Raw genomic sequence first — 70,488 nt, 5'->3', positions numbered from 1 at the left:
GGTTTCGTCAGCTACGAATACCTCTTGTTGTTTCGACATCTTCTTAGCTTTTTGGGTGGGTTTTTGTTTTTTTTTTTTTTTTTTTTTGTTGTTTGGGAATGAATGTGACTAGCTTCTAGTATCTCTCCCCACAGACGGCGCCAATTGTTCCGGGTGTAATTCCAGAGCAGTTATTTGTTACCACCCGTGCTTGTAGAATGACGTCTTTGGTTGAATCCTCCTCTCGGTCTCCTGAAACGATGAACAAACTGAGGGCTCGGCTTTGGACCGAGCGAACTCACTCCGACGCTCAAGTCAGTAATCTTAAAGGGATAAGTTGTTACTTGGCGAAGTATGTATTGTAGAGAGATAAAGAAGATATTACCAGATGAATAGTGATTCTTAGGTTAAAATCGTGGATCCCCTCCTCAATGAGGGTTGAGGAGTATTTATAGACCTTCACCTTTTGTCACGTACTGGCCAAGTGGCCAAGTGGCTAGCAGGTGGAAAGACTGAGCTACCCTCGGCCGAGGGACCTATGGCAGGCCGGCGGACCCTGTTGACTCGCCGCCGAGGGGTCTTGGATATGAGTTCGCGGATATGTGCCCCGGCTGGCTAGCTGTCCCAGCCGGGACATAGGTGACAGGCCGACAGGTTGCGTCGGTTAGGCTGTCTAAGTCGTTGACTTGCTGTGGATATCTTTGACCTTGCTCAATATGTTGACTCGGTCAGAGGGTGCAGAATATGCCCCATCACTTTAATTTCATTCTCTTCAATTCAATTCATCTATTCACAAATTAACTCTTAGGTGATATTCTTTTATTTAGATTTAATTTTAACTCATTTTATTTCAGTTTAGTTCGTTTCAGGTTCAGTTCATCTCTTTATTATAAATCAACTCTTACGCTTTGTTCTTTTGGACTTAATTACAGTTTATTTCAATTCAGCTTCATTCATTTAAACTCATTTTCTTCACAAATTAACTTTTACTTCAGTTCAATTCAGCCTCATTAAGTTAAGTTCAGTTAAGTGGAACACTTTTCATCAGTATAAAAGAACAAAGTCTTATTCCAGTTTAGTTCAACTGACGTCATCTCTTCATAATATCACTCTTATTTCAGTTAAGCTTCATTAAGTTCAGTTCATTTCAACCGAAAAGAAGAAGACCCGTTTACCAATTATCACATTTATTTGAATAGATGCTAGTACTAAACTATAACAACACAAATATCACATTTTCTGTCTTTGACTTATTATTACCATGTAATTGGCTAGAAATGGAAGCGTAAAATAATTTAGGATGGATGAAAAAGCAAGCAGGAGCAATATAAATGGAACTGATGAGGCATTATCCCATTAGTCGACTTTGATATAATCTCTAGTACTTATAGTATATTTGAATAAATTATTAGTTGACTTTGATGAATTTGTAATGTTAATCATCCATGGTGCGTGATTAATCATAATAACATAATAATAATAAAGATAATAGGCATAGCGCATATATACTCCGTATTGAATCAGTTGTATATATATATATTAATTATTATGGAGTAAGATTTTAAACAACGTCTAGTTTAGTTAAGGGGCACATCATGCATGATGATGATGATGATGATGATTAGGTAAAAATGATGATTAGGGTGGTTGTGGATATATATAAGATACAAATACAAATGGAGTATGTATGTAAGTATACATATTAATTAGTAGGATGATAGACGATGAAGGAAGGTTAATTAATTAATATGATTAGTGAGAGTAATAAAAATAAATAAATAATGGAGGTAGCAATGCAACGTGGGAAGAGTACAACTCATGCATGCATGTTAATAATAATACTCCGTATGGGTGAATGAAGGAAGAAACAAGAGAAAAACAAGGTAAACTGAGAATGTAGGTGGAGTCAGGGTTTGGTCCCTACAACCTACGTCATGAGCTGGCCTGCTTTGGCTAATAATTCACACTGTCCATTAGACCATGACATTGGACTAATTAACCACAAATAATACAACTGTCATCATATCATTCATATCATCTTTAATTTCCGACTCAGATGAGATCTCTCTCTCTCCCTCTCTCCTCATAAGTACACTCCCCGTACTTAGTTAATGGTTACGCCATGTACCTTTTCGCTTTATTTCCATGTGTGCCCACTACATCTTACCGTACACTTTTATTTTTGGCTTCATTCCATATAATACTTCATCATGCATGTTGCCTTCACTCGTTTTTGACTATCTTACTTTTTTTATTTACTCGTATCCACATTTGACTCATTCCCAGCTGCATGCATTTTTAAGCTATCCTCGCCTCTTACTCATGTACGTTCAACGCCATGCATTTCTACTTTTTTCACTCACTTTATGTGCTTGTCTTACCCGAGTTACCCCCCTTCCATCCTGCTTTGAGTTTGACTCATTCTCAACTTAATTTTCTCATACTTAATTGACTTTCAATCAACCAACAACAACCATTCAAACTCCCGGCCTCTCCATCTCTTTCCGTTTCAATCTACATTCTTCATTCATTATCGATAACCCATCATTAATTCCATCTATTTTTTTAATTATTACAGGGTGTATTATTCTAATAATAAAATTTAAAAATTTCAAAGACTTGTCAAGTAGTAGTGTATTACTAACACCAAAATCATCAACATATAAGTATATTTTGGGATTCATAGACCGCATGATGATTTTTATTTTCACCAAGTTTACAACAATAGTGTAATTAATTCGAAATCAATTAGGATATGAGAATAAAGTAGTTTTATTTTTACAAACTCGAGCTTTAATTAACAATATAAGATAGAGCAGTCACAATGATTTAATTAATTTTGATTCAATAAAAGAAAAGGTAATGGACATAGGATAGAAGTAATACTTTCTCCATTTAACTTTTATTATCCTACTTTAATATAATACTAGTATTTTTGCCCGTGCGTTGCACGGATATTAAAATAATGTGTGATAAATTTCACAATAAAATGAAATATAGACATATAGTACATCGTTCATGTCTCTGATTTTATGTATGCCGCATGACCAACAAATAATTCCCATTAACATAATATTGACATAAGAATAAAAGAGTGCTTGATTAATAAAATACTTTTGTTTAGGAAAATAAAACCAATATGAAGTTTATATATAAGATACTTGGACTGATAGTTTTTAGAATTTGTTCATTAATACCTATTTGTTTTTCAATTGGTCAAGGAAAACAATAATATCTACTCTGCATAATCAACTCAATGATGCAGCAAATTTCCTGCTTTCGAATAACAACCATAATTTAATCATTGCTGGATCAAATTGTAATTATGTAAAAACATTTAGAGGTAGTTAGAATGTTATATCTCTCGGTCAAACTATAGAAATACGTTTGAATGTGCACCAAATTCCGACGCAATACTACATGGCTGGGGCTGCTTATGACACCCCCTATAACAATAGTCTTGTCCCCCATCTTCTCATTTGAAACAAAATCCTTCACGCAGACCCCTATTTTTCTTCCCTATTCACACAAATAATCTAAAACAATCTCATCCCTTGAAAGATCGATCCTTGTCTTTGAAACTTCTCTCAAATTTATCCAACTAAGTGAAAAACTAAACCCCTACTTTTAGAAAAATCCACAATCCAATGGAAACTAACCTTTGCTCTCGACAATGTTGTTAGGATTAAGATTTTACTTTAATTTGGATTGATGGGGTCAAGATTAAGTTTATCAGTATGATCTTTTGAGGTTTCTTGTTATTATTCATGTTACTTATGTGTTTTAATGCAAGCAATATTTTGCTGATAAAATAACCTTATTTATTATCAGTACTATCCTCGTTAAACTCATCACCCTCCACAAATGCACCCTCACTCCACCCCGCTAATTTACCCGCAAAATAATATGATATTTCGATTCGCAAATTAGCAGCAACTTTCTTTATCTTTTAATACTCCTTGAAAAATAGATATCAAACTTTGTACTTATAAATAATTTGTGAATATCTTATTTAAATTTTGATTAATATACTTTTATATAATGACAAATGAATGTAAATAATATAAAAATTAATTATCAATAGTAGTTGAAGTGTATTGTGAGGGAAATAACTTTAAAATTAGTGGAGAAATACATATGACATTTGAAAAATAAACTTCATATTATGTATAATTAAATATGACATTAGCAATAACAAAATACGTAGGGGCATATTTCAGCGTTCATTTTACTCTTTACCTGAGTAAATTTTATGTAGTACGTATTATGCATGCACATTTGTCTCAACCCAGTTCGGTCTAGGGCCTTTTAGCCGCATAATACCTCATGGCTAGGACTGCTTATGACCCCCCCTATAGTAATAGTCTTGGCCCCCATCTTCTCATTTGAAACAAAATCTTTACGCAAACCCCTATTTTTCTTCCCTATTCACACACATGATCTAAAACAATCTCATCCCTTGAAAGATTGATCCTTGTCTCCGAAACTTATCTCAAATTTATCCAACCTAGTGAAAAACTAAACTCCTACTTCTAGAAAATTCCATCATCCGATGGAAACTAACCCCTGTTCTTAACAATGTTGATTTTTTAGGAAAATAAAACCAATATGAAGTTTATATATATGATACTTGGGATTGAGGGTTTTTAGATTATATTCATTAATACCTGTGCGTTTTTCAATTGGTCAAGGAAAACAATAATATCTAATCTGCATAATCAACTCAATGATGCAACAAATCTCCTTCTTTAGAATAACAACCATAATTTAATCATTGTTGGGTCAAATGGTAGTTACGTAAAAATATTTACAGGTAGTTAAATGTTATATCTCCCGGTCAAACTATAGACGTACCTTTGAATGTGAACCAAATTCCAACGCAATACTACATGGCTGAGACTGCTTATGACACCCCCTATAACAATAGTCTTGCCCCCATCTTCTCATTTGAAACAAAATCCTTCACGCAGATCCCTATTTTTCTTCCCTATTCACACACATGATCTAAAACAATCTCATCCCTTGAAAGATCAATCCTTGTCTTCGAAACTTATCTCAAATTTATCCAACCAAGTGAAAAACTAAACCCTTGTTCTAGAAAAATCCACAATCTAATAGAAACTAACCCTTGCTCTCGACAATGTTGTTAGAATTAAGATTTTACTTTAATTTGGATTAATGGGGTCAAGATTAAGTTTATCAGTATGATCTTTAGAGGTTTCTTGTTATTATTCATGTTACCTATATGTTTTAATGCAAGCGATATTTTGCTGATAAATAATCTTATTTATTATCACTATCCTCGTTAAACTCAACACCCTCCACAAATGCACCCTCCCTCCACCCCACTAATTTCCCCGCAAAATAAAACATCAGCCACTGTGATTAGTTCTTACTACTTGAAACAACCTCTAATCCACTATTACTATCACTACTTTTCTGCCACGTTTTACATCTAAGAAGTCATAAATCACATTCACCTGCATGAAACATCATTCTTTACTCCAGATGATATGGATCCTCGTCTACCTTATCGAAGACAATTTATTTCTCCTTCAACAAAAAAATTTTAAGAAGCAATCTTCCCTCTTATCTCTCTCCCTTTTCCTTCCTAGTCTTTTTCTCGCCCCCTCCCCTACCTCCATTCCAGATACTCAAACAAAGTGTTTGGGTACTTTGTTTGTAAACTAAATAAGTTTGAATATTATATATATACACGAACTTTGCTATTTATTTCATTTTGCATAAATAAATCTAACTACCTTCATCTCGTTTTTATTGTCATTTTTTATTCAAATTTTATTATCTCATAATTATTATCCCTTTTCTAGATCTAGTAAGGAAAAATTTTAGTCAACTAACTCGTCGTAATCAACCGCATTCCCACTCGAAACAACCTTTAGCCCACTACTTAATCCCTTCGGTTCACACATAAAACGGTCTAAAGTGTAAAGGTTTCATCTCTCTCTTGAAAAGTCCATCTAACTAACAGAAAACTAACCGCTACTTTCTGAACTTCATCATTTTTACATCCCGTTAAGATTAAGTTGAACATGACAAAAAAAATGCAGAAACTTACGTTTTGTTTGATAACGACAGATTGAACATTTTTTTTTTACCATTTTGAGAGTTTTTACACTATTTAAATAACAAATGTGTTACTTTGAGTGTTGATCATCGACATATTGAAATAGTAGATTGTGGTGTAATTTCATGTTTTACATTATGACCTTTAATTAGTATATTATAAGGAAATAAAATTTGATTTTTTTATCTCTGAGGAAATTAAAGATCAAACTTTATTTTTATCATATTTATAATTAATATTTTTCACTTAAAATATATAAATTTATGCATGTTCAAATAAGTTAGCTAAAAGTTTTAAATCACAAATTGTACGAAGCAGTATAATCATTTTTTATTAATATGAAATAAATGTTATAAACTTCATGAGAATATTAATGCGGTAGAGAACTATATAAGAGTTGGAAGTACGTGACCCCCTTTTAGGGTTAAATTTTTTCATTTATTTTTTTATTTTTGCCTAAAGGCGGTTAAAGCATCGTATTATGTATGGCTCAATTCGTATCTCTCCCTAAATTATAGTGATGATGTGCTCAATTTACACACACAAAAAAATATATAGCATCAACAATAATTAGTTTGGTCCATATAATTGAATAGTACCGTTTTTTATGCATGTAAAATTGTCAGAAGAAAAGCTTGAGAGAGACGGTCTTCACTATGTTAGGGAAAGACTACTCTTACCCTTTTATGTGTTTTTCATGAACTTTTTTTAATGTTGATCGTTGCTTGAATTGAATCTTAACCTTATACAAATTTCTATAATAAGTGTATCTAATTTACCTTCAAGCCTCATTCAAATCTATTTTATTACTCGTGTTACCATTTTTACTTTAAATTGTAAAACAAGTGCACAATAAAGTTTTTCAAAATATTTACTCATTTGTCATAATATGATATTTCGATTCGCAAATTAGCAGCAACTTTCTTTATCTTTTAATACTCCTTGAAAAATAGATATCAAACTTTGTACTTATCAATAATTTGTGAATATCTTATTTAAATTTTGATTAATATACTTTTATATAATGACAAATGAATGTAAATAATATAATAATAAATCAATAGAAGTTGAAGTGTTTTGTGAGGGAAATAACTTTAAAATTAGTAGGAGAATACATATGACATTTGAAAAATAAACTTCGTATTATGTATAATTAAATATGACATTGACAATAACAAAAGACGTATGGACATATTTCAGCGTTCATTTTACTCTTTACATGCGTAAATTCTATATAGTACGTATTATGCATGCACATTTGTCACAACCCGGTTCGCCATAGGGCCTTTTAGCCTCATAATACCTCTTTTTTTAATCGGAAGTTGTTATAAAATTGGATATTATAAATATATCAAAGGTTTTTTTCCTTCTAATTTAATAAAAAGTGAACAAATACTAATGAATAATTTTTTAATATTAATAAGTTGTAGATAATTAATTTATTTCCTGTTTCTAATAATAAAATTGTAAAATAGTTAATTAATTCTCATTTCTAATAGGAAAATCATATTCCTAATTATAATAGAAAAACTTTAAATAATTATTATCTCCTAATTCTAATAGTATAAAGGGAAAAAAGGCCTTAATAAATTGTTAATTTATTTCCTATTTCTAATAGGAAAATGGTAAAATAATTAATTAATTCTCATTTCTAATAGGAAAATTATATTCCTAATTATAATAGAAAAATTGTAAATAATTAATTATCTCCTAATTCTAATGCCAATAGTATAAGTAGAAAAAAAAGCCTCCTTTAGTTATATACTAGATTTAATACCCGTGCGATGCACGGGCCTAATTGTAGTCATCTGTCGTGTATAATGTAGTAACTAAATAATGTAATCACGATTGAAACTATATTCTACTTTGTTTGTGTGGTATTCTACTCATGTATAAGATTAATGTTCTTATCAACTAATTGTAAATCTATCATATATTTTACTATGTTCTAGTTTTAACTTAAAAATCTATAATAGTATTTCTATAATAGTTTGAGATTGTCGTAAATTAACTAAAGTGGCATTTCTCTATGTCGTAATAGCGGGAAATAAACAGCATACAGAACAACGTCGAAAAATGAAATTAGCTATTACACCTTCTTTTATAATTAGTGGAATTAGTAACATGTCTTTAAAGTTAATTCAAGGCTTATATGATAAGCTATTTAAGTTTGAGGCTCTAATATCTTGTATTTATCATAAAGAATTATCACTAAAACACAGGAGAGACGGTCTTTCAATAAGTAATTGAGATACCAGTATTCTGTACCCTTTTATTTGTATTTCGTGACCCTTTTGTTGTTGATCGTGACATAGTAATTTCGTACCTATTTACATAATAGATGTACCATTTTATCTTTAATCTGATTTGTACCTATTTTATTACCTTTAGTACCACTTTTTCTTAAAATTATATAATAGTCTCTCAATAAGCTTATTGAGATACCCTCTCTCAGGAGACCTACTCATATATCTATTATAGGATCCTAATCCTACACAAACGCATGTATGCTTGTGTAGTTGCTTTTAGTCGGTCACCTTAATTATCTACGTATATTAATTATATCCTCCATTAATTTACATCGCTATTCTCCACAATCATTAATAATATTATGATTATGTAACAAAAAAAATATCATGATTATGATAATTAGTCTGTGAACTTCGGCTATTACAAACTCTAGCACCCAATTATTATTATTTTTTTTTTTTAGCACCCAATTATTATAGCACCCAATTATTATATCTCGTTTCTATGCGTTTTACCTAGTTTTCGAGTGTGTCCGATATCACATCAGACATTAACCTACAATAAAGCCAAAATCTTTTCTTATAAAATAACCGTAATTAATCAAGAACCCTTGTTTTAGTACCCCTTGTTTTACTATATTTGAAAATCAATGTATATATTGGTAAGAGTTAAGAGTCATAAGACGACCAAATACTACATTCCTAATACCTCAGCATCCGTAATATATAATACTCCGTACTTACATAGTAGGATCAAACATCAAACGGGTCGTAGTTATAACCTGGAAAATAAGAAATTACTTATAAGAAACTTGTCATTCAAAAATTAAAAATATAAACATGCAGAAAGTTACATAAAATAACATAATGACATAATGTTAGCTAAATCATAAAAGTGAGCAACTAAAACACGCATAGAGACTACGTAACTCTAGAAACGTATGTATGGTATAATATACTCTCTGTCCCGGTCATTTGTTGTCCTTTTCCATTTTGGGGTGTCTCAGTCATTTGTTGTCCTTTCTATTTTAAGAATGGATTTGATGAGTAATTTGATCATTCACACTCAATATAAATAATATTAATATATTTACCATACCTTTAACAATTTAATAATTTGAATATTTTCCTTCCATGAATTCAACCATGATCTTACAGCGCTTCGCTTTACTTGTACCTGAAATTTCAACCCAAACCGTGTCAACATAAATGACAATTCTATAAATTTTAACATGCAACATACTACATTTATCCAGAAATATAATACACAATTTATAAGACAAAAACAAAAAAACAAAAAAGCATCTAAAGCTCGAAATAAACAAAAAAGAAATAAAAAAAATTGGTTAATAGGATACACAAGAAAGGCACGCGAATTGTTTAAAAAAGTAGGGTATATAAGTTGCGCACGAAATATGATTTATACGTGCAATGCGATGTACTCCATATATATATTTTATATAATAGTATTACGAATTTACATATTATGTCTATACTCGTACTGGTTTCCTTCTAGACCACTACAAATATGTTGGTGTCCTTCTAGACCACTACAAATATGTTTGATGTCTACTGAAATACGCTTTCTTTTTATTATTAGGTTTCACAGTAACCATGAAATATTGTTATAAAGGGTTGGTTAATATCTCTTAATTAATATTAGTAATTAATTAATATTAGGTGGTTTGAAATAGTTGGAGACTCTAATATAGCTCGAAAAAAGCTTCCTTTATTAATATAGATTGATAAAAGAGTACTGTGAAACCTAAAAGTGTTATATATATTGATTGCTTATATATATATATTGTGACATCGGAAGGTGTTACAAGTGTTATATATATTGATTGCTTATATATATATATATATATTGAAGAAACGGGTGATAAAAGTTAAATAGAGGAAGTATATATTACATCAAGACAAAGGAAAAGAAAAGTGGTTGAGGTGGTGTACGGTAGAATGTGAATGCATCTTACATTTATTCTCAAAAGTCATCAACGTACGTACGTACGGGGCCTATCACCATTCAAGCATTAATAACTCACCGCATGCACTGTCGGTCTTCTTCATCTCAAAATATCAAAGTAAATAAATGTAGCAGCGAGCTAATCTTTTTTTTTTGTTCAAAGGAGAGTGAAGTAGGTTTCGTGCAAATATTCGAGGACGCCCATGCACTTGAAAATCGAAAAATTCAAACTTTTTTGTTAGATTTTCAAACTTTGTTCAAATTTATCTTACGAAATTATTCGTTGGTTCTCGTTAAAAAATTTCGCCTCCTAACCGGAAATTTTAGCCCCGTCATTGGCGTTGATTAAATATATAAGGAGTATTTTATTCAAATGATACAAACTAGTTTAGACCCATAGAGTTATTTTTATTTTTAATAAATTACTTAATTAATTATATATTAGTGGTATCTCGTTAATTCATTTTTTTTTGTCACTGTATCTTGATTTGAACAAAAAATTGTAACTAACAATTAATCAAGAGTATTGAGTAATGTGCTGAATGTATTTTAAACAAAATATTTTTTTATAACACAAAGCTAATGAAAGATTTAGCAATTTATAGTTTTATATAAATTTTAATTATATTTTAATTAAAAGATTATAGTTTAGACTTGTGAAAATAATCTGATGAAAAGATTAATTTTAATGAAAAGGTAATAAGTTAATAAAATATAATATAATTATTATTTTCCTTATTTAGTAAATGTAATTAATTGTAATTAGCTTTTTTATTTTAAAAGATGTTTTTTGGAGGGAAAATTTGTGAGATTATCTATTCATTTAGAAGTTAGGGGATGTAAAGAATGAGAGAGAATATTATTTACCGAATTATGATACTGTTCCGGGTGTAATTACAGAGCAAGTATAGTTACCACCCGTGGCTTGTTGAATGATGTCTTGAGTTGGATTCTCCCTTGGTCTTAATCGTTCCTCTCGGCCTCTCCTGCAACAATGAACGAACTGAGGGCTTGGCTTTGAGCCAAGCGTACCCACTCCGACGCCCAAGTCAGTAAACTTAGATGTATAAGTTGTATGCTAATTGGCTAGGAATATATTGTAGAGAGATAAGGAAGATTATACCAGATGAATAGTGTATTTAGGTTAAGTTGTATATTTCTGGATTGGGATCCTTTCCTCAATGAAGGTTGAGGAGTATTTATAGACTTCACCTTTTGTCACGTAGTGGCCAAGTGGCCAAGTGGCTAGCAGGTGGAAAGACTGATCTACCCCTCGGCCGAGGGACCTATGGCTGGCCGGCGGGCCCTGGTGACTCACCGCCGAGGGGTCTTGGATATGAGTACGCGGGTATGTGTTCCGCCGGCGAGGTTGTCATGCCGAGACCCAGTTGGCGGTAGATGGGCCGCATCGGCTAGGTCGTCTAAGTCGTTGACTTCTTTGTGGATATCTTTGACCTTGCTCGATATGTTGACTTGGTCGGTGCGGTGCGAATATGCCCCATCAATTTGCCCCCAGCGTAGTCTATGCCGTGGTATGGGCTTCGATGTACGTCCGAGCGTATATTCTGCGCAAGTAGTTTGTAGAAAATTTTACTCGCATCGGCTTCTTCTTCGGCGGCTTCTTTTGCCTCTCGCTGGTCTTTCTTAGGCCGTACCATATCCCCCTCCACATGGATGTGTATTGGGCATCCGATGTGGATAAGAAAGGACGCCGGCCGAGACCGGTTGAGGCTGCCGGTTATTTTTGATTGCCCCCGCCGGGCGGTGTAAACGGCTTGGTCGATCATGTGGCGGCGGAGAGCGGATGCTTGGGAATTTGTTGAGGAAGGTGAATAGGCGGAGAGATTTGAATAGGCGTGTTGAAGACGTTTGGTCACCGCATGCATTGATTGACACAACTGTTGCAACGATTGACATCCCGTGGTTGCATGTCCGACACGTGTCCGCACGCCGATTGGTTGACGCTTCATGGGTCATTCTCTTCGATTGGTCTGCTTCATGGGCTTTTCCCTATAAATAGGGCAGTTGCCCCGTGAAATTGCCCACCAATTTCATTCTTCAAAATTTTCTTCTCTCTAAACTTCCAAGGGTTTCTTTGTCTTCTAATTTCCAGAGTTGTTACTCCGTGAGCGTTTTCTTCAAGGTAAACAAACAAACTTTCCAATTTTTAATTTTGTAAGTTCATTGTAAACATGTCTTCTGCTGACGCCGGGCCTAGTAAGCCGGGCCCTAGGTCTCCTTCTCCCGAAGTCGATCCTCGGATTCTGGAGGAATGGGAGGATGATTCTGATGTCGATGATGACGCGGACGATTTTGGTGATGATGCTTTGAGGAGGCTCGTCCCTAATACCGTGAGGCGGTACGTTATGGATCACGGCCTCGCCCGTAAGGCACGCGTTGACCGAGTTTGGACCCATAAGTTGGCCACTTTGTTCCGGTGAGAAATTTTTCGAGGGCCACTTCTTCTTCGGCAGGGGATACAAGATCGTTATCCCTGAGGAGGGCCAGGCCGTCTGTTGCCCTCCACCGGGCCATACTGGCGTATATATGCGATATTTGGAGTACGGGCTCCGGTTTCCGCTGAATGGGTATGTTGTGGCCATCCTTAAGGCCATGAACGTTGTCGTTGCCCAATTGCACCCGTTGGCTATGAGGACCATAATCGGGTTTGTCTGGCTTTGTCTCTTCAAGGGGGAGGCCCCAACGGTGAACTTATTTCGCCGACTTCATTACCTCCAGCCGTCATTCTCCGGCCGCGCCGGTTGGCACAGTGTGCACACGGAGAAGGGTTATGTCTCTGCTGACAAACTTTCCTCTTGCAAGGGCTGGCAAGGTCGGTGGGTGTACGTTAAGGTGCCGGACGACTATCCGCTGCCCTGCTCCTTTCAGCATCAAGTTAACTTGCGGTGTGAGACTAAGGCGGAGCATGACAGGTGGGTCTCCCGGAAGAAACTCAAAATGGATGCTTGGCAAGGTTCTTCTCTCGGAGGACGAGAGGTCGGCAATGCGGCTTTTGAGGTAGACAAGGGTGGGTCGCCGAAAAGATGGATTCCTCCAACGCGATCATTCTTCGGGATGAGCCGCTTTGCCATCTCGGCCTCATACCGGCCCTAGCGCAGGGTGAGTGGGGTCGGTGTGAGGCCCATCACCGTTCTCATTGTGTCTTTGAACTTTGATTTATTTCTTCTACTTAACTCTTGCTTCGTTTCCTTCGCAGGCCATTTTGGACCGGACACTGTCGAGGATATCCTCCGGAGAATGGGATCGAACAAAGATAAGACCGTTGCTAACTTACATCCCAAAGCTCTCCCCAATGACCGCGGGAGGTCGCCGACCGATCTCATAGAGCAGCGGTGAAAAAAGCTTGAGTGCGGTGGAGACCCAGGCGAAGGTTGTTAGTAACGTGCCGCGCCACACGCGAAAAACGAAGTCCTCGGCGGTGGTGGCGTCGACATCGGCTCCGCCTTCCATCCTCCCTGTTCAGAAGAAGACGGTGGAGATCGTTTGTATCTCCAACGGGGATGACTCCGACGAGGAGGAGGGGTCGCCCTTGTCCGTAAAAGAAAGCGACGGCCTTTACCGCGACCGTTGATTCTGCTGGCGACGAGGAGACGCGCCTTTCGGCCAAGAAGGCCAAGCACGGTATTGTTCTTTACGTGGCTTGTTTTAGCTTCGGTTCCTTAGGCGCCGCTGTGGACAGCTCTTCGGCATGTCTGCGTATGTCGATACTTATGCTTACTTTAAATTTTGTAGATCGGCCGCAGATCGTCCGCCGCTCTGTTGGGCGACAAGTGGAGGGGAGTTACGTGCGGGCCGGGTGATCAACACGTCACCGTGAACTCTCCATCCCGGAAGGTTTTCCTCCCCATCTCGCAGCCGGTGATCAAAATGTCACCGTTGTCCCTTCATCCCGAAGGTTTCCCTCTCCCGCCCACAGGTAGGTGATCAAAATGTCACCACTTTGTTTCCTCATCCCGAGAAGGTTTCCTTCTCCCGGCTCATAGATGAAGGCACGGAGCTCATCAAGGAGGCGGCGAGGTGGAACAGTCTTACCGGTGCTCGTATCGTAGAGCAGGAGAAGGCCTTGGCTCAATCCGCTTTTGAGCTTAATGCCACTAAGAAGGTGGCCGCGAAGGCAAAGCGGATCTTCTCAACGAGCGAGAGGCTTAGGGGGATCTTTGAGAGGGCGCTCTTGGCTGAAAGAAAACTTAGGCGGGACGTTGAAAAGGAGGTCCTTCTTTGAGAGAACCAAGGCCGAGGCTGCGGCGTGAAGGCGCTAAGTCTTTGGGGAAGTGTACACTTGTTCGGAGGCACGCCGACCTCTACCTCCAGCGGAGAGGAATGAATCCGGGGACTGTTTAAGGCCCAGGCGGAGGTGGTTCGGATCAAAGATGCCGTCATTAGGCAAAAGGAGAAGGACATTGAGATGCTCCAAACCGTCATGCTCCCTAACATGTGTCTTTGAATTCCGGATTTAGCCGAAGGAGCTGCTAGGGAAGTGATTGAGGAGCTCTTCCCTCTTGATGGTTCCTTTCCGTGGGACGGATATGACAAGCCGCTTGATGACAAGCTCGAAGCCAAGGAGAAGGCCGTGGCGGAGAAGGCTAAAGAGGCGGTGAGGAAGCGAAGCGAGAGAAGGAGGCGGCGGCCGAGAAGGCGGCTACGGGCCGAGAAGGCTAAAGAGGCCCGGGAGGAAGCCAAGCGGGCAAAGGCGGCCGAGGCCGCCGGCCGAGGCCGCAAGGGAGCTTCTTGGGTTACCCATCGAAGAAAGTGCCGCTGCCGCTGCTGATGGCGAGCAACAACGGACATAGGGGGATAACATCTGTAACCTTTTGTCTTTTGGCTTATCCTTGTAATTTCTTGTAATTCGTTGAATATATTTAATAAGAGTTCGTTTTTACTTCTCTTCTTTTCCTTGCGCTAGTATTTGAGCTTCGACTGCCCTTTTAGCGTCTCCGTCTTTGTCTGGGTTGTCTCCTTCCGTTATTAATTGAGTGTCTCTTTTGTTCCCGCCTCGGCTTGGCCGAGGCAGTCTAGAGTGCGTGTCTCAATTGTGTTAACGCTTCTAAGGCATTGTGAACGCTCTGCGTGTATCACCTGCGTCGGTGATTGCCGCTCTTGTCAGTGTGTGACAGTGTGAGCCTGCATCTGTTTCTTGTTATCGACTGCCGTGGCGTCTACCACTTGGAGTGACTGCGACGGCGTCAAACCTCTTGGGGTGACGGCCGTGGCGTCTACTACTTGGGGTGACTGCGACGACGCCTGTTTCTTCATAGAGACTGCCGTGGCGTCTACCACTTGGAGTGACTGCGACGGCGTCAAACCTCTTGGGGTGACGGCCGTGGCGTCTACTACTTGGGTGACTGCGACGGCGCTTTGTTTCTTCATAGAGACTGCCGTGGCGTCTACCACTTGGAGTGACTGCGACGGCGTCAAACCTCTTGGGGTGACGGCCGTGGCGTCTACTACTTGGGGTGACTGCGACGGCGCCTGTTTCTTCATAGAGACTGCCGTGGCGTCTACCACTTGGAGTGACTGCGACGGCGTCAAACCTCTTGGGGTGACGGCCGTGGCGTCTACTACTTGGGGTGACTGCGACGGCGCCTGTTTCTTCATAGAGATCTGCCGCTCTTGTCGGTATGACGGTGTGAGCGGACATCGCTATCGATAAAGACTCGCTCTTGTCGGTATGACAGTGTGAGTCGGCGTCTGCTCCTTCCTAGTGACTATGGGAAGAGCGAACATTCTGATGGAAGACTTGGATGATTTTTCATTTAGGTAAAAACATGCGTCGGGCGCCCACAATTTTTTGGACACCTCCGCCGCTACATAGGTTATTCCCGAGATCACCGGCGTCCTAATGGCCTAGTCGGCCACTAGTTACATCCATGAGGTCGCCCTCCCGTTGTAAGGATAGACCTTTCCCTTTTTCTCGATTTCTTTGCCACTTTGAGGGATTGCATGTTGCATCCTCGGCGGCTATCCGGACGTTGACCACCTCGTCGTTCTCGTCTTTAGAGACGAGCTTATGCGCTTCCCCCCGGTCCGAGACATACATCGGTGTTAGGGCCCGGATGGACATCACTGCGTCGGCCTCGCTCGGGTGACTCGGCCTATGAGAACGTTGTAGGCGGACGAGCCGTCGATGACCACGAACTCGGCTAGGACATTCTTAGCGCTTTCTTTTCGCGAACGTTACGGAGTCCGATTGATCCCGTGGTACCGGGCCGGCCCAGAGAAGCTGTATAGTGGGTCGGTGCGGGGGCTCAAGTCCTTGACTTTCGGTAGAGGCCGAGGAAGCACTCCCTGAACATGATGTTCGTGTACGCGCCTGTGTCAATCAGGCACCTCTTGACCAGGTGGTTGGATATGTCCAAATTGACTACAAGTGGGTCGCTGTGAGGAGCGATGACTCCTTCGTAGTCCTTCCTTCCGATGGTTATATCGGGGATGTTGGAAGCGGGGTCGCCGTGTTGGGCACGAAGTTGATGGCCTGATATAGCTCGTTCAGGTGTCGTTTGTGCCCATGGGCGGACCCTCCGTTCTCGTTGCCCCGATGACAACATGGATCACTCCTATCCGTTCGAAGACGGATTTCTTACCCGTCTTTGCGCCGCGTCGGTCTTTTGGCCTTTGGCAACGTACTTGCTGAGGCTCCCCTTCCGGATCGGCTCTTCAATGGCATTCTTTAGATGCCGTGGCGGTCGTTGGTTAAATGGCCGGTGTGGCCGTGGTACTCACGATCTTGGCTCGTGTCACCGTCGCTTTTTGGCTTGGGGGTTTCTCCCACTTCGGCCCTCGCTTTTGCTCGGGCAAAGACCTCGGCGGGCGACACGGCGAGTGGGGTTTTGTCACTATACCGCCTCTGGTGGTACGTTCCCGAACTCCACCCGGTGCCCGTCGAGTCCTGTCTCTGGCGATTTGTCCGACCGTGACCTATTATTCTCACGGCGTCGTTCATCGGACCGTGACCTATTGTCGTCACGGCGTCTTTCATCCGGATTATCCCCCCGGCGGCTCTTCTTTTCTGAGTGCTCGGCCTCGCTGGGGCCTACCCAAGTCTTGTGGTAGTCCTCCACCTTAATGGCTTGGTCGGCCATCTTCCTGGCGGAGTCTAGTCTTTGGCCGCCGCACTTGATGAGCTCATTTTTTAAGTCCCCTCTCGGGAGACCTTTCATCAGCGCGAAGGCGGCGCTTCGCTATTCGGATCCCGAACTCCGCTTGAACTTTGGCGTCGAACCTCTTCACATAGCTTCGGAGAGTCTCGCCTCCCTCCCGCTTGATAGTCGGGAGGTCCGACGTTCGACGCCCTCCTCTTATGCGGGAATACTTTGGGCCAAAAATCTTTCTCTCGGTCGCCATACCCGTATATCGATCCGTCGGGAGTCCTTTGTACCGGCTTTGTGCCATCCCATGCAAGGTTGTGGGAAGACACGGCACCGGACCTCATCGTTTGTTCCCATACCGACATGTGGGACTCGAAAGCCTCCGCGTGGTCGGATGGGTCGCCCTCTCCCCGAGTACGATATGGGTGGCAATTTTAGCTTAGTTGGCACCGGGATTTCTAGGACGTAGTCGCTGAGGGGCTGTCTGACCACGTGTCGAACGGCACGCGGCGATCGGCTCCTCACGTCCCTAGTTCGGCTCCTCTCCCCGTGGCGGGAAGGACTTCTTCCCTGACTCTGGCGAGTCGGGCTTCTTCTTCTCCGACTCTGATGAGTCGGACTTCTTTCATTTCTCCGGGCGAGGCCTCGTGGGCGCTGCGGTGACGCTGTCCTCCCGCGAGCGGTCGGGACTTGCGTCCACCACTTGCATTCCCAGGCTCTTCCGGCGTTTTGACAGGGCTAACTTCTTCTAGCGCTCCATTCAAGTCTCTTGGAGTCACATTCTGGGCCCTGGTGTCCTGTGCGGGTTCCGCCGCTCTTGTCGGTGTGACAGTGTGAGCCGACGTACTACCAATGAGGTCTAGAAGTTGCTTTAGTAATGCCACGTCGACCACATGTCCCATGAGGGTGACTTGGTTGGCGGGCGGCGGCGTCCGGTGTTATTGGCATCCCGAACTCCGGTTGGATTACTCCGCCGGTGGAGGGCCGCATGACTCCGAGTTGTTGAAGGTATCATCCGGGTGGAGGGGCTCGTCGATTCGAACACCTCTTCTTTGTTTCGACATTTTCTTAGCTTTTTGGGTGGGTTTTTGTTTTGTGTTTTTAAGGGATTTTATTAGCTTTTAGTATGCGTTCCCACGGTGGGCGCCAATTGTTCCGGGTGTAATTCCCGAGCAAGTATAGTTACCACCCGTGGCTTGTTGAATGATGTCTTGAGTTGGATTCTCCTTGGTCTTAATCGTTCTATCGGCCTCTCCTGAACAATGAACGAGGCGAGGGCTTGGCTTTGAGCCAAGCGTACCCACTCCGACGCCCAAGTCAGTAAACTTAGATGTATAAGTTGTATGCTAATTGGCTAGGAATATATTGTAGAGAGATAAGGAAGATTATACCAGATGAATAGTGTATTTAGGTTAAGTTGTATATTTCTGGATTGGGATCCTTTCCTCAATGAAGGTTGAGGAGTATTTATAGACTTCACCTTTTGTCACGTAGTGGCCAAGTGGCCAAGTGGCTAGCGGTGGAAAGATCGATCTACCCCTCGGCCGAGGGACCTATGGCTGGCCGGCGGGCCCCGGTGACTCACCGCCGAGGGGTCTTGGATATGAGTACGCGGGTATGTGTTCCGGGGCGCGGTTGTCATGCCGAGACCCGGGTTGGCGGTAGATGGGCCGCATCGGCTAGGTCGTCTAAGTCGTTGACTTGCTGTGGATATCTTTGACCTTGCTCGATATGTTGACTTGGTCAGCGGTGCAGAATATGCCCCATCAGATACCTTACCCAATTGGCTGATATGAGTAAATTGTTTTGTATTTGTGAAAATAATAAGTACTCCTTTCATCCAATTTATAAAGCATGCGGTTGAATTTCCATGAGCATGATGAGATGATGTTGTTGAGTGAGACATTGGGGGTGCATGAAATCCTATTTGCATATATAGTCGACTTACTTAAAACAAATAGTTAAAACCCTTCAGGTAGTACTAGTTTGATTGAGAAATATTCCTTTCTATTCTCTATCTTCTTTTACATTAGTTTTATATAAATATTTGGTGAAATGGTAATATGAAAGTAAGAGATAAAATGTGGAGTTACATGTTATATTAACCATAAACGATAGACAAATAAGGAAAGTGGAAGATCGTTGTGACTTATCGGTTTAGGAAATGTGGAAGATGTTAGTGGAATAATAGGAGGGATTAGGGAGTACTACTTTACAAATTTAACAATTTATTAAGAATGATTGTAATCAATGAAACTCTATTTGGTGCATATAACATTAATATGACTTAGGGCTTGTTTGGTTGCCCATAGGAAGATGAAGTTCATAGGAAATAAAAGTCACATGATTTTTCAATTCACGTGAATTGAAAAAATGTTGTTTGGTTGGGATATGGGAACTCAATTCATGTGGGAAGTCTCACTTACCTAAGGGGGCTAGGTAAGTGACTTCCTACATTATGTAGGAATTGGAGTTCCATGGGAACTTCAACTTCCCATAAATTGGGTAACCAAACAAAACCTCATTTTTGCACTTTCTAGGAATTTCCAATTCACATGAATTTGGAAGGCAACCAAACAACCCCTTAGTACTTGTCATTTCCGGTTCATTTTGTGTTACTTTAAGTCATTTTGCATTGGGTCAATTATAGGCCGGGTCTTTTCAGGTTGGGTCAACATTGGGTGAATCAAGGTTCGGGCTGGATTTGAGCCTAGTCGGATCAATTTGGGTTTTGGGTCAAGCAAATTGAGGTCACTTTTGAGATTTGGGTAAGCTTTATCGGATGGGGTCAACTTTGCGACACCGTACAAATGAAGAATTGGCGATTGTGATCCGGGGAGGGGTGGGCTAATGAAAGAGTAAAATAGATGGAAGGCCCAGAAAGCAGGTCCAATCCAGAAGGTAGGAGAGAGTGAGACTAGACTAGTTGCTACGAATACTTCCTTGGTGGGTTGGTATATACTGTACTACTTTGTTGGTATTCTATTCCCTCGCCGTCTTCACTCAAACACAAATAAGAAGAGACACTCTAATTCTTTCCTCATTGCAGAATTTGCAGGTAATAATATTCTCCCTCCTTCCCTCCCTCCCTCCTTGTTTCTTGTAATACTAGTAGTTCCACTCATCTATTACTGGCTGCATTCTGCATTTCGTCGATTAGGGTTTTGTGAATTTCCCTTTTTTTAATAATTGTGTGTGTGTTGCAGAATTGAATTGAATTGAATTGAATTGAATATGAGGGGAAGAAGCTACAGTCCGTCTCCACCAAGGGGAAGGGGGGGTGGTTACAACAGGAGAAGACGCAGTCCGAGTCCTAGGCTTCGTCATTCTCGCCATTCCAGGGATTTATCCACTAGTTTACTCGTTCGTAATCTTCGCCATGATTGCAGGTTCTCATTATTATTATTATTATTGGTATCTATTATTCTTCTTCTTGTTTAATTAATTAATCTATGCCTTCCAGACCTGATGACCTTCGTCGACCTTTTGGCAAGTTTGGACCCCTCAAGGACATTTACTTGCCTAGAGATTATTATACTGGGTCAGTTTTCTACTCTTTTTACTCATTATTTGAAATGCCTCCATTCTCTTTTCGTCTTCCATCCATACTGCTTATCACGCTGTATATAAATCTAAAGATTGGAATTAGCTTTCAACTTCCATTATCAAACCTCAACCATATTTTATAACATTACCATGTCTTTAAGGAACTTTTCAAAGCTTAACCATATACTTAACATCACTTTTTTATTCACTAACTTTTCGCATCAATTCTTATTTAACAATCGTCTTACGTCTGCCAGACACTTCTGCTTAATCATAACATTCCTCATTTTATAGTTATTTTTGTTTTGGAAGATGGACATTTTAAATCATTACATAGTACCGAGCAACAGATCACCATGCTAGTAGTTTTATTTTTTAAAAACCCATATTCAACAAACCTTAATCACCCGCAAAGTGTTTCGCTTGTTAACCATCATTCTATCTCAGTAATGTATTTTACATATTCATTAAACGTTTGAGGTTCAACAGTGAATTTAATGGTTTTGAAGAGATCTGTCAAGTAATAAGAGTCCTGTCGAAGATATTGTTAATTGTATCCAAGAGTTGAAGGAACTTGGAAATGAATACATTCTGCACACATTCAAGTCTTGAAGATTTTCAACTCACTCTTTTAACTGATCTTTACAAGGTCAGCTGTTGTGTGCTCGTTTCTTATGTTCTTATCCAGACCTTTATTATTGGGCAACTCTGTTATCAAACATTGATGGAGCACAACTACCCGTTTTTCTATACTAAGATTTTTTAAATTATTAATTTTATCAATTTTATGGAACTATGCCACACTACTACAGTGCTCCTCGGGGATTTGGTTTTGTGCAATTTGTGGACCCAGATGATGCCGCTGATGCAAAATACCAGATGGATGGTCAAGTTTTCCAAGGTCGTGAATTGACAGTCGTATTTGCCGAGGAAAATAGGAAGAAACCCCTTGAGATGAGGTCAAGAGAAAGGTCAAGGTAGACACTCAGCTTTTCACCTCATTGCCACAACGTATTGGTTTTCACTTTTTTTTTTGGGTAAATGTTTTCTGTGTTGACTTTCAAAATTCTTACCTATGACGTCGCCATTCCAAAGGATGCTTCATGTTTGCATACCCCATATCATTTTGTGATTCAGGCTATGATGATATTGGGATAGTATACATATTGTACAATGTACACAACCTTACACCCATGTTGAAAGATCAGTGACTGTTTTCTTATGACCCCTTCAAGAATAGTGCATCAAGATTACAACTATCAGCATTCCACACTATAAGAAGCACAACCACGTTAGCGAGCCATTTGATCTATATTTCATCATACGGAGCCAAATTTAAGTTATATGCGCTCAAAAAATTTTGTAGTTAGTTGAATTCCATTAGTATCTTTGTTTGGCTCTAGGTCAGCATGAAAATGCTGTTTTTACCTTAAGTAGTGCAGGAAGTTTTAATAGTCATGGCATATTATGTCAATTAATTGAAAGCAGTGCTGGATTGGAGTTATAAGTTTAGGTCAATATGTCATTGTTGTCTGGTCTTCACTTTGTAGTCTCTTCCATATCTTAGTTTAAAAAAGTGCGCCTAAGGCGCGCCTTGGATGGGGGCACTAGCCAAAACGCCTCGATGCATTTTAGGTGCGCCTTTTAGACAGGGCTCACCTAACATGGCTAACTAGTATGCACTTTCCATATCTTTTAGATGAGGCTCATCATTTCTTTTCCTCATTATTCTTAACTTTACTCCTTGACATGTTAGCCAACTTGAAAACTCCTGAAAAGGCTATTGTTGCCCAAAACTCTATTTGGAAATTACAAATTTGTTACAAAAAATAGGGCGCCTCACGTACAGAAGGCGTGCGTCTTTGCGCCTCGTTGCCTCGACCACTTAGCGCCTATGTGCGCCTTGCGCATTTTCAAACTATGTTCCATATGCACTGCCTAGCAATCTACCATATTAGCTAACGTGTGAAGAGAACAGGAAACTTGATTACTTTTTATCTGTGAAGAATTTTCTTTGATGTTTCACCAAACTGCTATTGTTCTTCACTTCTTCTTACTTGGAGGGATTTTAATACTATGTTGAGAGTACATGCTCTTCCCTCATAGATGCCTCCATCGTAGGCCTTTATTGACCCGATAACATATTTACTAAATCTTATTACTGCCAGCTTTCTTAATTACTCGTATTTGTGTTGGTATCACATGATCCATAGTTATGAATATACGATGAAGACCCCCTTCTGATTTTTTATACTGTTACCAAAGTTGCTAGCTTTTCATCTCTCTTTACAACATTGCACTTGTCTATGAATCAGCTTCTATTGTCAGGGTGCTTATGAAGATTATATTATTGTATTTTGCTTGTCTCTTTTTCATTCTACGGGCCATAACTTTATTGTGGTCTCTACAGCAGCCATAGGAGCCGGCATGGCAGAAGACGTTCTCCTGCTCGTTATTCCCGCTCTCGCTCACCACGACATTCACGATCTCCACCTGCAAGACGTGAAAGGTCAAGGTCCCGTAGCTACTCACCTTCTCCCAAACGACGACGACATTCAAGGTAGTGCTACTATCACACTGATCATTTTTTCACCTATTGTGTTTCAGCTTCCTTTTTCTTTTTTGGACTGGGTGTAGTACCCTAATGCTTTTGATGTGGTTCCTCTGTGTAACTTCACTTGTGAGGCTTGTGACGTATGCTTTTATTGCATATGGTAGGTTGGATACTCGGTACTTATCTGCTCTGTGCTAATGTTTCTATCGTTGCTTTCATTGCCTGATGCTGTTTCACACTTTCACCATATACGTAGCGTTGGGCCAATGTTTTTTTTTTCATTTGGTTATGTAGTTGCAAATTGATTGCTCCGTATGACTTAATGATGGTATCTGTTATGTGCTGGGAGAGGCTTGAATGCCGCTGTGTTTTTCTGGTTTATTGTATTTGAAAAAGCCAAGTGCTTAGTTCTTCAATGAACATATATATTAGTGGAATTGATTGTTTCTTTTGCCAACGTAATGATCTTATGACTATCACCGCCTTTTTCGTTTTCTTGTTTTAATTCTTACCCTAAAGCCTTAGTTTGAAAGGCATGCTCAAACGGAAGGCTTAGTGAGACTCTAACCGAAATGCTTTGTTGTGCTGTGTAGAATGTGGATAAGACAAAGCTGGCGAGAGCACTATTATGCATTATCCATATTTTTTCCTAGTTGTATCACACTTCTCTTTCCCACATTATCCCTAAGCTCTTGCTCTTTTACATGTCATTTACCCATTAGCCCTCTTTCGAAATACATATTTATTTGCAAAAACAGTGCGTTTCACTTCACGCCTTTTAAATGTTAAGGAGGGCAAAATATTGATTTTGAAATTGATATCGATGGATAGTGACAACATATTGTCAGTAATGGCTGTTTCTTGAATCCCCCCTTTTTTCTTTGTTGTTTTGGTCACAGCACCCGGAAACGGAATCCTTGAATGTCGCCTTATATATCTGCAATATAAATCATACCACGTTTTTTTTAATTGTTATTATTAATCCAATCAGGGTTGTGATTTAGACCATACTTTTTGACGGAGCAAGTAGAGAGGAAAAATGTTGAGTACTGTAACGAAATGTGAATTATGTATGTCAGGTCTGGTACACCCAAAAACAGGAGGCCCAGTAGAGAAAGGTCATATTCTCGAGAAAGTGGAGGAAGATCATATTCTCGTTCACCACCTCCACGTAACTCGAGGAGCAGGAGCAGGAGCCAAAGCAGCGGGAGGGGTGAGAGCGGAAGCAGGAGCCCATATCCAGAAGAGCATGGGATGGAGCAGAAGAAAGAAAGGTCAGCTAGTGAGGATGGAATGTAGTATGGTTTGTTGAAGCAGATACAAGTTTAGAAATGGATCATGTAATGTGTGTTTGATGAGTTAAGTGGAATCCCCCCTAGTAGCCTAAACATTATATAGGATTCTAAATGAGGCCCAACATAATGTCGTTTTGTGAAATCTAGTTAAATTATTATGCTACTCTTGTAGTCCGTAATGTTAATCTGATTGCTACTTTAATTTGAAAGTTTTGGTTGGCTACATAAAAGTGGAAGTAAACAAATGTTGTGTTATAAGTTCCGAGTTTCAGACTTTCAGCTAATGGGGGCAATATTGGTAAATGGCGACTATTCCTGGTTATGAGCCTTGGGCTTGACTACTTTACAGGTGTGTAATGTGCGCCCCAGCTAAAAGATGGCCTTTGTGCTTTGGAGAGGTTTCTGCTTATTACGAAGTATTTGTCTTTAGTCTTTACTTTTGAGGTGTGAATGAATGTGTGACTTTTATTACTCTACTATTCCAACGGCTGTAAATTTATTAAGATAGACAGTTAGTTTGTTTGGGTTGATTCGCAATTAATTCAACTCTCTTATTTTGTAATTGAATATCAATGGGGTTTACAAATTAATCTATTTATTTGATTGAACATCCTTGTAACAAATGACTCATAAAATGTATTGGGAAGGAGATAGACATAGAGCTTAAACGAGGGAACACTAGGCTGCTATATCTAAATGGAGTCGTTACTTAAAAGAGTAGTTATTTATTAGTAAGATTATAATTAGTGTGGTTGAAAGTATAAAGAGGAGAGGGTGAAAGGTGAAGGGGTAATTACATTACATTAAGAAAAGGGAGATAAAGTATTGGTTAATAAATGCGGTAATTAAAATGGGAAAAAAAGGGAGGAAGAACGTCAAGCACTGAGTGAGCAATACTGAGCATAAACTGGAGAGAGAGAGGAGAGAGAGAGAGAGAGTGTGTGTGAGTAAATAGTGTGGGAACATGTAATGTGTGTCGTCTTTGTTTGAAAAGATATTAAGAATAAAAAATAGAAAAAGTGGGGGAGACTAGAGAGAGACATAGTATTCGGAAAAGGAGGACACATACACACTCACACACTTGACAAAGTAAGCAAGCTCTCACTCTTACCAGTTACCACTGTTAGTAAGTAGACTTGATTACAGATTTACTAGTGTTTACAAACAAACATCAACCTTGTTTTGCTGCTCCCCACCCAGGTTTCTTCTTCTTCTTCTTCTTCTTCTTCTTCTTCAGTAGTATTAGTATTATCAGTAGACTACTCTATACTCAGTAGACTTCATTTGCATGTTTTTTTATTTATTAAATTTGGAATACCCTCCCTCCCTCCCTAACTACAAATCCGGGTTTTTCTTTAGCTGCCATTATTCAGCTTTCCTAATTTCAGCTTTCTACTTGTCAATGCAATGCTTGCTTACCATAATTACCTCTTCAATTAACTACACTACTAGTACTAATCACTCTTTCTTGCTTTTTACTTGTTTTTTCACTTTCTAATATTGCTATTGCTAGCTCAACTATCCTCTTTTTGTCATTTTCTGCTCCGTCTTATTGGAAACTGTTGCCAGGGATACATTCTCATTCTTTAATCTCTATCTCCTCACTTTCTCCTCTTTTCTCTTCCCCATTTTTGGTTATCATCTCCACACAGGTGGAGACTGCACCTACTTTCAGCTTCGTCGACCCACCGGGTGAATCATGCATCACAAATCGCTGCACACACTGCTCCTGCTAACTCTTCTTCATCCTGCTTTAGGTGACTCATCTCATCAATTTCATCTTTCATTACCATGTAGTATCAATCTTCTGATAAAATGAATGTTTGTTTTTTGTAGGTGCATTTATTGGGATAGATATAGGGACTGGTCTATCTAACTTGCCACCCGCTTCAGAACTAGTTGCAATTCTTAAAGCCAACCAGATAACTCATGTTAGACTGTTTGATGCTGACGCCCACATGCTTAAAGCCCTTGCTAACACAAGCATAGAAGTCATGGTTGGGGTGACTAATGAGCAAGTTCTAGGGATTGGGCAATCCCCCTCAGTTGCAGCAGCATGGATCAACCAAAATGTGGTAGCTTACGTGCCAGACACCAACATCACTGCCATCGCTGTTGGTAGCGAGGTCCTCAGTACAATCCCACATGCCGCTCCTGTTCTGGTTCCTGCTCTAAACAACCTCCATAAAGCTCTTGTTGCTACCAATTTAAATTTCAAGGTCAAAGTCTCTACCCCACACTCTATGGACATTATTTCTAGACCTTTTCCTCCTTCAACTGCCATCTTTAATTCCTCCTGGAACTCTACTCTATACCAGGTTCTTCAGTTCTTAAAGAATACCAACTCTTACTTCATGCTTAATGCGTATCCTTACTACGGATTTACCCAAGGAAATGGCATCTTCCCCCTTGATTATGCTCTTTTCCAACCCCTCTCCCCTGTCAAGCAGATTGTTGATCCTAACACTCTATATCATTATGATAGCATGTTTGATGCTATGGTAGATGCCGCCTATTACTCCATTGCTGCTTTAAACTTTTCCACCATTCCAGTAGTCGTGACTGAAACTGGATGGCCGTGGAATGGGGGAGCTAATGAACCCGATGCCACTGTCAAAAATGCTGAGACCTATAATAATAACTTGATCAGAAGAGTTCTAAATAATTCGGGTCCACCAAGTCAGTCAGGTATTCCTATCAACACCTACATATATGAGTTGTTCAATGAAGATGGCCGACGTGGTCCTATCTCTGAAAAAAATTGGGGAGTGCTGTTTACCAATGGCTCAGCTATTTATCCTCTCAGTCTTGGAGGTCCGGGTCAAACAATGGGGAATTCTACTGGTCTTTTCTGCATTGCAAAGGCAGGTGCCGACACAGATAAGCTGCGGAAAGGCTTGAATTGGGCTTGTGGTGATGGTCATGCCAACTGTGCAGCTATTCAAGAAGGCCATCCATGTTATTACCCTGATACCACTGAGAATCATGCCTCTTATGCTTATAACGATTATTATCAGAGGATGCATAGTGTTGGTGGGACTTGTGATTTCGATGGTACAGCAACTACAACTAATGCTGATCCAAGTAAGTCCTCGTGTCTATAACTAATCCTTTCTTTTGTTCTTCTATTTTTCATTTTTTTTGCAATATAATCTTCGTGATAGTTTAAATGATAATGTAGTGAGCATTGACAAATTTTGAAGGATTGAAGAGCGTAGTTGAGGTTAGATAAAGATTGGTGAAACGGATGGAGAATAGATGCGAGCTGGAAGTTGTTACTAGTTGACTAGTTGTTTACTTGTTTTCTGAAGGGGGTAATAGTCACCCACCACTCCCCTAGTGTAATAGAGAAGACCTTTTCTGTTTCTCCAAAGAGAAAAACTATTAGTTCAATGAGTTGCACTCATGCACCACCTACTTGCTCTGTTCACATACTCACATAGGGTTTTGGGGAGATAAAAACGCCTTTTATAGGACATAACTCCTTCAATTGGACCCATCCTTCATAATGCTCTGACCATGTAATGGTGCAATGTGATCGAAAGTAGGGAACTTTTCTATGATAAGTCGAATGAATTATGCGGTTCTGGCTGTAGTTAGTTCACACTCAGCACATAAGTAATCATAATGTCATGAATTTAATTGCTCCATTATATGAAATTGGATTTAGGGGACTGTGTATGTCTTTGTTACTTGCTGACCTTGAGGTCCTTGACCCTTGACACCATGGATTTTTGGCATCATACTTTGTGAAATAGCGTAGTTGTGATTATATTTAGATTTTTGAGTTTTATCTCTAGGGAAGCAAGTAGCTAGTTTATTAATCTATACCGATTCTGATTGTGTTCATCTTGACATTTCTGTTGTCACAGGCTATGGTTCATGTGCTTTCACTGGAAGGTAATCATTTTATAATCTAACAAATGTCAGTCTATGTTCTTGAACTGGTTTGAAGTTGATTTGTTGATCTCATGTTTACTTTACTTTTCCCTGTATGACAGTTCTAATTCAACAGCTGGATTGAGTCCCACGGCATTTGGACCAGTTAGTCCGCTCATGGGTGGTAGCAGAGCCGTGTTATATCCTGAGTTTGGGGTTGTAATCTTAGGAATCATGTTGCATTTATTTTCTTGATTATTTTTCCTACCAATTCCTAGCACTAGTATACGAACGAGATTGATTGAGCTTAAGATGATAGGGATTTGGCGACGAGAAAAAAAACTCCGACAGGGGTGGTGTTTTGCTATCATAGGTCATGTATGTTATTTACCATTTTCCAAGTCCCTTGTACTTGTTCTTCTTCCTGCCATTTTATCACTCTATCAGTTGCCATCTTGTTTTGATTTTCATTGGACGAATTGAAACAGTAAAACCTGCGTACATCCATTCTCTGTATCTGGTGAAATTCATGCTAGCGAACTGCTGAAATGATCAAAGCGAGATGATTAGAGTATCATACAAATATTACTCAGTTTCAAATGGATATAAATGGCTTCCCTGACAAATCAAGTAGTCAATTTCTTATTTGTATTCGAATGAAGTTTTAGGTGGTGTATGGAATGACAAAACATTGATCAAAGTTGACGATAACTCACACTAGTGCACTACTATCTCACACAGATAGTGTTCTATCTCTTCACTGCCCTAAAACACCTTGTTAAAATGCGGGTGATGGGTATTAAGCTCAAATTCAGACGAGAGCAAATTGGCCAAGATTACATCTTGCTAAGTCGAAGTCTGTCACCTTGGCAAAAAAAGTCGACAGACCTGATATGATATATATGTGAGTTCTAGACTACGACCAGCTCAGCACTACACTTACTAAAAGATAGCAAGTGCGTGATCCTTGTTGTCTGAAAAAAGAACATGTGCTATGCTGTAGACCCCCAACAGCCCAAGTAGAAGCAGAAGGTATGTCTTTCCGAATCCCTTTCCCTTCTTACTTATATACATCTTATATGTTATTTCATCCTACCATGTTTCTGGCTTTCTGCTAACTATTACTGAAATTTGAGCCTCTATTATAAGTCGGATATATGTGCTGTTAATCCATAAGAATGCACATGTATTCCTCTACATTCCGAAATGATACCTTCCGATTGCAGAAAGTTGCTTTTTGTAGGCAGGTACCTTAACCTTTAATTGAGCTGCAATCCAAAGTATCATGTTGAGGTGCAACTTGTCTGAGCCTGTATGTGCTGATCTATCTAAATCAGAGTGTGGAACTTTTAGTTAAGAATGAATATTACTGCATTTACTAATTAACTGATCCGATTTTGTTCCGTGTAGTTTCTCACGTTGATGCGCAGATTGATAAGTTTGATGCATATATTCTGCTCAATGTGAATAGTGACGTGTATCCTATTAAGAAAGATAAGAGGTACATAATCAGACATTCAAACGAGCTACTACTATAAATCTGGATAAAAGGTTGTTTCTCTTGATGAAGAAAACGGAGCAGGCGTTTTTCTCTAATTAGCTGAGGAGCTGACTATCGAGTTACACACTAATTAAAACGGGTCTTTCCTGTGGCTTCAGGTATGTTTGTTAATGGTTGCAGTGACACTGAGAATGCTCTTAATTTGGTAATTTATACTCCGTAGTCATTGGTGATTACAACCGATCTCTCTTGTGAATTTGGATATGTTTGTTAACAGTTTCAATGAAAGTTTACGTCTGTTGGCATGTAGTGTGTTATGGAGTTTAGAGTTTAGACATCAGATTTGTCTACCAGAACAATCATAATCAGTCAGGTACTGTATCTGCTATTCTTACAGTACACTGGAAAATTAAATGGATTGACTGAGAAAGAATTGACGAAGAAGAAACCAGATTTAAGTCAAGTTAGTACATCAAAGAAGACGAGAACCATAAAACTAAATTTACTTTACAAGTATACATTTTATCATACTTGAAAAGTGACAAGCGAATGGCATAGAATGTCTGATTTCATTCCACTAACATACTTGTAATGCTGCTTTCTCGAATTTCATGCGCATGTTTGTCACAGTTTCTAGAAAATGACGACGTTTCATGACGATTGGTTCAATCCTCAACTTGAATGCTACCGAAAGCACACCACTTTTTAGTCTTGCAGAGGTTCATGGCAAAAAACCAGATGATCCCACCAGCCGTCATTAACCCACTCACCAGGAACACCGTCTTGGTAGCAATTACCATTATAAACACCAGAAACGCAGACGGCACCAAGCACATGATCACCAATCCCGGTATTCCCATTGGAACTCGGTATGGCCTCTTCAACTGCGGTCTCTTCCTCCTCAACCATATAAAAGATGCAAACTCCAACAGCATCCCTAAACTGTAGAGAAAATTGGCCGACGAGATTATATCAGTAAAGTTCATGTATGACACCCCAATTGCAATCAGAGTTGATGCCAATATCCCCACCCACGGGGTGTTGAACCACTTTGATCTAGTACCGCAAAACTTGGGCAAAAATCCAATATCTGCCATACCCAAAACCTGAAAAGCACTGCTGCTGAGCTGAGCTTCAAAGAGTCCAATTGCTGAGAGAACAGCCCCTATCTCTATCCATATTTTTAACCACTTTCCAACAATCATCTGCGCAGCGTCTGCCATAAAGCCGGTCTCCCAGAGGCTCTGATCCACGGACACAGCCCCGGTGACAGCAAAGAGAGGGATCAGGTATGCGACACATGTAAAAATGACAGCTATAAATAAGCCAGTAGGGAAAGTCTTCTGTGGCCTGTCAACTTCACCAGCAAGAGTACTAACATTATCCCAGAAGTTCAAATTCCAAAAAAGAGTGTTGAAGAATAAATTCCAGTCTCTTTGGACTCCCCTTTGACCCAAACTGAGCCACCTATGAGGTTGGATCTGTGGTATGGCAACCAAAGACATGACAATGAAGGGCAAGAGGGAAACGACTCCTAGAACGACAGACGCGTAACCCACAATGGTAAGTCCAGTGTAATTGACGAATGACAAGAGTAAGGTAGACACCAGTATAGCCAAGTACCTAGGCAAACCAGAAGCGAAGACGGGGAACAACTTCTTCATGTAGTCAATGCATAGTACAGGAAAGGAAGCAATGTTGATGACACCACTTAAGAACTTCCAAGTGCCCATGATGGAACCCCAGAAGGGTCCAAAGGCCCTCTCAGCCCAAATGACAAAACCGCCATCGCCAGGGTATGCGGTTGAAAGCTCAGCGGTGATCAAGGCCTCAGGGACACTCCATATGAAGGGAAATATCAGGAAACCCAACAACGCCAACAGTGGACCCGCAGCTTTGACAGCAGGTTCCTCCCCATACGGACCCCCAGCAACTTCAAAGTAAATCAGGAATATTAGTGGGACCAAAGTCAACTTCTTGCTCTTTTTTTTATTACTAATACTCCTGGGTAGTTGTTGTTCTTCTTCTTCTTGGTTGATGGCTGTATGATTTGGAGAATTAGTAGTGTTTGGTGTCGTCAGGGATTCCTTGTTCTGAACCATTTTTTCTGTTATTGATGTAGAGATCTCAAATAAAATGGTTACCAAAGATCAGAGATTTTATATCAACATGCTACACCTAATATGTTAACTTTATGTGCTAACCCAATAACAGTTATTAATTAATATTAATGAATTCAGGTGTATGCATGAGTTAAACATGATTGATATATAAAGCCAAAGGGAAATAATATATAATACACAAATACCAACCACCAAGTCTGACGTACATATCCGTTACAAGCTTGCGACAGGGCAAGTACTATTTATGTGGGCAGGTAAGATAAAACAGATTGCTACTCTCTAGACGCTCTCCTTTTGTCTTATCTACTTATATGGGATATAATTCATCTGTCACAAAGGTTGTGACGAATATGGCTCAATCAGATGAGAATTTGTGAATATCAAAAGGGAAAGGGGTGGGAAGATTTCCCTTGGAAAGTCAGCCTGAAGATTAGTAAAGGACCTCTCCCTTTTTGTGAGAGGTCACAAGCTTGTGACGGGATTAGCCTATCACAAGCAAGACGCTTTGTGTGGCTTAATTCTAATGATTTGATAGTAATTTTAGGTGAAGACTGCAGAGTCAGCACGGCATTATTTTACTAAAAATATTAATTAATTAAAAACAATATACTAGTATGAAAGAATCAAATTGGACGGCTTCCTGGCTTGACTCGGAATTTTGGGAAACAAGATTCTGATTCATATGCGTATCGTACATGGACCCGGGGTCACTTCCTAATTTGCTCTTCCATGTCCCCACTTATTGTTTGTCTTATTAGAAACAAAGCGTCTTGCTTGTGACGGACAATATCCGTCACAAGCTGAAAACCTCTCACAATAAAGCAAGTGGGTTGACAAGTGGGAGGGGAAATGGGGCACCCATGTATATTGCCACTTGCATCTTGTGAGAGGGGCATTATCCGTCTTCAGCTTGTGACGGATATTGCCCGTCTTCAATGAGATTTTGTGTATTAGAAATGCGGTATTGTTTTTTGCCGTCTTTAATTATAGATGGATATGTGTCGTCTATAATGAGATTTTGTGTTTTATTTTTTTAATAAATTGTTTTCTCTTACTTTTATTTGAGATGGTTTTGTAATAATTGTTGATTCTCATTTTAATTGTTAGATTAAATACCAAAGATTGATAGAACAAATAAAAGTGAAAAACAAAGAGGGGAGGAGCAAAGTTGGGAATGTAATATAAAAACACAATTACATTCAACAGATCTCTTGTTATTTAGGTTGATGACAAGCATGAAAGTTAATCCATGAAAGCTTAGTTGATGCTTATCTCAAGGACTTTTCATGTGTTTCTGACTATCGGGTGATCAAGAAGTAGGTCTCTTCCTAGTAAGGAGAATACAATAAAAATGCTATAATTCAAGTCACGGAAGTCAATGAGTAATATAATGAATTGTCGCTCGCATTAAAACTAACTAAGCTGCAAATAGCTACTCCTAAAGAGAGAGCGTTATTTAAAAAAAAAAAACACTCAAACCACACACTTCCATTAAAATATAAATTATGCCAATAAGTTTCACAAGTACGGAAGTTAAGAGTCGTAAACTGTAGAATGCACTACAATTATAGTAACAACAACGCAGATTGTGATTTAGTAGCCACATGCACAAGAATTCAGTATAAAAATTGCATACCTAAACTTTTGTCACACAAAATACACAAAGAAAGCAAAAACAAATATTATAATGGATAACACATTTTAAATAAACTTTTAACAAATCCAATAATGAAACAACCTAATGTAATGTGATGATGGCAAGAATGAGTAGGTCGGTGGCTGAGTGAGTTGCGAGGCACTCATTAACTTCATTCACCATTCTCGCTTCACTTCACCTCTATAACTATCTAATGCAAAGCGATAATCGTTTATATGACACAATGTGTGAAAATAAAAGAGCTAACCCATACCTATCACATGTGAGTTTCAGATTGCAAAAAGAAAAGAGAGTTGACTATTTTATAATAAATCAGTGAGTTACTTCATTATTGGCAATTTATTTTGGAATGAACCCTCCTTAGACTTATAAATTGGACTCTCTTTTCTCCATAGGAGTGCGGCCCAAGCCCGATAACGAAATATAACACAAGGCTTCATTAAGGCTACACTCCATTGGGTGACTTAAAACGGAGGTGGGGTCACTTTCATATTTGCTCTTCAATGACGTCGGCCAAATTGGGTGTTTTTTTTCTAATCATTTTTCGTTTACTAATATGGAATTTATTTTTCAATCTATTATATCATCGACTTTATTTTATTCATAAGTCGTTCTCTGTGATTTTAATTTGAGATGTATTTGACTATTTCGATTTTACTTGTTAGACCAGATACGGATGACTGATAGAAAAATTAAAGGTGAAAAAAAAGAAGGGGAGAAACAAAGTTGGAAATGTAATGCAAAATTAACAACAATTTTAACACACCCCTTAGTGTTTGAGGTAATGACACACATGAACGAACATTAATGAAAGTTTAGTTGGTGTTTACTTCAAGGACCTTTCTCATGTTTACGGTTGATCAACAAGTCATTCAACTTTAAATTATACGGAATACCTAAGTTACATATCTGAAATGTCAAAAGATTAGAGAAGTGCTCAAGGAGATCAAACACATAGAAGAAACAATCGACATTCATGTAGTCTGTAGTCATTCGAAATCAAAAGTAGTGTGTATCCATTTACTTTCTTGAAGGATAAGTTTTAATTATCAATTCAAGTCCAATGGTAAGAATATTCCTTCCACAAAATAGTGGCCGGAGAGATGAACAAAGATATCCTCACGGGGAAAGTGAGCAAAGAATGACGTGCATTGATGAAGAAGCGGATAACAAATAGGACGTAGAGGAAGGTGCACCTTGACTCTAGGAAATGACAATGTTAAAGAATTCAATAACATGACAGACTTTGCATTCACGTAATGTCATATTCAGGTTAGTATAAAAATGCAAACCTTACCTTTTGGTTATATTGTACATTTATAGAAAACCGAATTTTTGAATTTAGGTATTGTTTAGTATAGTAAATCCAATCTAATTTAGATTTTCATGTTGAATTGAGTTATATTGTAATTTAGAATAATCTTTATAGATATTTTTTTATAATAAGTTTTTAGGTTCAATGTTTTTTTTTAATGGCTAAACGAAATGACAAAACAATGCACACCTAATTTACATCATGCTTTTTGTGGTTTTTTTTTATAACCCATTATTGATGTTCAGTACAACTTTATTATAAATTAATTCCAAAATGTACTGCGTATGACTAACATTAAAATGCATTACACGGGTGGATGTAAAATAAAAAGGATTGAAAAGTCTAAAAACTAGTCAAAATAATAAATATGGTTAACTAGGTGAGTGTAGAGAGTCGATGAGCTACCATAAAGCGGATGGTTTAACCAAGAGGGAGGACGTAAGAAATGAAATTGAGCTGAAACCCAGCTTTAAATTTGAAACTCAAACTTGGATTGGGGTGGGATGAGAAAGGTAAGGAGTCGTGTTCACTTCTGGTAGTAGTTGGAGTAGCATTACTACTACTAGTTGTTGTTATAGTTACTTCCAGTAGGGACTTGGACTTTTATTTATAATAACACTCACTCACTATTCATCTCTTTAATCTCTTGAATTAAATTTCCACTACTCATTTCTTATTTCAATTCGCATTTAATTCACCAATCTCACAATTCTTCCAAATTTCCAATATCTTTACCTTTTTGTTTCCTATTATTAGTTTCCTTTTGTTTCAGTTACTCCTCCTATAAATCAAGTTCAAATGTTGTATACTACACTTGTTTGCATTTCCAGAAATCAAGCATCAAAGTTGAGACCTTTTTAACTTCCGTAAACTGGGTTTGAGCTTCTTAAAGCATATTATATTATTGGTGGGTTTGAACCAGATTTGAAGATTGCAGCTTTAATCATACTCGATCTGATGATACCATCATCAATTCATCTTCTTTTTATGTTCAATTCTATACTTGTGAGATTGTAAACTGTAATAATAATAATAATAATAATAATAATAATAATAATAATAATAATGGAAAGAGGAGGTGTTGATGAGTCGCCGTCGCCAGATGTGCAAAGGGGTTTTCGTCTCCAAGCTCCACTTGTAAGTTCTGCAGTCTGCTCTATCCATCCCCCTTTCCCTTCTTTTTTCAATTTTGCTTTTTAAATTTAATTTGGTACTTTAGGGTTACTCACTATTATGCTCACCCGCCTTTTTGTTTGAGAGATTTCCTTTTCTGTAATTTCACTGCCTAACTTTGCAATTCACGCTACTTGTCACATTGCCTTCTCTTTACCTTCCAATTATCGACTTCACGGAATACGTTGCTACCTGCCTCTTATGCCCACATTATGAGTGAGTCAGATATTGACTTAGTAAAGTCGTAAACATACAAACTTGTTGTTCGAGTGCAAAGGAGGCTCAAGCCAAGCAAATGCTTTGGTCTTCCGTTGTGTTTCTTACTTATGATTTCCTACGGTATCTATACCACTACTCATGTCTGCCAAATTCCTCTACGCAAGGGGGGCTGTTCATCTGTTTCTTGAATAAATCTTTTGAGTTGTCATATGGTCACTATTAATTGGGTTGACATTCCAAAGACAAAAATGACACAACCCTCTAAAAATTACGCCATGGCAACAATTGAGCTATTGTTTACACTCTCGTCTAAGTGCAAAAGTTAAAGGAGCTTGTTTAAGAACTATGTTGTATCTGTAAATCATACTTTACCCATTACATTAAAATTAACATCATGAAACAGTATGTTAGAAGGTTAAAATACACGCTTGAGATAGCTTCTTACGAATGTACATTTGGTGATGTGATCACATGTAATCAAGTATAAAACAATAAGCTGTCATGAAGCCATTTTTGAAATCTACATTTAGGGTTGCACAATAAGTTAAAACACCTTATGCAACTAAATAGGACACTCATGTGGCATAAAAGATTTCTTGGGGCGACAATGAATTATTTCTTATATCCACTTGTTTTATTTTTCATAAGAGCAACTAGTTTTATCATTGTGTCTTAAAGATGGCTGTTTTATGAAGTAAAACATCAAGGTGTTTTATGAAGCCAATTTCAAAATCTACATGTAGTAGTTGCACAGTAGGCGGTGTCTAAACTTCATTGAAAATTTCAATGTTCGGCATCCTAGAGGTGCACAGTGGTTATTAGGATCACATTTGATCTATCAAGCAATAAGATGTTGAAGCCATTTTCAATTTCTAAATGTGGTCAGTGACTCGTTGCACAACACCCTATGCGACTAAAAAGGGTATCATGTGGTATAAATGATGTTCTTGCAGTCCTCGGATGACCATGTGCTTATTTGGTAATCACAACTTGTTCGATCAGTCATTCAGAATTGTATCAGATTGCCAAATGAGAGGTTAATACATGCTTGGGATAACTTTCCGCAGCACTTGGTGCAATCAATTGAAAATTTGGGGTTGAAAGTCATTGAAACGCCTTGAGTTATTAGGGCAACCTTGTCGCACAAAAGATGTCCTAAGGTGACCACGAGTTGCTTTAGATAACTTCGACCCACTTTAACATAGTCGCTCAGAATACACTCGCACAAAAGTCACGATGGCTTCCTGCAGACGATATAGCAGTGATTGAAAAACTATGGGCGGCATTCTAGGGGTGTCCATTAGCTTTGATCATCACATAGGACATATACCATTATACCATACCCCTTCTCACTAACTTATTTTCATTTTGCAATCTATTTCATTGTTCCAGGCCTTCCAGCCTGCACCATTACTATATCCTGGGAACCATATTTTGATCTGGCATGAACCTGGGTTACATGTCATGGTCGGCCTGTCATCTCGTGGCATCCAGTTCACATCTAACTTACATTAGCTTTATCATTGAGGTGCTTCCTATTGCCTAGGAAAAGGATAAATATAGACCAGACTTGTTTCTGTTTGGCATAATTTAGTGTCAGTTGCCTTAGATCTTGACGTCTAGCTATCTACTAACCAGAAAGTCTGTTCCAATATGAGCATCAACAATATAGCCAATAACTTCTCAAGTCCAAGTCCAAGTGTCCAGCAATATTTGTTTATGTTTAGTATCACACACATATCCCGCCGTTAGTGATTGTGGTGGATAACTTGGATTAGTCATCCATGATAATGACCTGTCAGCCTGTTATTGCAATAATTCTATCTTTCACTTTCTCAATGTCTGACCTCGTACTGGTTATTGTCTTTGTGAGTCAAGCATCATGTATTGCACCATGATTCCATGAATATGAATTTGTGGGTTTTTTCTTGAAATGACTTCAGAAAATTTCTAAGATACTTTGTATGTTAACTTGTAAATAGGCCTGTCTCAGCGAACTGGTGTACACAGTGGATTTTTAACCACTTAGAAGTTAGAAAGCATATGACTTGTAGCAGTATTCTAATATATTGATGCAATTGTTCCAGGTTGATTCTGTATCATGTTACTGCAAGGTTGATGCGGGTTTGAAAACAGTTGCTGGTGCCAGAAGGTTTGTTCCAGGGTCAAAGATCTGTATCCAGCCAGATATCAATCCCCGGGCCCACAAGAGCAAGAACTCTCGCAGGGAAAGGACTCGTGTTCAGCCGCCTCTCTTGCCTGGGCTTCCTGATGATCTTGCCATTGCCTGTCTCATCCGAGTTCCCCGAGTGGAGCATCGAAAGCTGCGGCTAGTTTGCAAAAGGTGGCACCGCCTCCTATCTGGAAATTTCTACTATTCTCTCAGAAAAAACATTGGAATGGCAGAGGAATGGGTGTATGTAATGAAAAGGGAACGAGACGGGAAAATATCATGGCATGCCTTTGATCCTACTTATCAGCTGTGGCAACCGCTCCCACCAGTTCCGGTGGAGTATTCAGAGGCCAGAGGATTTGGATGTGCTGTTCTAAGCAGCTGTCATCTCTTCTTATTTGGAGGAGAAGATCCTCTTAGGGGGTCCATGAGACGTGTTGTATATTATAGCGCAAGGACCAACAAATGGCACCCGGCACCAAGCATGCTTCGAAGACGCCACTGCTTTGGTTCTTGCGTCATAGATAATTGTCTTTATGTAGCTGGCGGCGAGTGTGAAGGTATTCAACGCGCTCTCCGTTCAGCTGAGGTTTATGACCCGAACAGGAACAGGTGGAATTCAATTGCAGAGATGAGCAGTGGGATGGTGCCTCTCATCGGGGTTGTGTATAATGGCAAGTGGTATTTAAAGGGACGAGGTTCTCATCAGCAGGTATTGAGCGAGGCTTATGATCGTGACTCCAACTCATGGTCACCAGTGAATGACGGAATGGTGGCAAGTTGGAGAAATCCGAGCACCTCCATGAACGATCAGCTTTATTCCGTAGATTGCAGGGACGGATGCAAACTTAGGGTTTACGATGATGCAACAGACTCTTGGAACAAATCGATAGACAGTAAGGTGCACCTGGGAAGTTCAAAGGCTCTGGAGGCAGCTGCGCTTGTTCCCCTTAATGGGAAGCTTTGCATTATTCGGAACAACATGAGTATAAGTTTGGTGGATGTTTCAAGCCCTGATAAACAAGTGGAAAGCAATCCAAGCCTATGGGAAAATATAGGGGGGAAGGGTCATTTCAGGACGATGGTGACTAATCTATGGTCAAGCATAGCGGGTCGAAGTGGATTTAAGAGTCATATACTGCACTGTCAGGTGCTTCAAGCTTGAACTTTTCGAGTTGTGTATGGCTGTCTGCCTTGTGGTATTTGAATTCATTCCTCATGGATCACAAGCTTATAGGCCTGAATTCCATGTAATTATCAATTATTAATACATGGGTTGAATCTTGTGGAATGGGGTGATTTTATCTTCAATTCTGAATTATTCATGTCTGTTTTAGCACAAGGGTTGTATAATTGGTAATTAGTAATCTGAACATTGCTGTAATTTATGATCGGCGATTTGGGATATAAAGTAGTACGGAAACACGGAATATAAGTTTGATTACGTACTATTGTAGAAAATGGTAACTTGTATATTATGGCCATCCTTGAGGCTTTTAAGCAAAGTAGATGATAAATTTAGAGAATGAACATATTTTGCATAAAAAAGAGGCATAATGCCAAAGTAGAATCAGATAGAAGTGGAACAAGGTTTGTTGATACAACAAGGTATAGTCTGAAACTGGTACGCAGGCAGTTTTTGAGTCAAGGCTCCAACATGGAAGTCAACCATGGCGGAGTCAGTATCGATATCCAATCCAGTAACAGAAACCCAGATGAAGAACATCCGAGCTTGAATCCCAGAAACATGAGAGATCTTGCCGTAGCTAAGCTTTCCCTTGATGAGAGGGGCATAGTACACGAGCTGATCATCGAATCTGACGTAACACGGATGCTTCAAATGCACAGTGAAACTGCCGTCTTGGTTAGAGAGGGTGTACGAGTTGGGGACGTTGGGAAGGATGCCCTTAGGGAGGTTGTAGTCCGGGAGGATGTCGTGGATGTCTGGCGAGCGGCTGGCAGGATCGGACGAGGCGTGAGAGCGGGAGGGGAGATAGAAGAGAGAGCTGATGAGAGGGAGGGAGTAGAAAAGTGGGTTGGTCCTGAATATAGCCATGGCAGGATGATGATCATTTACAGAGGGAAACTGGGAATTTGATTTGATTTGGCAAAATAGGATACTTCATACTTGCCAGAGTAGATTAAACTTCCATGAGTTTGGTGGTGCTGCTGTTTATTTACAATATTGTCCTTAGGTTCACGGTTCACCACAAATAACTAGAGTTAGAGCTGGCCATCAGCATGGACTGACCCGACCTAGACCCGCCTTGGCCTGTTATTTTATGCTACTTGGCCTAATGTGGCCCGCCCCGGCCCGAGCACCTCCTTTCACGGCCAGCTTCTCCTCTTCCCTTCTTTTTTTTCTCATCCCTATCCTCACGACAAAATCCATCCATGGCACCTGACAACATGATGGTAGGATTTTGTAGTCAACTCTCCCAATCAAAAAGTAATTTATAAAACCCAATTAAAAAGTAGTATTTAATCGGGGTCGAACACAAAGATGGCGGGGTTAGATACTCGGTTTGACCGAGTAGTCGGCTGGGAGAACAAATCTATTGAATTGTGTTGCACGAACCGGTGAGGAGGCAGCCGGGTGGCCGGCTCAGAGCACCTCTGGAATTAAGAGGATAAATTAGAGGTGTTGCTGGCCGGTGACCCGGCTGGAGGTGATGCACGGTGGTGAGAGCAGGCCTGTTTGAAGATTTGAACTCGAATTGAGCAATGGAAGTCAGATGGGTGATTGGCGGCTGCCCTGGTGGTGTTATTGGTGATTGAGTTGTTTGATTAAAGATGGAGATATGGTGATGGTGAATGGATTCGAGAACGAGTGGTCTGGTGTTGGTGGCTGCTGCGAATTGCTGCTGGTTGAATTAAGGAGAAGCAATTATGGTACTACTGATTGTTTGCAGCAGCTCTCGGTGGTGGTACTCAGGTTCGGGAATTGGTGATACGAAATGGTGAAGTGAGGGTGATGAGGTTGGAGCTTGAATGGTGTTGAAATGGTGATGGTGATGATGATGGTGAATGAATGTCGAAGATGAATCACGATGGAATGATGATGGTACACCAAAGAAATGGAAGCAGGGGTCACAAAATATGAGGATTTTGATTTGATAAGCTCAAAGCTTGACCTTATTACTCTTCTTTTTCTACCATTTGACTTCACCTTGACCCGCCTCAACTCGATTCAATTGACTTGTCTTTCACCCGTCTCACTTCTTTTCCGTCTTCATTCACGAACTCGTGCCTACAAAAGTTAAACATACAAAACCAATAATAATTTCTCCAAAAATAACAACTATTTACAATTAGGGTTTTTTTATAACTACTACCTTTATACTACACGGTTTTAAGAACTACTACCAAAATAATTTTCGTTTAAAAAGTACTACCTGTAAGTTTGGTTTTTTTTTTTAAAAACACTACCAAATCTCACCCAAACCCAATAAAACACAATTTTAACCATTTATTTTTGAATTTCCATCTTAAGGTGTAAACTTTATCCCTTTAACATTACCAATACTACCGTTTGCCAATCATTTTGGGGCAAAAACACTTTAAATTAGTTTCATCTAATTCACCTATCTAACGTAATTAAGGTAAAAAAGTTGCTTAAACTTCATCGAATTAACTAGTTTAAGGGATAAAATTCAAAACTTAGGATGAAAATTAAAAAATAAATGGCTGAAATTGCGTTTTATTGAGTTTGGATGAGATTTGGTAGTGTTTTTAAAAAAATTCAAACTTATTGGTAGTAGTTTTTAAGCGAAAATTATTTTGGTAGTAGTTCTTAAAACATCGTAATACAAAGGTAGTAGTTATCAAAAAACCATTACAATTATTCTAATAACACTAATTATTTCTAATAATTATTATAAACTGATATTTACGAATTAACATATAAAATGAGCTATTATTATAAAATGAGCTATTAAATAAATTCCGACAAATATATATATTTATTCGCAATAAATGAAATTAAACTATTAAGTACTAATTAAATTAATAAAATGAGCTTTTAATCAATTAAAGTACGTAAAATCGAGTTGAAATAATGTATAAATACGGGGTAAAATACGATTAAAATAATACTCATCAAATATCCCCACACTTAAACCTTACTCGTCCTCGAGTAAGCTCATTAAATTAATCTAAGACCTGTAATGTAAACAAGCAAAAAGCAAAATATTTTATTATAACATCCGAATCAGCTTTAGCTACACCCGTAGCCCTTTCAACTCACAATTTGATACTTATGAGGTAAAGTGCCCTATTGCAAGGCATGTAAGGTCTTGCTACAAAATTTCGGTTCACAATGGTGCTAAACTAACAAGTAATGCATGGAAATGAACCAATGAAAATGCGCACACACTTGCCTCATTCAAGCGGAGTTTTCAAAATTGAATTAAGAAAGTCTTTAGTGGAGGATGTCGTCTCCGGGTCTTACCGGGGTGTCAAGTCCCTAAGTCTAGATCAAGTAACCAACATTGAAAACACGAATGCCTAAGAAACAAATTCTAGGCAGGGAAAGGGGAAGTACATAGCTATACTCCCAAGATTGACACGACACACAAAAGATTCGACTCCATATCAAGCCGTTGACCAAAAGGAGACCCAAGTATCAACTCTCACGGGTTTAACTAGTCACTCAATGAAAAAACATGGTGAGTTTTGAGACAAAAGTAACCAAAATCACTCTCCTAACTCGACTTGTGAAGCATGCCCACAATCTAATATGGTACTTCATCCAATATCCGCAAGAGAAGTGTCAAGACGATGCACATATAAGAAAGACAATAGGGTTGGAACGAGGCTTGGGTTAGTGAAAATGGATTGGTGCAAGCACCGTTTTAGGATATGTGGGGCTAAAGATCGATTAGTCGCCACATCTAACCAATTCACTTAACCTCATCAAGAGCAAAAGAATTCTCCACAAAATTGGTGAATATGAACACCATTCTTCAAAATTTATTTCCTTTCAAAACAAAATTCAATTGCAAATGATATCAAGTTTTATTAGACACAATTCTTCCTTCTTTTCCTTTCTTTTCTTTTTCATTTTCCTCTTTTCTCTTTTGTTTTTCTTTCTTCCTTTTTTCAACTCTTATAAACCTCTTATTGAACGAAGGTAACCAAAATAAGCTTCTCATAAAGTTTAGGCTCAATTCTTTCACAAGAAAGATCCCGACCCAAATATCCATAACCAAGAGACTAGAACAACATACTCGACCAAGGAGAGTTGTTTATAGAATGTAGTTCATTTTGGTTGTTAATCAAAAGAATAGGCTTAAGCACAAAATTGGGCTAACAAAAGGGGAACTTGACTCAAGGGTAAAAAGAAGGCTCATTTGGCTATGTGAGGTTACTTTATTACACAAATTTATTGACTCAATATGCACATCAACACTTCTACGGAATCAAGGAACGAGCTCCATACTTATGCGTTTTGACATAACACACCACGTAAGGAGAACTACTCACAAACCCTAAACGGGATCGGTTTGATGGACCGGCCATAAGGAGGCTCTATCCTCACATTTGAGTAGCTATGTCGATCCTAGGTCAAGTCTAGGGCCTAATACGGTCTCACAAGGTGTCTGAAACTTGGTCATTAAGCTAGACTTCCGGATTTTTGCAAGCAAAAACCCTAACAAAGTGTCGTCAAAAGGTACGAGCTATCGAGAGGAGAATGACACTAGCAAAACATTTATCATCATAGTCGACATATGTCCTCCACATCTAGACTCACTATGCAAATTATTTACAAACAAGATGCAACATGCATGAAATGCACCAACACATGCTGTTCCGGGCGTAGATTCCGGAGCAGTATTGTTTACCACGTAAGCTTGGTGAATGGATGTCCTTCCTTGCCTTGACTCTTCCTTTCGGTCTCTCCTGAAACGATGAACAAACTGAGGGCTCGGCTTGGCACCGAGCGTACTCACTCCGACGCTCAAGTCAGGGAACTTAAAGGGATTAAGTTGTGTGTTACTTGACAAAGTATATTGTAGAGAGATAAGGGAGTTTATACCAGATGAATAGTGAGTTTTAGGTTAGATTCTGGATCCCTTTCTCAATGAGAGAAGTGGAGTATTTATAGACTTTCAACTTTTGTCACGTAGTGGCCAAGTGGCTAGCAGGTGGAAAGACTGTTCTACCCTCGGCCGAGGGGCCCATGGCAGGCCGGCTGACTCCATGCCGAGGGGTCTTGGATATGAGTACGCGGATATGTCTCCCGGCTGGCCGATTGCCCAGCCAGCCGAGACCCAAAGTGACCGGCCGACAGGCTGCGTCGGTTAGGCGGTCTAACATGTTGACTTGCTGTCTCTTGATCCTTGACCTTGCTCAATATGTTGACTCGGTCAGGGGGTGCAGAATATGCCCCATCACATGCATATGAACAATTACGTGAATGCAAGTATACACAATTGCCAACCAACATATTTACAACTACCCTATATGCAAACAAGTTCTAATCCTAACAACACATCAATCAACATACACATCAAGTTCCAAAATGGAACATCATCAACAACAATATCCCGTCCTCCTCCATATATACAAACGTAAAAGAAAAAGAACGGTAAAGGAGAAAGAGATCGGAAAGAGTATATCAAGCGGTCTTCAAGTCTCCCATTGTTTCAAATGCTCCGAGTGTGTCTATGACATTGGTTAGGAAAACATATATATACAATGCAATATTTTTGAAATTTTTTCAATTTTTCTAAAATTTACAACTAAATATATACAAATAAAATTTAGAAATATACACATAGTGGATATTTTCCTCCCACACTTAAAATTTACATTGTCCTCAATGAAACAAAGTATAGGGAAAGAATGAGAAAAATAAAGAACATGTTTTTGGAATTTAAATATTTGAAAATAATAACATGTTTTTGTATTTTTCAATTTTTTCTCAAAAATTAAAGACATGTTTTTGGTATTTTTAAATAGAGAATTTCCTCCCCTACAGTCCCACACTTATTTATTTACATGACTTCCAATGGAAATAAATGTGTTGAGGAAATTCGAAAATGAAAGACATATTTGTGATTTTTTTTGTTTTTTCTAATATTTTTTTTCCGTTTTTAAATAGGGTGCAATGCATGATCTATCCTAAGTGCAAATTTAAAGTACGATGCAAATTACACTATATGAATGCAATAGCTAAATGTGACAATATATTACATGAATATAAATTCTAATGCAAACTATATGGATGCATCTAAATGATGCATACTCAATTAAAAATGCATGCAAAGTTTAAGAGAAAGAGTATATACAAAGTGGTGGTTCTTTAGGAACTCCACCAAACCTCTTCATCAAGGAGGTTTCAATCAACCGGGATCGCCATCTAGGTATCCCACCATTCTTTCACCATCTTCATTAATTCCCAATGGCTTTCCCACACGACAAGAGCTTTTGACCTTGGGGTCAAATTTCCCTTTCCCTTTTGGTTTCTTCCTCCACCTTTTTGGTTTCTTCTTCTCAACTCTAGGCTTTGTTTTTGGAGAGGTATTAGTGCTAGAATCAACTTCGGGAGGGAGGACATTGGGGTGATATTCTCCACTCTCACGCTTCAACTCCCATGTACCCTTTTCATCTTCTATCACCAACACTTCCCCCTCCCCTTTTCATCAATCCATCAATCTTCTTTGAGGTTTCTTGAGTTATAAGGTAGTTTAAGGTCTCAATACCAAACATGTCAATAACCATGGGCTTTTTCAAAGTATTTGGCAATTTGAATTCAACCATTTCATTACCGACCTTGGAGGATAATCTTCTCTTATCCATCACTACAAAGTCGGTGGGGATGGAAAGAGTGCCAAGAATCCCATTTGGAGCTTTGATAGTGTCGTCGGCTAACTTGATGGTCATGGGAGTGCGGGACAAGCTTTTAACATCGAGCCTCTTCAAAATGGGGAGAAATTGGGAGGAGGTAAGAGGTGGAGGAGTCAACTTCTCAACATTGAGGTTCATGATGTTGTCATTTTTATCCCTATTTTCTTGATAGCCTAGAATATCTCCTTGTGATATTGAGTATATGGTTCCGATATATTAGCCTAGAATATCTCCTTGTGATATTGAGTAGTTGTGTATTTATATTTATTCCTAATCAATGAGAAGATCAATCATTATCTTCCTTTAGTCATCACAAGCTCATAGGCCTGAATTCCATGTAATTATCATTTTATTAATACATGTGATGAATCTTGTGGAATGGGGTGATTGTATCTTCAACTTTGAATCGTTCATGTCTGTTTTAGCTCAAGGGTTGTATAATTGGTAACTAGTGATCTGAACATTATATTTTATGCTCGGCGTTTGGGATATAAACTAGTATAGAGACGCAGTGTATAAGTTTGACTATTACTGCAAAAATGGTGCCTTGTAAATTATGGCATTTAAACAAAGCAAATGATACATTTACAGAATGAACTGAACATACATATTATGCATAATAAAAAGAGGCCTAATGTCAAAGTACAACACAGGAGGAGATTCATTGAATCAGATAGACGGAGTGGAACAAGGGTTGTTGATACAACAAGGTATAGTCTGAAAATGGTAACCACTAAGCAAGCAGCTTGTGACTCAATGCTCTATATTCATACGTACAACAGCTAAAAACAGTCCATCATAATCAGAGTCATATAAAACGAAAGTTCCCACTAATACACAGTAATTATAAGATGAATGAATATGACCTATGCAATGAGGTTGCTTCCTTAGGTTGGAATTATAAGATGTTACATTTTGGTAAGGAGGTTAAGCTATTAAAAGGAAGTTGTGCAGTGAAAGTTTGAAAAAATTAATCTAGATATACACAATTATAGCTTATCTTCCACAAGTAGATATTAATGCACAATAAGAGGAGATGTTGAGTGCCTAGAAAAGATGTGTAAGCTTCATTCTAAGTGTAAACCCAACTTGTATTAGTAAAAGTTCACAATTTAAAAGAAAACAGATGGAACAAACTTAAAGTATTATTCTCAGCAGAAATCAGTAGAACAATTCTTTGTAAATTGCCAAAGCCCTTTAAACAGCTGACACACAAAAACACAAATGGAGTCTACAAGTCATAATTACATAAGCATACTCATCATACTAAGTACTCTACTTCACACAACATGCCATGTCTAAGATACTCCTAGGCCCATTGTATCAACTGATGGGAGTGACACTCATTCAACTATCCAAGAAGCTCTAGATGATGCTGCAAACCGTAGCACAACACCAATCAAGATATTAATCAAGAATGGGATTTATTATGGTCATGTTGTGGTTCCTGTCTGGAAGTCCAATATCTTTCTCCAAGGAGAAAGTAGTGCCGAAACAGTTATTACTGATAAAAGGGACATCTCAGACTATGGTACTGATGAGACCTCTACCTTTGGTACGTATGAATAATGCATGACCTTTTTTTTTTACAGAAAACATATCTCTCTTCTGTATACTAGAAATAGAAGTTACCCCTGGGAATGCATTTTAAAATAGCTGAATCTTTACATTAGATGAAGACTTTAATACTATTCTGTATCTAATAGACTAATATTACTTCGCCTGTTTTATGCTGAAATTGCAGTGGTAGAGGCAGAGGGATTTGTGGCACAAGACCTGGCCATCTTAAATACAGTAAGACCAGAGGCAGGGCAAGCCGTGGCCTTTAAATGTGTGGGGGATCGGACTATCCTTCATAGGTGTGTCGTGAAGGAGTATCAAGATATCTTATTCGCCCAAAGAGGACGCCATTTCTTCCGCGACTCACAGATATATGGCACTGTCGACTTCATATTTGGCGACTCACAGACAATATTCCAAAACTGCATCTTGTACTTCCGCATTCCCTCAAATGCATAGACGAATGTCCTAACTACCCAAGGACGCCAATATCCAAATGATGTTAGTGCAATTGTTATCCACAACTGCACGTTAACAGCCAAACCTACCTCTCAAGAGTTTAGTGGAGGTGCGTACCTTGGACGCCCGTGGAAGAAGTATTCAAGAACTGTGGTAATGGAGAGCTTTCTTGACAAGGTCATCAATCCAGAAGGATGGCTAGCATGACAACACGACAACTCCTCGTTTTCGGAAGTCTATTATGCCGAGTACAATAACGTGGCCCAAGGAAAGACACCAGCACTCGACTAAGATGTATTGGATGCAAAGCCATCAATGATCGGCATAAAGCAAAGAAATTCACCGTTAGAAGTTTCATTCAAGGCCATAGGTAGATTCCTGCAGGAATACCTTACTTGGCAAACCTCATAACTTAGTTTATTATAGTATCAGCTTGATTGTTTGTTAATAGTTATGGAATGTATGGTTTTAGTGGTGAAACTAGTGTGTATCCCATTCAAATTAAATGCACGGTTTTTTAGATTGTCATGTATAGAGAACTTATAACAATTAGAGCTAATAGTATTTAAATACACTTTAAATTAAAATTTAAAAATTTACAGTTGTTAGTTTGTAATGTTAAGAGTTAGAATGGAGAAATTTTGGCATTTTTACTCTGAATAAATTGAGCGTGTAACTGAAACTATTTTTGTCAAATAAATTATTTATTAAAAAAAATAAACTTTCTACTTTAAGTGAAATAACTTATGATTATTCACACGCGCGTTTAAAGCCTCCGATGGGAGCATATATCTATTTTTGTAATTTTGTTACAATGAAAACCATCCACTAATTCAATAATATGAGTAAAAAATTTAAAACAATTGTGGTTTTTAAATAGAATATTTGTGATATTTAAAATATATGTATTCAAAAAATGAGATAATAACGAATGAAATACTTAAGGCCAAATTATAAAAAGTTGCAATATTTGATATGATATTGTGACACATATATTGATTATATATTATATATTGATTATATATTAGGCCCAATATATGTTTTAGAATATTCACCAAAAAGTAGGCCCAATTTCAAACTAATAGCGTTTAGGCGGGAAAATTTCTAGTTTTCTTATTCTTTTAGTAGATAGGAGATGTATGAAAGTTATGAAAAGAAGTGCATTTCAATAAAACAACTTTGTTACCTTGATAATTTATCCTATCTCCTATGGCATTCTATTTGGAACCAACAAGGCAACAACCATCTGATAGAAAGGTGTACAGTAGGACGAGGATCAATACGCGCTAATGAATATTCAACCATTAAAATTGTGTCGGGTTACACCATAATGCCAAAGAAAACACAAGTTTCAAATGCAAGCAGGATTTATAACAAAACTGCCATTAAATTATTCATTGAATTAATGGAAACATATATAAAGATGAATAGGAAGACATTTTCATCAGAAGTAAATGGATTAAGGGGGGATGCATGGGGGTAAGCCAGGAGCATCACAAAGGCATTTGTTGTGATCAAAGGCAGCAGGACTAACTTGCTTGAAACGACGACCTTTGGGAATTTTGCCATAGAGTTGGTTGTAACTCACGCTGAAACGGTCCAAATTTCTTAGCAGGCCCAATTATTTGTTAAGGGAACCATATACCTTGTTGTGTGATATGTCAAACACTCTAATCCCAAAAGGCAGTTGAACTTGTTGTGCAACAAATGTAACACGCTGAAGTTGACATTCTCCAATGACCTAGGGATCTCACCAGATAGCTCGCCGTTTGCACTTAGCCACATGGACATTTGGTTCTTTAACAATCCAAAACTTTCCGGAATAGAACCGCTTAACATGTTGAATTCAAGATTAATCTCAATAAGGTTGGAGAGGAGATGCAGATAGGAGGGAATAGTACTGGTTAAACGGTTGTTGGGGAGGTCAAACTTATACAAGTTCTTTAACTTAGAGAAATCAGGAATGGGGCCACTGACATTGATATGACTTATAAAATAGTTGGTGAAGGTTAGTTAGATTGGTTATGGATTCAGGAATGGGACCCATGAGACCGGGAATTTGGTCCAACATTAGGAGCTCCAGCATGGGCAGGTCTCCTATAATGGAAGGGAACTCAAAACTAGTGTAGACAGTGTCGCTAACAAACAGACCTGTGACTCGACCTGATGGGGAGCACTGAGTGTTGCCCCAACCGCAGCAGTCGGTTTTAGGGTCCCAGTTAGAGAAGGGGGCAATGTTTTGGAAATGATCTTTGATCTTCAAAAAAACTTGCTTGTCATTGAGATTGCACCTTGATTCGCTACTTGCAAATAACAGAAACAACAACACCACGCTCAAGCTCAGCCTCAGCCTGCCATACATCATCATTCTATAATTTTCTGTTAAAACTTTTATGTATGTATGTGTGTATGTGTGTATGTGTGTATGTATGTATGTATGTATGTATGTATGTATGTATGTATGTATGTATGTATGTATGTATGTATGTATGTATGTATGTATGTATGTATGTATGTATTGCACAACACTTTATACTCTTGATTTCTTTAACCTCGTTCCATATTCTATCGTATTCCCCTTTATACGTTTCCTATATTATTTGATCTACTAATCTTATATATTTCCTTTCTTTCATATTATATATGCAGAATTTCCATATATGTTATATTTGCTTCCTTTATATACATCTTGAAATATATAACAAAATACACAATTCTCTTATAATATATTTACAATGGTAGTATACAACTAACTAAATCAAGGCAAATCATTGACTCCATAAATTAATTAGGGACAATAGAAGGAAACAAATAATACAAAAAGATACATTGCTTGTATATGAATACTAGGTAGGATAATTTGGAGGATATTATATTGTGCTTGAGTATCTTTGCTAGAGGATATATCTTTGACATGTCTGATCTAATATTCTGGTGAACTTTGACAACTTGTTTCACTTTGTTGCTGTATAACAACATTTGGAGGCAATTCAAGTACAGCAGTGATACAACAATTATGAATGATTTATAACGAAACAGTTGCGTTAAATTATTCTTTGAATCGGAAGACATTTTCCATCATAAGTAAATTAAAAAAGAAGGTGGATTATGGGGAGCTGCCTTGGGGTAAGTCAGGAGCATCACAAAGGCATGTGTTCTTGTAACATGATTTTACCCGGTTTTGGACCTTCTCCTAATACAAGGTTCAAGGCTTCAGCAAGCCTCTAATTTGATCAGCCAAAGCCTAATGTAGATATTTTAGGACCTTTAGAACAACTTTGTCTAGTATCTTCTTGGCCATTTCCAAACAGTCTAAGATTTAGCTTAAGGAAGACTTTTGTTGCTCATGGAGAGGAGTTTGATTAAGACAACTCAGTGTCACTTTCTCCTTACTTCTTTTGGCCAGGCAGCTCAAGGCACATTATAGACATTGTTGAGGGGGAAGAGTGGAAGACAATGTTGTTTTAGATGCATTGTCAATGAGGTTCTTGTTGTGCGGAAGCGTGAATATCCCGTGTTAAGCCTCTGTTGTACCTGTGTCGACAACCCCATAATAGTACGATATTGTCCGCTTTGGGCCAAGCCCTCACGGATTTACTCTTGGGCCCCTTCCCAAAAGGCCTCGTACTATTATATTTAGTAGATACTTATAAAGATAATCTTCCATCTCTATTCTACCGATGTGGGACATGAGTTTGCACCCTAAAAATCCTCCCCTCAAACCAAGGACCATCTTCTTGACTCAGACCTTGACCTCTACGGAGAATTTCCAACACCTACAACAACCTCAACTTCTAGACACCCGAAACATCACAAGTCTTGATAACCTCCCCTTAGCCGACACACCTGGCTACCACGAGCCATGTCTTGCACCACGTCACCGCCTAGTCATGTGAGTGCTCCCACATGCTCCTGTGCCTGCATGTCCATGTGCCCTTCTTGGGGATTTGCTACACATGCATACCGAACATCCTCTGCATCCAATATACCCTGGATTGGGTCCGTATCCAGTGTCTCAGTGCGTCGCCCCGTAACCGTCATTGGACTTACCATGGACCACTTTTTGTTGCCTCCATTAAGCCTCAACCCACCTCGCCGGGTTGTTGACGATCTTCTCTTGGACGGTCTGCCGTCTCATCACCGTGAGACCAATGTCACATCTCGCGAACAATTAGCTCTCCCTCGAGCTATAGGAGTTTCACGCCTTATAGTGTAAGTCCACCTTCAAGTCTTGGCCTGATGAATCTATATGTCTAGCCCAAGTCGAACCTTGGGCTCTGATACCACTTGTTGTGCGGAAGCATGAATATTCCGTGTTGGGCCTCTGCTGCATTTGTGTCCACTGCCCATAATAGTACGATATTGTCCGCTTTGGGCCAAGCCCTCACGGATTTACTCTTGGGCTCCTTCCCAAAAGGCCTCGTACTATTATATTTTCTGGACACTTATAAAGATGATCTTCCATCTATATTATACCAATGTGGGACATGGGTTTGCACCCTAACAGTTCATTATGCTAAGCTACATGGAGTCGAACTCTATGCTTGTTTGTGATGTATTATATATTGCTTCATTTAGGAAGCAACATTCTTTTGTGTGTCTGAAAGACTTCAAGTGATGGGCGAGTTTGATGATGATTACATGGGCGCCTTGCTTTGCCCTCACCTTTGAATTTCTCTATTAAGCAGCTTATAATTAGCACTCACTACTTCTTTTTAGTACATTGAATTATGGAATTCACCTCCCATCTTTCGTCTGATGATATAGTATTTTCATATTGCCACTTTCTCATTACATGCCCTCCACAAGTGCACATTTTGAGTTTGTCTTTGCTGTGAGATGAAGTGGTCTGTTATAGTTTTTGTATGCCATTTACGATAGGTTAGTATGACTATTCTTGTCTGTTACAAGTCTTTTGATGTATCTGCAGGATGTCGGTTGAAATGGTTGCATGTATTGCCGTTGAATCTTTATCAGTCCTTGAGAAGATGCATTCTAAAGGGTATCTTATTGCTTTATAATACTTGCAATCAATTAGAACGGATTGCTTTTTTATTATCGTGTTATTAAATTTCATTCTGCTACTGAAGCTTCTGAGAGACGCTTCATGGGGTCATATTTTGTGCCAATGTCATTTATGTGCATGGAGATGTGAAACCAGAGAACTTTTTACTTGGTCAACCGTCCACTCCACAAGAGAAGAAGTTGTTCCTTGTTGACCTAGGACTTGGTAATCTACTAATTTATCTTCTCAACTTGGTAATTTCTATGATTGTTTCACCATGACTGATTTTTGACTTGTCCGAAATTTTCATCTTGTTGCAGCGACCAAGTGGATGGAGACCTCAAGTTCTCCATATTCATGCTCACTCATCATACATCAACTTCTCATCTCCTTCCTTCCCACTTACCCATCATACATCAACTTCTCCATATTCATGCTCACTCATCTCCTTTATGACTAATAAGTTTTGATCCTCAATCTCTAGATATTCATTTTCACCCTTTTAAATTTTGTTGAGATATGCTTCATTCTAGGCTGAAAAATATGTAGATCATTTTCTAATTTTACGCCTCATCTAATATTTTTGATGTTCTAAATTTTATCTAAGTGTTATTTTGCAAGTACTTTTGAGTTAATTATTTCCGTTCTTTTATATAAGTAACTATTATAGTGTTTTACGTTTGTCTTAAAAAAATTTATTATAGTGTTTTAAGCGATTAATATTTGTTTTCGATAAAAATCTAAAAATAAATGTACATGATACTCTTTTAATTATAAATCTTTTTTCCTAATTATATAATCCTTCTTTTTAAAGAGTAAGAAATCGGGTAAGTTCTTTTCTAATGTGGTAACTAATAAATATTTTTTTGGGTTTATGTTCATTGTTAATAATTTGAGTTACTAATCTTATGTAAAAATTATAATCTTTTTATAATCTGTGGGAAACATTATATATTTATATTAAAGTTTAATATTATCGTGGTGAAAAAAAGAATTATGATGGAAAGTAACCATAATTGAATTCTGCAGAAAGAAATTAAAGTTCCCAAAAATCAAAAGTCTCGTCGTAAAAATAGAAAAATCTTGTTTTCCCCTAATTCAAGGAGCCAATCAAAAGTCTTAAAAAGACTTTAGAAAACATGGTGAAAAAACTCAATTGTAAGCATCGGCGACAACACTCCCCCCCTCCCCCCGCGCGCGAATATGCGAGGTAATAAGGTTGTACGGTAACTAAGATGAGGTTGGAGACGGAGTTGAAGTTGAAGGGTATGGATTCCTGACGAAGGTGATGATGCGATCTTCAAATTTGGTGATATTAGGGCGTAATACCCCCTTACGCAGTGAACAAAAGCAACAAATCAACAGTATTATTACTATGAGTCCGCAAATTAATGCTACTACCACCCGATGCCCACTTGCAGACATCATATATAAATATTATTCCTTTTGGATTGATTTATAATGTCTCGTAACTACTTATAAAGATTATAACGTGATAGTCGCTTTAGAGAACAAATATGAGTACCGCTTTATATAATATTATAAATAACTAATTAATGATAAAAATGTAGTGCCTATAAATACACGAGTAATTTGACCAAATCTCATGATCATGCTGTAATTACTTGAAGATTCTGACGAATTCCCATGGTCATGCTTTAATGCCCTCAACACAAACTTACATAAAAAAACATTAAAACTTCAAGTCATAGCTCACGAGTCAAGATTATAGAGTTTATTGTGCTATTACGTCACATGTATCATATAGGAGCTCCTTAAGATCTCTATTGATTATATTGACACCTAAATTGATGTGATTAACATTATTAAGGACTAAGGCCTCTCATCGATCCAAATAAAGGCATGCCTACTCATGAGACTTCATCCACTATATTCGTTTTATTCGTGATATTAGAAGGATGAAGTAAAATAAGGTCAAATGTTGGGCATAGCCTATGTATTAAGTAAGTCTTGCTAGCATAGGCAACATTCCAACAATACATAAAGGCCGCCACAGATTGTGAGTTAGATTATGATCAATAGAGGAAAATGAAAACAAAAAGATAATATTTGGTAGTATTGAGTAACTAATAAGATAGCTAATTAAATACTAATTTTTCTTATATTAAAATAAAATAAATTCAACATGAAAATGTCTTTAATAAATTAATATGCAAACAAGTTGGAGATACGAACATGAATATTTTTGGTTGTTTTGATAACCACTGTCAATTTAGGTACTAACGTGTCAATTTTCAAAAGAAGTTGGTGTCATGGTAGTGGCCAAAATCATCGGTCATTCATGTATTTCCCTGACTTAATGATGGACCGTGGCTAAAATGTTAGTTGGACTTAAATCTTTGACATCGCAATAAATAAAGGGAAATGGTAAGAGCATGTTCGGCCTAATTTCTTAAAAATGGATTTCTACTTTTCAAGTTTAATTTTTTAAAAGTAGTTCTCAAAAGCTAAGCCTAAAACCATCAAATTGATTCTTTTATTTTAATGGACGAAAAGATAGGATTTGCTGATACCTAATAGAGGTTGAATGAACGAAAAGTGGGAAATATGCGTTCCCACTTTTGCTTTTAAAATTTTGCTTCCCGGGATTTTTGAAGTTTTTTAAAATTTATTTTTACTTTTAAGTAATTATGTGTTTAGAGAAGAAAGTGTTTTTAAGTCTAAAAACATTTTGACAAATTAGGCTAAACACACACTAAACTCTCCAATTTATGTGAAAAATTATTGTTGTATGCCGCAAATGGACATATGGTAGAAAAAAAAGTAAATATTGACTTGCACGAAAAACTAGGCATTTCAAATATTTGAAACAGTAGAATTCGTAATGTTGGTCATTATCTTTTTTTTTTTTTAATCCTATCAAATGAGTCACGTGAATCATATGTTAAAAGAATATTATTTATTATTAGTGCATAACCATTAGTGTTGCTTAAAACCGTCATAACTTAAAAACTTGTCAGTATCCCTTTTATTTTAGATGAGGAGTAAAGCAAGTTGGTAAAGAGGTGCGGTTTAGCAAAAAGTATGGTGTTAACCGTGAAGTGTTGAGATTAGGAGGGGAGGTTAATGGGGTTGAGTCGTCCGCAATAAGCTGGCGTATCCCGATTTGTATTAGTGTGTAACTGTGTGTGTTGGTCATTTCATCGTCATTGATTGTCCTTCCTTGCTTCCTTTCTTCCTTGTAGTTTTACTGTTTGTTCAAACCCTAAAGGGTCAGGTTACTCTTTTAGTTAGGACACACAGTCAACCCCACTCCCTCCCTAATTCATCCAATTCATCCTCCCCCTACACATTTCAAAACCCTAAATCAATCCCCAACCTCAACCTCATGCTTGTTTTAAATTCAATTTCAAATTCAAAATTAAACCCAGCATGGCCGATTGATTGATTGATTGATTGATTGATTGATTGATAGATTGTACGAGACAATTAGAATCGAAGACAATAAAGTGAAATCATCCAAGTGAAAGCAATCCAAGTAGAAGAGAGAATGTTGGGGGATGAGAGTGGTGGTTTGAGTGGTAATAAGGCTACTGGACACGATGATGATTCTAACATTAAATCTCCTTTTCCTGATAGGGTAGGCTGCCTATCTCCTTTATCTCTTCTTTCCTTTCCTTTTCGATCAGTACTTCATTAATCAATTCATTCATTAATCTCAAACTTAATAATAATAATAATAATAATTAATTACAATTACACAGGTACAAGTAGGGAGCTCTCCAGTATTTAAGGTAGAAAGGAAATTGGGTAAAGGTGGTTTTGGACAAGTCTTTGTGGGTCGCCGTGTTACTGGTGGCAATGACCGCCTTTCCGGTCCTGGTGCTACCCAGGTCTGCTCCCTTCTATCTATCCTCCTCCTCCCTTTTAATCCTCCCACCTAAGTGTTTACCTTTGATTCAAAATGCAGGTGGCATTGAAATTTGAGCATAGGAGTAGTAAAGGTTGTAACTATGGTCCTCCATATGAGTGGCAAGTCTACAAGTATGTTTTTATTTCTATACTACACTTTCTTTGCCTTTCTCTTGTTATTTTCATTCAACATTTCGAGTTTGGTTGCAGTACTCTTGGTGGTATTCATGGAGTACCTAAGGTTCACTACAAAGGAAAACAAGGAGACTACTATGTCATGGTACCCTCCCTCCCTCCCTTTCTTTTCTTTTTTATTCTTTAATTTACCTTTCAGCTTTGTGGACTTGTCCCTCAATTGCTCACTCACTCGTCCTCAGGTTATGGACATGCTCGGACCAAGCTTATGGGATGTTTGGAATTCTTCTGGCCAGACGTCAGTACTCTACATTTCCACTCATCATCACTCCATCATTCCTTACTATCTCTTTTATTTGCAAATTTATTGTGTTCTTAGATGTTTGCATTTGCTATTTTTGGTCTCTCGGTATCTTCTCATATGATGGTTGCTACTGTCATATCAGGCTTATTTCGGATATACATCATGCTTTGGCTTAAGTTCTAAATTTTGTTGACACTGTTTTTGAAATGAATATAGCTGCTCTGCTCTAGTTGCTGACATTATGCTTATGCTGATGATTTTTCACATTCTGGCTTTACTACTTAAACTATTGACCTTGTTAAAGAGCACATCCTTCGGCTTTTTTTTCGTTTCCCTGAATATTTGAATATATGCTCTTAGTTTATTGAAATCTTTCCCTTTCCGTCTCTGCAATCGTTCTAAAGATTGGTAGTCTCATATCGTTGCTTTAGAAATTAGATATCCCGATATAAAAGTGGATCATTTATCAAAATTCCAGGCTTACATAATATCCTCTAAAGCTGTCGTTTATTTAGTTGTTTGGTTGAAATTGAAAATAAAGAAGTCTTAGCTGGAATTTTTGCTGAGTGATGACTGCTTTGATGGAGTAGAACTCTATGCTTGTTTGCGATGTACTCCGACAACTCCGTATTATGTATTGCTTCATTTAGGAAGCAACATTCTTTTGTGTTTCTGTAAGACTTCAAGTGATGGGTGAGTTTGGTGATGATTACTTGTGGGCCTTGCTTTGCCCTCACCCTTGAATTTCTCTATTCAGCAGCTTATATAATTAGCGCTCACTACTTCTTTTTAGTACATTGAATTATGGAATTCACCTCCCATCTTTTGTCTGATGATATAATATTTTCATTTCGCCACTTTCTTATTGCATGCCCTGCACATTTTGAGTGTCTTTGATATGAGATGAAGTGGTCTTTTATAGTTTTTTGTATACGGCAGGTTATTATGACTTTTCTTGTCTGTTACAAGTCTTTTGATTATCTGCAGGATGTCGGTTGAAATGGTTGCCTGTATTGCCGTTGAATCTTTATCAATCCTTGAGAAGATGCATTCTAAAGGGTATCTTATTGCTTTAGAATACTTGCAATCAATTAGAACGACCGCTTCTTTGTTATCGTGTTATTAAATTTCATTCTGCTACTGAAGCTTCTGAGAGACGGTTCATGGGGTCATGTTTTGTGCCAATGTCAGTTATGTGCATGGAGATGTGAAACCAGAGAACTTTTTACTTGGTCAACCGTCTACTGCACAAGAGAAGAAGTTGTTCCTTGTTGACCTAGGACTTGGTAATCTACTAATTTATCTTCTCAACTTGGTAATTTCTATGATTGTTTCACCATGGGTGATTTTTGACTTGTCCGAAATTTTCATCTTGTTGCAGCGACCAAGTGGAGGGAGACCTCAAGTGGGCAACATGTGGATTACGATCAACGTCCTGATATGTTCAGGTCAGCAGACGGTCTTAAATAATTCGCATATTTATCATTCTCGGCAATGCAGCATTGTTCCACATTGAATAGTGCAATGTTTTATACAATGCTATAATGTTAAATTTACAGGGGAACGGTTCGCTATGCAAGTGTTCATGCCCATCTTGGTAGGACAGCGAGCAGAAGAGATGACTTAGAATCTCTTGCTTATACGCTTATTTTTCTTCTGAAAGGCAGATTACCCTGGCAAGGTTATCAGGTACTTCCAATTATTGCGGTTTCTACATTTTTTTATCCTTTTTACGACCCATTGTTTGTGCACCACTGTCTCATACTTTTCTGTTGTTTCTGTAAGGGTGATAACAAATCATTCCTGGTCTGTAAGAAAAAGATGGGAACTTCTCCAGATGTTCTGTGTTGTTTCTGCCCCCCACCTCTTAAACAATTTGTTGAAATAGTTGTCAATTTGAAATTTGATGAAGAGCCCAACTATTCCAAGCTGATAGCTTTGTTTGATGGATTGATTGGTTCAAACCCATCAATAAGACCGATAAATACTGATGGGGCTCAGAAGGTTAGTTGTTTCTAAATACAGCTTTCTACTTTTTTGTTTGCTGATCTGCCTCTTCATACTTACTATCTATTAAAATGGCAGATCATCTATCAAGTTGGACAGAAACGCGGAAGGCTAAATGCAGAGGAAGATGATGATGGGCAAGTCAAGAAGAAAGTTCGACTTGGAGTTCCGGCTACTCAATGGGTTTCTGTCTACAACGCCCGGACGCCAATGAAGCAGAGGTACATTTGCTTGGTGGTTTTTTGAATGAGTTGTTTTAGATTGTACTGTGCCTTTTTCCAAGTGCAATTTCCCATATCCAAATTGAGTGTAAATGGTAGTTACCTCTTGTTATGACTAACATTATGGGGGTGGGGAGGTGTTATGGCTGTATAGCCATGATTCTTAATCGTTCTTTGTGCCAATTGGGGTAATTATTTCCTTTGGGAAGCACCTTGTAATCTTGTGTACTGCTATATTACGGAGTCAAACTGGATGCATTTAGGCTGTTGGGAATTGGGATATAATGGTTCTTACTGACCTCTGTATATGAACTTCAAGAAGCTATTGTGTCCTTCCGTTATATACGGACACTGGGTGCATATTCTCCACTGGAAGAAATTTGTATGCTTAAGCATGCCTGCAATCCATTTGGTGGGAAGATTAATCTGTTGTATGAGACTAAGATGTCCTCTTGTTATTTACTGAGGCCAAGTGCATTTATTGGCTTTTAAGGAAACAACTTGTGTGCTTAAGCTTACTTAAAAATCTCTTTGGCGGGAAGAAGACTATGTCGGAAATTTCCTAGATTGCTAGGTGGTGATTGGCTTTGTTTGTGTGCACAATACTGCAGTGTCCTCAGTTATAAGATGCCAGTGATGTTTGAAAATTCTATGCTTATTTTCATTGATGACACCAACAAAACATAAACCAAATAATCCTTGGCTTTGCTCATTAAGTGGTGGATATTGATCAACATTTGAATATACTAAGCTCACGTTTTCTTTATTCTTCTTTATATGTAGCGAACATCTGAAATATTGCTGCTGATTTGCTCAATGCGTAATATTCTTTATTCATACTTCACTGTTATACTTCGTAAGAATTAGCAAATGAGTAATGTAGATGTAAAATCTTAATAATAGTAGTATAGGTGGACCTGACTTTTCAAGTCCAGCTTCGAGGATGTTAAAAGTGATTTTAATATTTCGGAAGGACTTCTGTTTCCAGAGCATTCTAAGTGTAAATAAGGCGTTGCCAGTGGTAGCCTGGTCCACTATTTCTGGCTTGCCTGTTCTCCACATGCGGATTTGTGGGTAGCAAGAGGTCAATGCTTGTGGCCTCGTATTATTTACCTGAGAATATGTGGTATGATAGTAGGTACTAGCTAAATGATATGAGTTCAGCTGTGTGGAGAGTGAATGATAGTCTATTGATAAAGATATTATGATGTTTATTGAAACACTGTATTTCTTTCATTGAACTTATTCTGTAGGTACCATTACAATGTAGCTGATGCTAGATTGGAGCAACATGTGGAGAGAGGGAATACTGATGGCTTACTTATAAGCTCTGTTGCATCTTGCTCCAATCTATGGGCGTTAATCATGGATGCTGGAACTGGCTTTACTCACCAAATTTACGAGTTATCACCCCATTTCTTGCACAAGGTAGGCTGCTTTTGTGCAAAGTAGTCTATTCATATTAAGCTTATGTGAATTGATCTTTCTTTGATGGATTTGATGGTTAATATTTTTAGGAATGGATCATGGAACAATGGGAAAAGAATTTCTACATTAGTTCTGTTGCGGGTGCTACCAATGGAAGCTCACTCGTGGTGATGTCTAAAGGTTTGTCGTTGATACACTTTGAGCTTGATGAAATAAGAGAAAGTAGATATATACCCACTGATTGAATTGACTTTGTGTAATGAAGGTACACAGTACACACAACAGTCTTACAAAGTGAGTGATGCATTCCCGTTTAAGTGGATAAATAAGAAGTGGAGGGAAGGATTCCATGTGACTTCAATGGCCACTGCTGGATCGAGATGGGGCGTTGTCATGTCTCGCAATGCTGGGTACAGTGATCAGGTTGTTCTTGGAACATTTTGCCATGTCATCAGTTTTCATTTGTTTATTCTGACACATGTCCAGTTGTGGATGCAATGCTGATGTGGGTAGTTCCCGAATGCTCTCTTCTGTCATGCCTGTAGGTTGTGGAGCTTGATTTTCTGTATCCAAGTGAAGGTATTCACAAGCGTTGGGATAATGGATATCGAATAACGTCAACTGCTGCTAATCTGGATCAAACAGCACTTGTTTTGAGTGTCCCAAAGCGCCGGCCTGGTGATGAGACTCAGGAAACTCTGAGAACCTCCCAATTTCCAAGCACGCATGTCAAGGTGATTTTTATCTTTGCATTTAATACATACTCGAAAAAAAGTGAATACTGTAATTCTGAATAGGACTTCTAATATGGTTGATAATTGTTATATTGCAGGATAAATGGGCAAAAAATCTGTATCTTGCGTGCTTATGTTATGGAAGAACGGTGTCATAATGCGGTGTAAGTAAGAGGTTGTAACAATTTGTATGGAAAATGAGAGTACAATGTGCGGGCATTCGTTAAAACATTCTGATTGCTTCATTTCTCAATAGTTACTCGAGAAGCATGCTCGCCTTAACTGTTGTATTACTATCTATCAACATTTATCAAGTATTTATACTCCATTAGACAGTCGTGTTGGTGCTATCATATATCAACCAGAATGCATTTTAATAGAGTATGTTGAATTTGAATTATATACAATAAGCACTGTATCAAACCATAAAAATGTACAAATCAATAAATAATTGTTGGCTAATTATTACAAAAAATATATGATAACAAACTCCATATCAGTCTTGAAAAGTAGCGGCTACGGGAGACGATGGTAAACCTTTGGGGGATAGCTCAGATGATAAGCCTTTGGGGGATGGCTCAGAGGGTTGATCGGAAAGGAGAGCGAGAATGCGACGTACACTGGTGGAGCGAGCTCGCCTGAAGCTGAAAGATTTGAGGTTCTTATCTTTGGAGAAAACATTGGAGGACTTAGATAAGATGATGTAAACCAAAGCTTGAACAAGCAGGAACATACCCAAGTGCACCAATACATTAGCTAAGGAAATACCTTCAAATATTGGTGCCATGCTAACAGCTATCGGAAGGAATTGGATTGGATTAGATTGAATTGGATGAACAACGATTGCGACTTTGCGATTATTGATATGATGATAAAATGTATTTGTGGTGTTGAATGCCTTTCTTTATATAGAGAGAGACGTCGGGGAGTGAAGGAAGGAAGGATTAAGGAGAGCCGCCTATTTGACTCGTACAAGCCATCTCTTCTTCTCCTTTGCGTGCATGTCTTTGATTTTTATAATCTTTTTACTATCATCATTTAAGCTCTAGCGTGGGGGTTTTCACATGCTGCTTCTTCTTTTACTATTTTTCTTTTTTTTATTTATTTTTTGACAAAAGGGTGCAAGATTGTTAAAATCTCATATTTGCTCATTTGTTTTATGTAAATAGTTTTTACTAACCGAGTTGACAATTTGACCTTTAGTTAAATAAAAACCTCGAAATAACAAAACTTTTTGCTATGAATATGTCGAAATAATTGCATTTATATTATTAATGTTCATAATATATTCATAGATATGAAATATTTTAAAAATAAAAGAGCTTACCGAAGTGTAAAATTGAGCTTTAGTAAAATAGAGAACAAGAAAAGAAATACTATTATGAAAATGGTTTAATAAATTAACACAAATTCTCATTATAGACGGACACTATCCGTCTATACGTATAGACGGATACCACTTCCCCTCACAAAATACCCATTTGCCATAAAGTGGGAAACACATGGAGGGTGCCCCACCTTGTCCCCCCTACCCATTTTATTAGAGGTCTTTACCCGTCTGTTCGTCCCACCCGTCTATACCAAGACTGATAAATTAATTAGAAAAGGAAGAATATGAAAATACCCGACTATTGTTATTATTATGCGGCGACGTAGTCTTATACGTTGACGTAACATTTAAAATTGATATGAAGTGATATAATGTGTTGGAGCCGTTCAATGCGGAGGTCATAATATTGTTGAAGGAAGGAAATTGGAACAAGGTATGAATTGTGTTATCTATACAATTCTTGTGCGACTCACTCTACCCCGTTTCACGCGTTTGCCGTGCCATTCCGACTAACTTTTTATTAGCTTCTGCTCTTGGGCTTTCCATCATTATTGTTTTAGCAGGATTTTCCTGAAGGGATCCTTTTATATATAGTGATCGGGATCTGTTGATAAGATTAGGATGGTATGTGTAAGTGATAAAGAAAGAAATAAGTATAAAGAATAACGTTTTTATTATTTTGATAGACCGGGCACAATGTTGTATCAATATTTGAATGCTCAAGAGTAAAAGATAAAGTGTAGATAAAATTAACTCATCATGAATATCCTTTACAATTGTTAAATTCTCCTATTTATAGTACTCTACTGCCCTTCCAACGTTACAATGAATAACGTTATAAATGTATAACGTTCTCCCCAAAGATAGGAGTTGTTGCCGGAATAATAGGGCATGCTTCCTATTAGTTCGCTTGACCCGTTCTCAACTCAACCAATCTTTAGCCTTTTCTCCTCTTTCCGTCCAGATTCATGGATTAAATAGTCTTAGGCTTGGACTTGGTCTTCCTTGAGAATAGGGCATGGTTATCTGGCTTATACAATCGCATTTCTGTTTATCTGCTTAATCCAGTCAGTATCTAGTACTCATAAGCTATAATATCTTGACTATCGGGCTTCCTTTCCAGGATTTAGTAGTCTTCTTGCCATAATATTCTTGACTAAGCAAAGAGTCGATTTGTCCTGGTTCTGTCTTGATCAATCACCTTTGCCGAAGTCGGGCCAGGTTATGGTCAGACCAGGCTAAACTGGGCCTAACAATTGCCCCTTGACATTTTACCCGTGCTGGATCCGGCCAGGGGTGAGATGTCAAATTTACCGGGTTAAATAATTAAGAGACTTACACTTAATCAATGACTCTTAGACTCCTAGTTACCGTTGAACACTATAACGGCTAGGTGATGTCATGCTGAGAGTTTTGCAATCCCTAGGTTTTTCATGCCGTTTATTCATCTCCTATAAATACGGTATTTAGGGCAAGATTATCTTTCACCAAATTTTCTCCACTTTCTTTGCTAAATATTCTTCTAAAATTCTTCTGGAATTCTTCCAAATTTCTCAGTAATCACATTACTCGTATTTTCTCAATAATTTCTATAATAAATCAAAACGCTTAAGAACATGGGAGCAAAGAAACGCCCTACATCCCGAAAAGTCTGCTGCTGAGCTGAACCTACAAACGTTCGGAAGAGGAAGTGATGGAGATTGATCCTCCCCGCTCGTCTTTGTTGCTTTTAAGTACCAGGATTCCATTTTCACTGCCCTTCAATCTTTGGATCCTTACTTTCCTGAAGAGAACTTGTTGAAAACAAATTATGACAAGATACTAAGGGAGAAGAAAATAATTCCTGAATCAACTGAGGTATGGATTCCTGAGTCTTGTCCAGTTAGGGCTAACTGGGTATCACCTGGTTGGTTCTGTATTTTCGAGTGGGCATTCAAAGCTGGCTGTAAGTTACCTTTTACTCCCTTAATGATTGACACCATCCGTGCTATGGAAGTGTCACCTTTCCGCATTATGCCGATGGTTTGGAAACTTGTTCATTCCATAGAAAATTTATGCGCTAAACACAATCTTGTGATTACTCTCAATGATATTAAGGCAGTATATCATTTTAAAAATCCTTCTGTTGGTCGTTTTAATTTGAGAATTAAGTCAAAGATGACTCCATTGATTACTAACCTGGATTCTGGAGACGACAAGAGTTGGGCAAAGACTTTCCTGTTTATCCGGACTGAGACTCTGGGATCAGGCTTTGATTACCTGAGATATCCTCCTTTGGAGAGTGGTAGGTTTCCTGTACTTTTATTTTGTAGTTATATTGAATAAGAGTGAGGTACATAAGTCTTACCTGTATATTTTGTTTTTGTAATGTTTGTAGCTCCTGATTGGAATCACGATCCTCTAGATGAAGAGGCTATTGCAAGGATAGATGCTTTCCTTGCCATTCCCGAGGAAGAGAGGGCCTGGCCAGCTTGCTTGGGCGGGAATTGTTGCCCCGGTATATGAAGACCAAGTGATCAGGGTTAAAGTACCCAAAGGCAAGCCTAGTTCTCTTGCTCTTTCTGTACGTCTTCTGCTTGCTTTTATGTTGGTTGTTGTCTTCTGTTGCTTTTTGGTTTGATATTTACGTATATATTTTTTTTTATATATCCAGTGTTTAGATCTTCTCGCTAGGTCGGCTAGCTTTTCGCAAAGGATTTGAAGGCTGGAGTGGCTAGGATTGCTTTGAGCGAGTCCAAGAGCCAGGAAACTAGTGGGAGTGACAAGACTTTGGATATCCTGATTTACGATGTCCAGCCTCCTCAAGATCTCGCCGGGATAGTGTCACCAGAGGTCGTCCAGGCTCAAAAAAGAAAGAGGGAGGATGATATTCGGAAGAGGAGGAAGGAGGGAAACAGACCTATCCGGCTCGGCCACTCGGGAGTATAAGGCAAGTGCCTGCTAGGATTGATGACATGGATGATGCCCGGGCTCGGATAGATGAGTTTTCTGCAAGGATGAGCGACCAACTATTGTCCGCTAGTACCCTTGATTCGTCTACCGGGGTGGTTTCTATTCGACTTCTCTTGTAACAAGGGTCTTGAACTCGCTTCCCAGGCTAGAGAGGTTAGTTGTAGAGGGATATTTTTTAATTGTTTATGTGCTTTTTGTTTTGCCTTGTATTTGCCTAATTGATTTTGTATGTACGCAGGGGTTGGATCTTTGGGCAAGCTCTGCTTGTCGCTTAGGGACGCCTGTGCCAAGGTTACCGTTTGGAGGAAAAGCTGGATAGGCTAAACCGTGACTGCACTCATCCGGGGTAATGAAGTGGTGCTCCAATCTCGGTTGACAAAGACTAAGGAGTCAACCAGGGTATAGTTTGTGAGGTGGGCTGCGAAAAATCTTTGAGAAGGCTTGTCGGTGGAGTTGGAGGTGAGAAGCGGGCAATGCGGGATCGAGTTGAAAAAGAATGAAGAGCTTGCTCTTTGAAAAGGAGTTAGTGGAGGCGAGGTTGGTGATGCGGCTCGGTACTTCTTCGGAAAAGGTCGGGTTGATGCTATGAGGGACCCAGAATCGACCGGGCTGATTGGAATCCGGACCGAGATGAGACACTTTGGATGCTCGATATCCCGACTTGGCCAACATGGGTCAAGAAGAAGAAGTGGATTCTCCTCCTTCCAAGGCAAAGTCTGGTGATCAGGAGATGGTGGATGGTTGTGAGTCGGTTCCTGGCTCAAAAATAACTTAGTTTTTTCTTTTGGGTTTTGGTCTATCCAGGGGGAGTGTCCCTGGAATGAATATTTAGAGTATATCAGAAACTTTTTTTTGGCTCATCCAGGGGGGATGTCCCTGGAATGGATGGTTATTAGGTAGGGCCAATTATTTTGGGTGAATAAATATTTGGTCTTTGTTTTGCTTCTTTTTGTGTTTTGACAAAGTACTTTTGTGATGTTAGACGTGTACTTGGATCTCGGCCGATTATATGATTGGATCGAGGCCAATTTTTTCGATTTGGATCGGCGATTATTCGACCGATCGAGCGCTTTAATGTGTTATGGGTGGGGTTGTTGCCTGTCTGGAGGGCTTATGTCCCTTGCCTGTCTGGAGGGCTTATGACCCATTTATGTCATACAGTCTAGGAATAGATTTTCCAGGTTTGTATGTTATGTTGAGCTCAATATTTAAAGGCCTATTTTGCAACTGAATTTTGGATATCAGTTGGATATTTGGTGGGGGTGGCCCCCAATCTTTAAGATTTGTTTTTAAATAAGATGCAATATGTAAAACAAGTGTTGAAGATTTCACTAAGTAATTATGAGAGTATAGGTAAGTACTTGGGCACATAATTGGAAGAAATCATATACGGCATTTATTCATATAATTGCAAGTATCATACATGTAGTTTTCAGGCAAGAAGTGTTTAAAGTGAAAAGTTATACCTGGATTGTGCAAATATATTCTATATGTGAAATAGTTTTAAGTGTGTAATATTCCAAGCTCTTGGGATCATCTCTCCGTCCGGGTTTGTAGTCTATAAGCTCCCCGGCCGACTATTGAATCAATCGATAGGGGCCTTCCCGGTTGGGGCCAATTTGCCAAAGATTCTTCTCTTTTGTGTTTTGGAATACTTTCCTGAGAACGAGGTCTCCTACCCTGAACACCCTGGCTTTGACAGTCTTGTTGTAGCTTCTTGCAACTCTTTGTCTTTGGTATCTTTCGCTAATCGATGCTTCTGCGCATCTCTTAGCTCTTCCGTTAAGTCCAGGCTATCCTCCATTAGAGGTATGTTGTTTGTTGTTGTGTTCAGGCTACATCTGGCTGATGGAATGTCCACCTCACCCCAGATTCGCTTCACATCCATAGACCAAGGAGTAGGGGTTTGGCCGTGGATGTTTTAGGCGTGGTTCAATCACCCAAAGGACCGGGGGAGCTCTTGACCCATCTACCTTTTCTTCTTTCCAGCTTTTTCTTTATGCAGCTGATCACCACTTTATTACTGGATTCTGCCTGACCGTTGGCTTTTGGATATCCTGGCGTGGATGTTACCAGATTGATGTTCCATTGGGCACAGAAGGCTGCTGTTCTTTTTCCCACAAATTGTGTGCCATTGTCGCATACTATTTCAGAGGGGATGCCATATCTACATATGATATTATGTTTGATGAATGCTATGACATCTTTCTCCTTGACTTGCCTGTATGATTCAGCTTCTATCCATTTGGAGAAGTAGTCAGTCATTGCTAGCATGAAAACTTTCTGTCCGGGTGCTTGAGGTAGTTTTCCTACTATATCCATGCCCCACTTCATAAATGGCCAGGGTGCGGATATGGAATGTAGTTCCTCAGATGGCTGATGGATGTATGGTCCGTGAATCTGACAGGCTTTGCATTTAGAGCTAAAATCCAGGCAATCGGCTCTTAAGGTGGGCCAATAATATCCTGTTCTGAGTACTTTGCTTGCCAGGCTTCTTCCACCTTTGTGATTTCCACAGTATCCTTCATGGATTTCTGATAATATCTGTTCAGCTTCCTGTGGTTCCAGGCATCTGAGGTAAGGTCCGGCCTGCGATTTCTTAAAAAGCACGTTGTCAATAATAGTATACGAAGCAGCTTTTATTTTCAGTGCTCTGGCATCTTGTTTATTTAAGGGTAGGATTCCCTGTTGTGAGATCATAGTAAGGTTTCGTCCAAGAATTAGCAATGTAGATTGGGAAACTTTCATCTTGTTTGTTTATTGCAGGTTCTAATAAATGCACAATGGGTATTTTGTCGAAATCAAGGGGACTAAAGTTGGACCCTAGGCCGGCTAAGGCATCGGCCTGGGTATTTAAGTCCCTGGAAATTTGGTCAATATTAAAGTTTTTGAACTTTGATTTTAGCATTTGAACAACATCTAGATAAAGCATCATTTTGGGGTCTTTTGCAGTATATATGCCATTTACCTGGTTGGAGACAAGAAGGGAATCAGTGCGTACCTTTAAATTTTGCACACCAAGATCAATACATACCTTTAATCCGGTTATCAGGGCTTCATATTCTGCCTCATTGTTGGTGGCCTCAAATGCACAGCTTATAGCCTGTACTATCTTATCCCCCTGTGGTGATTTTAGTACTACACCTAGGCCTGTGCCCCTTGTGTTGGCTGCTCCATCGACAAATAAGGTCCATTCTAGGTCTGTTTGGTCGCTGGTCAGTTTATTTACTTCTTTTATTAGGTCAGGTTCTAGGGTCGGACTAAAATCAGCCACAAAATCTGCTAGTGCTTGTGACTTAATTGCTGTCCTTGGTTCAAACGTTATATTGTATGTGCTTAGCTTTGGATGACCATTTGCACATTCGTCCGGACAATTCTGGTCTCCTAAGTACGGACTTAATAGGAAGATTTGTTCTGACTATTATAGGGTGACTTTCAAAATATGGTCTTAATTTTGTGCAACTCATTATTAAAGCTAAAACATATTTTTCTAGTAGGCCATACCGATCTCTCGCATCCAGTAGACTTTTACTTACATAATAGACAGTCTTTGTTGTCCGTTGTCCGTCTTCTTTGACCAGGACTCGCACCGACAAGATTCTGTGGATCGATGTATCTTTGTCGGGGGTTCATCTTTGACTGGTTTTGCCAAAGGGGGGAGAGGATAGATATATTTTCAGGTCTTCAAAGGCAGCTGATGATCGGGGTCCATTGAAAGTCCTTGTTCTTCCTTAGCGGGTTATAGAATGATTTGCATCTTTCTCGATGATCTTGAAATGAATCTGTTCGGGCCGCTATTCTTCCAG

At 38.8% G+C, this 70,488-nt stretch overlaps 7 protein-coding genes and 1 pseudogene across 9 annotated transcripts; 5 read left to right on the top strand and 3 right to left on the bottom strand.

The window, feature by feature from the left end:
• The first annotated feature begins 20,341 nt into the window (after positions 1-20,341).
• LOC141657889 (serine/arginine-rich SC35-like splicing factor SCL30A) lies at positions 20,342-25,028 on the top strand. Of its 2 annotated transcripts, none has more exons than XM_074465284.1 (6): positions 20,342-20,446; positions 20,595-20,777; positions 20,852-20,929; positions 21,747-21,911; positions 23,348-23,494; positions 24,568-25,028. In XM_074465284.1, the coding sequence occupies exons 2-6, from the start codon at positions 20,623-20,625 to the stop codon at positions 24,785-24,787; spliced, it is 765 nt and encodes a 254-aa protein (XP_074321385.1). In that variant the 5' UTR covers positions 20,342-20,446; positions 20,595-20,622; the 3' UTR covers positions 24,788-25,028. The 2 variants fall into 2 exon arrangements, with proteins under 2 accessions (XP_074321385.1, XP_074321384.1); XM_074465283.1 differs by having other exon boundaries at positions 20,358-20,446; positions 23,345-23,494.
• A 730-nt stretch (positions 25,029-25,758) lies between these two features.
• LOC141657887 (glucan endo-1,3-beta-glucosidase 4) lies at positions 25,759-29,063 on the top strand. Of its 2 annotated transcripts, none has more exons than XM_074465280.1 (5): positions 25,759-25,983; positions 26,436-26,540; positions 26,620-27,867; positions 28,656-28,683; positions 28,785-29,063. In XM_074465280.1, exons 2-5 carry the CDS (start codon positions 26,483-26,485, stop codon positions 28,915-28,917), a joined length of 1,467 nt encoding a protein of 488 aa, XP_074321381.1. In that variant the 5' UTR covers positions 25,759-25,983; positions 26,436-26,482; the 3' UTR covers positions 28,918-29,063. The 2 variants fall into 2 exon arrangements, with proteins under 2 accessions (XP_074321381.1, XP_074321382.1); XM_074465281.1 differs by having other exon boundaries at positions 25,786-25,872.
• Positions 29,064-30,596: 1,533 nt separating this feature from the next.
• Positions 30,597-32,364, bottom strand: LOC141657888 (putative polyamine transporter At3g13620). The gene has a single exon (XM_074465282.1). The coding sequence runs from the start codon at positions 32,263-32,265 to the stop codon at positions 30,829-30,831; it is 1,437 nt and encodes a 478-aa protein (XP_074321383.1). The 5' UTR covers positions 32,266-32,364; the 3' UTR covers positions 30,597-30,828.
• A 3,389-nt stretch (positions 32,365-35,753) lies between these two features.
• Positions 35,754-40,293, top strand: LOC141657886 (F-box/kelch-repeat protein At1g55270-like). Its single transcript, XM_074465279.1, has 2 exons — positions 35,754-36,395; positions 38,738-40,293. Exons 1-2 carry the CDS (start codon positions 36,324-36,326, stop codon positions 39,986-39,988), a joined length of 1,323 nt encoding a protein of 440 aa, XP_074321380.1. The 5' UTR covers positions 35,754-36,323; the 3' UTR covers positions 39,989-40,293.
• A 7,015-nt stretch (positions 40,294-47,308) lies between these two features.
• LOC141655759 (putative pectinesterase/pectinesterase inhibitor 38) lies at positions 47,309-48,693 on the top strand. Its single transcript, XM_074462819.1, has 3 exons — positions 47,309-47,384; positions 47,978-48,229; positions 48,419-48,693. The coding sequence occupies exons 1-3, from the start codon at positions 47,309-47,311 to the stop codon at positions 48,691-48,693; spliced, it is 603 nt and encodes a 200-aa protein (XP_074318920.1).
• Positions 48,694-50,152: 1,459 nt separating this feature from the next.
• LOC141655758 (polygalacturonase inhibitor 1-like) lies at positions 50,153-52,734 on the bottom strand (annotated as a pseudogene).
• Positions 52,735-56,833: 4,099 nt separating this feature from the next.
• Positions 56,834-62,729, top strand: LOC141657884 (casein kinase 1-like protein HD16). Its single transcript, XM_074465277.1, has 16 exons — positions 56,834-57,299; positions 57,424-57,552; positions 57,630-57,703; positions 57,782-57,851; positions 57,949-58,004; positions 58,998-59,069; positions 59,202-59,296; positions 59,392-59,458; positions 59,570-59,699; positions 59,796-60,014; positions 60,096-60,238; positions 61,492-61,666; positions 61,756-61,846; positions 61,932-62,089; positions 62,212-62,400; positions 62,499-62,729. Exons 1-16 carry the CDS (start codon positions 57,210-57,212, stop codon positions 62,556-62,558), a joined length of 1,818 nt encoding a protein of 605 aa, XP_074321378.1. The 5' UTR covers positions 56,834-57,209; the 3' UTR covers positions 62,559-62,729.
• A 12-nt stretch (positions 62,730-62,741) lies between these two features.
• Positions 62,742-63,321, bottom strand: LOC141657885 (uncharacterized). Its single transcript, XM_074465278.1, has one exon. It carries the CDS (start codon positions 63,185-63,187, stop codon positions 62,897-62,899), a length of 291 nt encoding a protein of 96 aa, XP_074321379.1. The 5' UTR covers positions 63,188-63,321; the 3' UTR covers positions 62,742-62,896.
• Positions 63,322-70,488: the final 7,167 nt, after the last annotated feature.

The sequence above is a fragment of the Silene latifolia genome, chromosome 5, assembly GCF_048544455.1.
Source record: "Silene latifolia isolate original U9 population chromosome 5, ASM4854445v1, whole genome shotgun sequence".
NCBI lineage: Eukaryota > Viridiplantae > Streptophyta > Magnoliopsida > Caryophyllales > Caryophyllaceae > Silene > Silene latifolia.
The sequence above is the reverse complement of the archived record's forward strand: the minus strand, read 5'-3'. Positions and strand labels throughout refer to the sequence as shown.

Excerpts from the sequence above, each read along its gene's own strand:
- LOC141657889 (XM_074465283.1), top strand. The coding sequence starts at position 20,623 with ATGAGGGGAAGAAGCTACAGTCCGTCTCCACCAAGGGGAAGGGGGGGT. Across the intron at positions 20,778-20,851 it reads AATCTTCGCCATGATTGCAG|ACCTGATGACCTTCGTCGAC; the intron begins GTTCTCATTATT and ends TATGCCTTCCAG. Across the intron at positions 21,912-23,344 it reads AGGTCAAGAGAAAGGTCAAG|CAGCCATAGGAGCCGGCATG; the intron begins GTAGACACTCAG and ends TGGTCTCTACAG.
- LOC141657887 (XM_074465280.1), top strand. The coding sequence starts at position 26,483 with ATGCATCACAAATCGCTGCACACACTGCTCCTGCTAACTCTTCTTCAT. Across the intron at positions 26,541-26,619 it reads TCTTCTTCATCCTGCTTTAG|GTGCATTTATTGGGATAGAT; the intron begins GTGACTCATCTC and ends TGTTTTTTGTAG. Across the intron at positions 27,868-28,655 it reads TACAACTAATGCTGATCCAA|GCTATGGTTCATGTGCTTTC; the intron begins GTAAGTCCTCGT and ends CTGTTGTCACAG.
- LOC141657888 (XM_074465282.1), bottom strand. The coding sequence starts at position 32,265 with ATGGTTCAGAACAAGGAATCCCTGACGACACCAAACACTACTAATTCT.
- LOC141657886 (XM_074465279.1), top strand. The coding sequence starts at position 36,324 with ATGGAAAGAGGAGGTGTTGATGAGTCGCCGTCGCCAGATGTGCAAAGG. Across the intron at positions 36,396-38,737 it reads TTCGTCTCCAAGCTCCACTT|GTTGATTCTGTATCATGTTA; the intron begins GTAAGTTCTGCA and ends CAATTGTTCCAG.
- LOC141655759 (XM_074462819.1), top strand. The coding sequence starts at position 47,309 with ATGTCAAAGTACAACACAGGAGGAGATTCATTGAATCAGATAGACGGA. Across the intron at positions 47,385-47,977 it reads AGGGTTGTTGATACAACAAG|ATACTCCTAGGCCCATTGTA; the intron begins GTATAGTCTGAA and ends GCCATGTCTAAG. Across the intron at positions 48,230-48,418 it reads TGATGAGACCTCTACCTTTG|TGGTAGAGGCAGAGGGATTT; the intron begins GTACGTATGAAT and ends CTGAAATTGCAG.
- LOC141657884 (XM_074465277.1), top strand. The coding sequence starts at position 57,210 with ATGTTGGGGGATGAGAGTGGTGGTTTGAGTGGTAATAAGGCTACTGGA. Across the intron at positions 60,239-61,491 it reads CGGACGCCAATGAAGCAGAG|GTACCATTACAATGTAGCTG; the intron begins GTACATTTGCTT and ends CTTATTCTGTAG. Across the intron at positions 61,847-61,931 it reads ACTCGTGGTGATGTCTAAAG|GTACACAGTACACACAACAG; the intron begins GTTTGTCGTTGA and ends TGTGTAATGAAG.
- LOC141657885 (XM_074465278.1), bottom strand. The coding sequence starts at position 63,187 with ATGGCACCAATATTTGAAGGTATTTCCTTAGCTAATGTATTGGTGCAC.